Source organism: Macaca nemestrina, chromosome X (genome assembly GCF_043159975.1).
Source record: "Macaca nemestrina isolate mMacNem1 chromosome X, mMacNem.hap1, whole genome shotgun sequence".
Lineage (NCBI taxonomy): Eukaryota > Metazoa > Chordata > Mammalia > Primates > Cercopithecidae > Macaca > Macaca nemestrina.
The window spans coordinates 134,435,029-134,507,117 of record NC_092145.1 but is presented as its reverse complement, the minus strand read 5'-3'; the positions used below and the strand labels follow the sequence as shown (position 1 = coordinate 134,507,117).

At 38.4% G+C, this 72,089-nt stretch overlaps 2 protein-coding genes across 2 annotated transcripts; both read left to right on the top strand.

Moving 5' to 3' along the window:
- Positions 1-36,070: 36,070 nt before the first annotated feature.
- Positions 36,071-38,428, top strand: LOC105499107 (MAGE family member B18). The gene is made up of 3 exons (XM_011771572.2): positions 36,071-36,195; positions 36,612-37,716; positions 37,872-38,428. The coding sequence occupies exon 2, from the start codon at positions 36,674-36,676 to the stop codon at positions 37,706-37,708; it is 1,035 nt and encodes a 344-aa protein (XP_011769874.1). The 5' UTR covers positions 36,071-36,195; positions 36,612-36,673; the 3' UTR covers positions 37,709-37,716; positions 37,872-38,428.
- Positions 38,429-58,660: 20,232 nt separating this feature from the next.
- LOC105499108 (MAGE family member B6B) lies at positions 58,661-61,744 on the top strand. The gene is made up of 3 exons (XM_071088935.1): positions 58,661-58,722; positions 59,706-60,109; positions 60,362-61,744. Exons 2-3 carry the CDS (start codon positions 59,758-59,760, stop codon positions 61,231-61,233), a joined length of 1,224 nt encoding a protein of 407 aa, XP_070945036.1. The 5' UTR covers positions 58,661-58,722; positions 59,706-59,757; the 3' UTR covers positions 61,234-61,744.
- The last annotated feature ends 10,345 nt before the right edge of the window (positions 61,745-72,089 follow it).

The following is a 72,089-nucleotide window of genomic DNA, read 5'->3' as shown; positions in this document are numbered from 1 at the left end:
GGAAAATATAGATTTTTAAAAAATATTATATTAACATGTAATTAATTGTTACTTTACAGTGATTAGTAATTCAAAAATTTATGAGTGTAAAAGGGCCATGAGACTAAGATGTTTGAAAATCACTGTACTAGATATTCCAGAGTTTATATACCATACCATTTCTCTGAACTGGCTCCCATTGAAAATTCAAATACTTAATTATCAAATTCACTTATTATTTTAATCTGTCTTTACTTGAACTTTATAAGTTTTGGGGACTACCTTCTCTCCTGTTCGTTTTCCCTTCACATCTCCTCATATCCTTTGCTTCTGCAAAATTACTCTCATATTTCATCATTTCTCAGGGTTATACATAGGCTAGGTTTAATTTCTCACCTCTGACATTCAAACTTTAAAAAACACAATCCATTTTCAGATCTGGATTTGATTTTACCTTACTTAAAAGTGAATAAATTATTAAGTTAGCCTTTTTAGTAGTTCACGAATGCTGAGGCACACGAGTAAAAGACAAAGAACTTCATTATTTGTGGCACAGAAAGACCTATGAGCCTTAGTGTGTTTGTTTTAGTTTCCCTTTCCCGGAAGTTTCATGGTGATGACACGGAAGGGCTCAGTTGATATTATACATGCAGTTGGTTTGCATCGCAACTGAAGAACTCTGAGCTTAGGGAATTTTCCTTTTTCTAGCAAGCAGTAAGCCTGCTTATTCCTCAGTATTGCTCTTGTTAACCTAACTCTGACAAATGGCCTGGATAAAGATTGGTCAGGGCCTTGCAATCTTGGCATTCCCAGCAAGAATGTGCAGAGACACTCAGGGTTTATGTAGGGTTACCTTTTCCAACGTCCATTTTAGAAAGTAATTAATAATGAGGGCATACTATTTATAAAATGGGGGATACGGCCCCCACAAAAACATTAAAAACATTAGAGGGTTCATATACCCTTCAGAGCAGACTCCTGCCTTAAATATTCATGTTTCTCGGGGTACTACAATAACCTTCTGATTGAGATCAGCTGCCACCAGTGTAAGAGATCCTTTTTTTTTTTTTTTTTTTTATCAGCTTTAGTTACTTTCATCCAATTTCATGCTAGATGGCTCTATTGGGCTGTCAAATAGGCACTTTAAATTCAACACAAACAACATGAATCAAATCATTATCCCTCACTCTCCACAACAAAGGTGCAAAACAATGCTTTTTTCTGGATTGTTTAAAATCTTGGTAACAATCACATTATCCCATCACCCAAGCTGAAATTTGAGGCTTTTTTTTTTTTTTTTTTTTTGCTTCACTCTGTTCTGCATGTCTTGAGATATTTTTCTCTCATATATTTCTTGAATTCATTCTCTCCTCTTGGTATCCACCTCTACAGCTTAGGTTCAGGAGCTCAATATCCTTTGCTATCACCTACAACAGTAGCTCCTTAGTATGTTTAGCCTTAATACCCTCCACTGCATCTTCCCCACCAATTTCAAATGACCAGAGGTAGGAGAAGAGAACAGGTTTTAGTATCAAACAAACTCTCACTCTGAGTCTGCAATCTTGGCCATGTATCGACCTCTCTAAAACTGATGTTATTTGTAACATCAGGGCAATACTTTTTCCATTATGAAATTGTGAGGATTATCTAATATTATACATGTATATTACAAGCACAATTCATGACCCATAGTTAGTTCTTTAAAATACTACTCCCCTTCTCCTCTTCCTTTTAAAACAATTGAAAGGCTTTCACTCACCATAAAAATAAATTTAAACTCATTACCATCATATATAAACCATTTCTTGACCTGCAAGACACCGTGTCTCATTTTCCCATTGCTTTTAACACTTTTTTGAGTGGCAGAATTCCACAAAGCTACATATAATGAGTTAGTGACCCTTATTGAAGAAGTATAATATCAAAATTTGCTTCTACTACTACTTTGTAAAATATATATATAAGAAACAAATTAACAATAAATTGATAGTAACAGAAGTAAATATGGCCTCATTGTATATTTTTAATAAAATTTCCAACAAATACTTGATAATCGAAGCTTCATCTGCTTCATACATCAAAGATTCTAAAGATAAAGTGAGCCAAAAATATGTGTAGAGATCTTTAAATTATATAACAAATATAGTGATGGGGTCAAAATTAGGAAAAAAAAGAGTAAAAAAAAATTTTTTTTGGACCAAGGGCATGAGATAAGCCCTTGCTGGAGAAGATTTCAGTAGAAGAAAAATCTAGAATCTGTACTATTTACTGCATTAGCAAACTGTACTAGAGGAGATTGCCCCAGCTTCCATTTGGCCTTCTACCACTCTATACTATAATGCCCAGTATTCTTTATGGTCATTTATTATCTTAACTATTCTTTATTAAAAGCTTTCAGCTTTGTACAATGTGACTATTCAATTATTTTTTCATGATAGCAAAACACTATCATACTAAAGCAAATAGAACAGTATCGTTTGGTTCTAAAAGAATACCTTTGCATATAATTCATAAAGACTAATCAGCTACATATATGCAAGCATAACCTATTTAAAAACATACATCTAGTCTGCAATCACTGAAAGTTAATATCTATTTAATGTATTAGCAGTTTTTATGCATTTTGGCATCAAGACAAGAAGCAACAATAATATAGTTATTTTGCCCACTAAGGCCCATAGTCTACAAACATTTACTGATATGTATCTCAGATCTTTTGAAAGGATAATGGTGAGGCTAACTAATGCTCTTCTTGGATTGTTGTCTTTGCTTTTTTGTGGAGCTCCATCTTACAGAGCTCTGATGAAGGGTGTTTAGAATCCTCCTTCAGTATAGATAGTCAATCAGCAAAAGGGGAGCTTCTTGGCCCTTGAGATTCTCTTTAAATTTTAGAGGACCAACTCTAATTCCTAATTCCAATTAACAAAACTCCCTCTTTCTGTAGTGCCCCATTGAGTCACCATTCATATTGACCCAGAATAATTTTCCCGTATCATCATTTGTATTCCACACATGTAATTAGCCAAGTGAGTCTTAGATCACAAGATTTTGGAAGCCATAAAATAAGGCATTAAAGAGTCTACCCAAAGGACTAGTGGACTTAAATGCATCTGGAAATAGATGTAAAATCCCATGTGGTTAATGGATAGTATTTATACAAGGGTGAATTTAACTTTGATTGATTTTATAAATAATTGTATTGCTATCAGTATAAGAGTGAGTATGTTATCAGTTACCAATAACAGTTTAGCAGATCTTGATAATTTAGTGTCAGGTTGTCTTGACGGAGGATGATAGAAGCCACTTCCTTTCATTACTAGTTTTTGCACTGTTTCTGTATTTGATTTTGAGAGAAATCATGTCTTACCCTCAAAGTGGCAGGGTTAATGAAGTTCATAATGGGAGTCTGAGGTCGGGGCATCAGAACTATTGTATATGGTTGTGCAGTTCAGACCTGCACATGATCATCTGGCTGTGGGGAGAGTTGGGGTGTCAATTCAGTCCATGCTTGCCTAGCCAAGCCCAGGCACCTTTGAGTGGAACTGAGACTAATTTAACAAACAAGTGTTGTTTATACTCAAGCCATAAGAAGACTGCCCAAAGGGAGACTTTAAAAAATTCTAAAATGGTGCTAGAGAAGGGTAGAGGAGGCCTAGAGAATGGTTTCTTTTAACAATCATATTGGCAGGTGAGGTACTACTACTTTAATATAAAGTCAAGTTTTTGTAAAATCTGCTTTGTTTTTGCATACTAAATCTTAATGTGGTAGTAATAAGAATGCTTTATATCAGAAACAATTTTAATTTATGCCTTAGTTAGAATTATGTTGGGTTTTCTAGTATTCCAAATTAATAGGTAACTAATTCTATTCACAGGTCACATATTATTACCATTAAAAATAACCTAACATATTATACATCAGAGCACTTAATTTATGTTATTCTGAGAGTATAAATGTGTGTGTGTGTGAGAGAGAGAGAGAGAGAGAGAGAGAAAGAGAGAGAGAGAGAGAGGGAGAGAGGGACTGCACACAGTTACCTACATATCAACGGAAAATAATTATTGGACCCCATGGTCAAAATTTTGCTTGTCATTATTTTCCTTTTGGAATGTGTCTCACCCTTCTCTTTTCTTTTTCTCATTCTCTCTTAGTATGTTTATCATTGGATATTGATAATAATAGTGCAAATTTAAAATGTAGCTATATTGATGATCAGGGTTAATGGAAGGGAATAATGTTTTAGATGATCTGCTATGACACTAAATTTGCCTGAATTTTAAAATGTATAATTATATTGAAATTCAATGTAATGCATGGCACATATGGGAGTTTACCTAAACATGATAAAGCCACCTTCCTTTATATCATATATAAGATAATTTCAGATCAATTCAGATCAATATTAAAATTACTGAATTTGATTACATAAATATTACCATGGACACAGGTTTTAAAAAGCACTATGAAGTTAACATTCAAGTGTCAGACTGAAAGAAAATATTTGCAAAGCATATGGTGTATAAACTTCCAGAATATAGAAATAACCACAAATCAATAAGAAACATATCCAGATCCCAATAGAAAAATGTATGAAGGGTATGAACTGATAGTTTACACAAGAAGTAATACCGATAGCCAATAAGCTTTTAAAAGAATGCATGATCTCACTAGAAATTAGAGATACTTGAGTTTTTAAAAATAGGGGACATAATTTTTCACCCATCAAATTGGCAAAAATGAAAACAATTGATAACAATCAATTATTGGAAAGGGCATGGAAAAATGAATATTCTAATACATATTGGTATATCATTTTGGAGAGCAATTTGATTGTATACCTCAAAATTTAAAATATAAATATCATTTTATCCATTCATTCCATTGCTAAGTATCTAATCCGGAGGAAATAATGCATATGCCCCCAAATAATCAAGTACAAGAATATTTATAGCCTCCCTTTTTCTAACATAGCGAATATCATATGCCATAATCTGTTATAAATGCTTAGCTTATGGTCATTTATCTACCTGTCACAATAGACCTATAAGTTGGTATAAATATTTCCCTAATTTATATTTGAAGAACATTCATAAAGGAGACTAAAGAGATATGAGGCCTAAATACAAAGTAACCTGAATTGTATCCTCGAACAAAAAATGGTCAATAGTACAAAAGTTGGTAAAATCTGAATAAAGTCTAGAGTTAATAATATTGCACCAGTGTTAATTTCTTAGTTTTAATAAATGTGCCATGTTTAGGTATGATGTTAGTATTAGAGGAAGCTGGATGAAGGGTAGACAGGAATTGTCTACTATCTTTGTAACTTTTCTGTAAATCTATATTTATTTTCTAAATAAAAGTTTTTAAAAAATACTCTTACTATCCAACAACTTGAAAGTGGCAGAGCTAGTTGAAACAGTAGAAAAGCAAAGTCAGGGAGAAGAAAATGAGCATGTAGTATTTGGAGACTGAGAGCAGATAGGTTGGTCAAATGCAAATAGTGAATTGTTATTCTCACCTTCCGTCTCCATATAGCTCCTTTTCCCTGCCTACATTATTATAGGAACTAGATTCTTCCATTAACATTTTTTTTCATATAGTTTGGAACAAACACACTGTACGCCTCCTATGTGCCAGAAGCTGTGAAGGCAATAAAATCAAATGAGACCATACTTACACTCAAGTAAACTAGTAGGCTACATAGACATGTAAACAATAACTGCAACAGGAACAAACAAACAAAAAAGAAATGTTCCTTGAAGTTCATTAAACAATTCTGTGGGAAACATCACCAGGAGCTTCATATCATGGGTTTATGGTATTCTGACCTATAATCACATATCTTGATTGGATAATCAAAATGAAAACTAATAATACTAAGCCGGGCAACATGGCACACACCAGTAGTCCCAGCTACTCAGGAGACTGAGATGGGGGGACAGCTTGAGGTCAGGAGTTCAAGTCCAGCCTGAGCAACACAGCAAGACCCTGTCTCTTAAACAAAACAAAAGTAATGTTTTAAGCTTTAAAAGTGTTCTGTTTAGATATGTATCCCTACCGCCATCTATCTTTTTCTCTTTCAATGAATCACTCTTCTGATAATTTTCCCAAAAAATGAATAATTCACTTTGTTTACTGGATGGTAGAAATAATCTTAAAGTATCTTCTACGGAAAAAATACTTCAACATACTTTGAATATGCAATGCCAAAATCCGTGGTCTTAACAACTATGTAGTCTTTGTATAACACAAAATTAGAAACTGATATTCCCACCAATATGAAAATCATTAAGTTGGTTACATCACCTATAGACTATGAAATGTTCTGTGGCAATTACAATGGGAACATCTCTAAAGTATTTCATGAGGGGAAAAGAATGGAATTTGGAAAATGGCATGTATTGTGAAAATCTATGCTCTCACAATGATCTCCTGTCCTAATCTTTCCAGAACCCATGAATATGATGAAACATTACTCCTGCAGTTATGTTATGTTATGTTATGTAATGTTACATTATGTTATCTTATGTTATGTTATATTATATGGAATAGTCAGTCTTAATATAAGATTATCCAATGGGCCTGCTAATCACTTGAGGATGTTCTCCAGCTGATGTCAGAAGAACTTAAAGAAACTTGAAGCATGCGAAGGACTTAACAGTACCATTGCTGGTTTGAAGATGGTGGTGCCACAAGAGATGGAATGCACAGGGCCTTAAGGAGCTAAGAATGGTCCATGGCCTATAGCCAGCAAGTTAACAGGAACCTCAGCCCCTACAACTACAAGGAACTGTCAATGACAGAAATGAACTTGGAAAAAGGCTCTGTGATCCAAGTGAGAACAAATCTGGCCAACATTCTGGCTTTGGAATTGTGAAGCCCTAAATAGAAAATCTAACCATACTCTGCCCAATTGCTGATCTGCAGAAATGTAAGTTTAAAAATGGGTGTTGTTTTAAGCCACTAAGTTTGCCATGATTTATTATGGGAGCTATATGAAACTAATACAGAATCTATGTATTATATGCAAAAAGTTACTTTTTTTTACACAAAAAACTGATACAAGTGGTTACTTTGAATTGGAGAAGGATTGAAGAGGAAGAGAGGAGGATTATTTATTTATGTATGTATTTAAATTTTTTGAACAACGAGGATGAATTGTTAAATTAACTGATTATTCAATAAAGTGATTTTAAAGTATAAAGTCAATTATAGAGGTCTAATTTTAAAGAAGTGTGGAGTTTTTCCATTTATTCAGAATTCTTCATATATTTTATATGAATACAAAGTAAGCATATATTTATGCTTATTATGAGCCAGGCAGTGTTAGGCCTGAGTGTACAGTAGTAAATAAGATTTTCTTCTCGGCCTGGCAAAGGTCAGAGTCTGATAGAAGATATAAAGTAAAGCCAACTTTATTAAGTTCTGTTTGTTAAAGGGCTAAGTGCAAGGTACTAAGCAGATAGAAAGGTCACTTCCAGAGAAAAGGCAAGAGAAGTTAACCAGAGCGGGGTGCAAGAAATGTAATGTAAAGATTGTTAAAGAGTTTGAACTTTATTCTGAGCACTATAGGAAACTTTTGAAACATTAAAATGGGCAACAGCATAATCTTACTCACAGTCTAGAAATACAACTCTGGCTGCCACTGGGAGAACACGCTGGAGACAGGAATGGGAATCCTATCTTTGCATTATAATGATGTATTCTACTGTACAGGTATTTAATATGCCCTCATCTACATATTTTTATATTTCAAATTTTTAAACATACAATGAAATGTTCTAAAATAAGTCAGAGATATTTAGGAGGTAGTATCAACAATCAATAATCTTTACTGATCTTGATGTGGGATTAAGAAAGCAGGAGTGATGCAGCAAGAATGACACTAAAGCTTCAGTTCCATTCACTAATGAGAGGATACAGAAGGAAAAGCAGTGTTGCAGGGGGAAGTTGACGATTTCCATTCTGGACTTATTGGGTTTGACATATTTCTGAGACATGCAAATGCAGATGCTCAGTAGATAACTCAGTTCTGGTGTTTAGGGGAACAATGTGGATTTTCTGTCTTATGAAGGCCTTTAACACCACAGCACAGAAAATTTAACTGATAGTGGCTCATAAAACACAGATTTATTTTTCTTACATAAAACAATTCCAAAGGCAGGTGGCAGGCAACTTCAGGCATTGTTTTAGTTGCTCAAAAATGACATCAAGAACTTTCCTCTCTTAAGGTTTCTGTTCTTTTATACCAAGAGGGGTTTTATTTTATGACTCCTCTTAATGGAAAAGTGGCTGCCGCAGATCCAGGCGTCATGTCTGAGTTCAAAGGATGAAAATGGAAGGCATGGTCTCAACAAGTTTTCCTCTGCTTTTACTCAAAAGCTGCCCAGCAGACTTCCCTTAAATTTTATTGCCTTTAAAGTAGAAGGTGGAAAGGAATAAAGGAAATTGAGAAGAGCAGCAGGGTTACTGAAGCAATAAAATCAGTTCCCCCCGCCACCCCCAAAATGTAGATGACATTTAAATCTATGACACTAAGTCTAGGGAAAGAGTATAGAGTTAGAAGGTCCAAGAAACACCAACATTTAAAGGTTAAACACCAATATTTAAAGATTTAGCAGAGAAAATACAGTCTACAAACTAGACTTATAGGGAATGGTCAGATAATTAAGAAGCAAACCCCCAAAAGTGGTGCCATGAAGGTCAACAAAAGAGAGAACATTAAGAAAGAAGTAGTGTTTAATGGTATCAAATGATGGCCAGAAATAAAATTAAAAATAACTGGAAAAGTTTCCATCGGATTTCAACACTGGTGACTTTGGTGATATTAGAAAAGTTGGTTTCATGTGACTTTGTAGTGGTAGAAGCCAGATTACCATGGGCTAAGGAGTGAATGGGACTCGAGGAATTAAGAATGGAGGTGTAGCAAAAACTTTAAGTTTGCTCCATGGAGATAAGAAAATGTATAGAGTGGAAAACTGGAAGGGAAGTGGGATTGAGGGATCTGTTTTCAAGATAGAAGAGAAGTGAGAACTTGTAAAGCTTGCTAGGGAAATAAGTCATTTGGTGAGTTATGCTAAGGATTCAAGTGAGAGTGGATTACTGATGGAGTGAGGCATCTAAGGAGTGAGGACAACAGAGGCCAAAGACATTGAAAGAGAGACAAAGAGAAAGATATCTAATGTATGACATGGGACAAGGCAAGATGAGATATATACAAATAGAAATACATAGGAGAATTTCTTTCAGGATGGCTTGTCTTTGTTACGTAGGAGGTGACTTCTAATGAGATAGTGACTGGGAAGGTTTAAGATGTGGAGGGAAAGTTTGAGATAGCTTCTGTGACAAGGAATTCAGAGACAGAAAAAGCTGACTAGGCAAACATAAGATTTACAGGTGGTTTTGAGGTCTTAATTCAAGTGTGCATCCATAAATTTGTAGACTGATCAATCTGTGGAGGCAAATGATATTTCCTATTACTACTTAGCACCCTGAGAGGAAACTGACTTTCTAACCTAATGCCTTCCCCAAAATGCTACTCCACTATCTCACTTGATCCACAAGACAGTATCCAAATATTTTCATATGAATTAAAATGATACAGGCTTACTGTTAATATAGAATACAGAATGGAGTAAACTCTGCAAGTGAGTTTCAGTAATTTAGCATTCTCCTTCTTTCGTTCATTTGTATTAAGTATTTTATCATTATCTTAAAGGTAGAACAGTTTGCCTATCAAGATATCTCTATACAGATTTTCTTTTTGTTTCTTTAGTTGTCTAACTCAGGAATTCCCAAACCTTCATTAGTATGAGAAAAAAGCCTTGCTATTCAAGACTCTATACCCAATACTGTGTAATAGATATTTAGTCAGAGGTGTACATTTAATTATGCTTACATTTCACCTTATGCTCTGACACTGTAACTGAACCACTGAATAAGAGTCAATTTCATTGCCAATTCTAAAAGTCTATTTATTTTTGTAAATCAGCATATTTATTTTGTAGGTCAAATTTATTTTGTAAGTCAAACGTGCATTATCTTAGGGGCTAAGAAAAAGAAATGGAGAGCTTACAATTAAAATGAAATCATAATGATAAATTATTGGGTAAAAATGAAATCAGTAAAAGGATATTCATTTGTCCACTAATTAAGATATCAATTAGCACATTTGTTCCAAGCAGTCCGCTAATCACTGAAAAGTCAGACTGCTTTATAACTCAAGATGACAGGAACCCAAAACAAATGCCTCTGCTCCCCCTTCAATGTCCATAACAGACATCACCAACTGATTCCAGGCCTCTTTCCCACTCCTAACAAACATGACCTCATAATCATTACCAACACAATCCAACAGGCTACCACTAGCCATTTATCCAAATTGGGCCTGCTAGATATAATCTATTTCTCATCCCTTATCCAGTCAGCTGTATACATGCCAGAATTTAACCTGAATATAAATTTGAGGAATATTATAGATTTTTATTAAAATAATTTAGATATTTTAATCCAGAAATACACATGTTTCAATTAAGGCACAGTAATTACATGTACATTACTGTATTACAGTAGTATTTGTCTCCTACTTTCTAGGTCATATGCTAAATGTGGCCATATTTTTCTTTCTTTATATCCATCTCATATATTTATAAAAATGCAGAATGCAAAGTCATCATCAGCATGATTAATGCATAGTTTAAAATTTTCCCAGAATATATTCTCTCTCATATATATTCAAACAGACAAACAAAAATCTAAGAATATATTAGGCTTCAAAAATTACTGGAAATATTTCTCAGATGTGGCTGTCTTTCCTATACGTGAAATACACTGATTGCTAAAACATTTGCTTCTGCACCTAGTAACTGATGTGTGTTATTTTTTTCTGCGTTGGGTTAAGGAATTTTACCTTAAATCGGCTGCTACAACTAGCAAGCCCAAAATACAAGTTTTGTCAAACTGCACAGCTTGCCACACTGCATAGATTATTTGCCACAAGAAGAGTCTTGCAAATAAGGGGAGCTGGTGGATATTTTAAAAGATTACAATGAAATGTGACTGTCTACAAATAATAGCTACCATTTTTGAGCATAGAAATCATGGTAACCAACTTACGTTTATTATTACATGTAATTGTCACAGTAAACTATCTTATTTAATTATCATAATTGCCACATAGCAATCCTGCAAAGGGTTCATATAAACATTTAAGGATGGAAAGCAGCTGAAGTTTAGAGTCAAGTTCAACTTACCAAGTAAGCTGTGTAGTTAGGAATTGAATTTAAATATGGCCTCATATAATAGTGAATAAGATGAAATATGTTATTCAATAAATATATTTCATTAATCTTAAAATGTAGTAAAAATTCACCGTTGCATGTTATCTCATGTCTATCTAGAATCTCCAAATTTTGATCTGGCCCCCCACATCAGACTACATTCTCTAGACTACTTGGTAGTTAGGTGGGCTCAAGACATTGGCATGAAACCATTCATGTCATAGCCTTAGAGGCAAAGCTGCTTGCCATAGCCATTTGCTTTCCTGTGTTCTGTAAGCTAGAATTTGAATGTGGAAGCAACCAAGCCAGAAGAGAACACATCAGCTCAGTAGACAGTGAAGCAAGATGGGAAAAATCTGGTCTGTAAATGTGCTTGAGGAGCAATTCTGTCCTACGAGCCTGGACGACTCAGTTGTGGTCTGTTTCTCATTTGACAGAAACAACTTTCTGTCTTGTTTAATTCAAGCTAATCTATCATCACTCTGTTAAAAAGCTGAGCCCTAACTAGTACAATTTAGTTATTTGACTTTCTTCACTGACACACTAGCCCCACCCACTGTTTTCATTCCAATCCTGACCTCAACCCTACCCACATTATTTTTTGCTAGAATAGCACAATATATTAAAAATACTGAAAATATATGGCAAATTAATATATGAAATGGGAGACAATAGTCACATTGTACTATCATGCGACTGCAGGACACAGGCATGTATTCTACAAGTTGATATAGTATTTGAGAGTTCTCCTTCCTGCTTTTTCATGCTTTAACCCAGGTTATTTCATTAGTTTTTTTAAATCAGAATTTTATTAGTACTTAAACTTTTAAGCATTGCCATATCATGGGGAAGAGAAAGAGGAGCAGAATCTTCCCTTGTTCTCAATCCAGTGTGGAGTCACACATATGAGGAAATAAGTACTACCACAGTGTATTCAACAGTAGAGAAAGGAACACAGTCTTATGGGAGAATAAAGAAAGAAAAAACACTTATTTATGCTAGGAATTTCAGGAGGGTTTCCCAGAGGATGTAAAAAAAGTGAGCTGAATATTAAAGTTTCACTGCCTTCTAGTCCTGGAGTCCAGTTTGTTTTTAAGGCATGCAGGATGCTGGAGAAACTCATGTTTTCTCTTCATCCTGCACATGCTGTGGTATTTGGTTTACCGTCTGCCTCAAAGCATGTAAAAAAAAACAAAAACAACAACAACAAAAAAAACCCTACCTCTTCTACTCTAAATATTATACATCAGAAAGGGCTTTTAATTATACATTTTAAACTTTAAAAAATTGAAATAATTTAGAGTCACAGGAAGTTGTAAAAATAGTAGAGATGCCATGAACTCTTTATCCAGCTTCCACCATATAACATCCTATGTAATTATTGTACGATATCAAAACCAGACTGCAAAACTTATTCAGATGTCACCAGTTTTTACATGCATTCGTGTGTGTGTGTGTGTGTGGTTCTATGTAATTTTATCGCACATATAGATTCATGTAAACACAGCCACGATCAAGATATCAAACTATTTCATAATCAAAAAAGAACCCCCTAGTGCTGCCCCTGTATAGTAGCATACTTCCTTGTCCTTAACCGCTGGCAACCACTAGTATGTATGTTTTCCATCTTTATAATTTTGCCTTTTTCAGAATGTTATATAAATTATAAATGGAATCATAAAGTATATGATCTTTTTTTTTTTTTTTGATAGAGATGGGGTCTGGTTATGTTGCCCAGGCTGGCCTTGAACTCCTGGGCTCAAGCAATCCTCCTGCCTTGGCCTCCCAAAGCACTGGGATTATAGGCCTAAGTAATGCCGCTTGGTCCATAGAATCTTTTTGTATACAGCAAGGATATAATGCAATGCCCGTGATCAGTGTCAAACAGATATTGTCTCTCTTCGGGCTTTGTGTTTCAGCTTTCCATAATGTTCCCTTGTAATATCTGCTATTGCTACCCCTGGGCTCTCTTCTACTTATCTCTGGTAAAAGAAGCCAGACCAAAAGTAGCCACATCTACTGATGAAGAGATATTATGTAAGGCCACATTCCTAGCGAGAGATGCTCTGAAAGGGCTTGACACAGCTCAGTTTTCTAGTTTATATGTGAAGTGACACTTCTCCCATGGTGCATTCAGGAGGTTGATACAACTTGCTCACTGGAAGGTTTTGTCAGCTACTAGAGTTACTTTTCCACTGGAGAGCAACAAATATATGGTGATGTTAATAACTGATGATGCATCTTTGAAATCAGAGTGAGAGGGAAGAAAGCCAACTGACAAAAAGTAACAAGTATCGACAGCATGGTCCTGCCTTGCCTGAATTGTCACACAGCATCAGACTAGAAAAAGGAGCCCAGGTTGCTAGTGAGCATTGTAGTAACAGAGCACATAAATTGGCAACGTCTACTTGTCTTACCTTTGGTGCAAAAAACAAGTTAGCTTCCTTGCTAATAATGGTCTGCATGCTCTTCAGGGCTAAGGGGAAAATGTGTTCCTGCTGTCAAAAGCAAAAAGACAAAATATGAGTTTTACCTGATTAACTCAAAACATTTTCCACATCTTAGAACAAGTACTAGATTGATTTTATATCTCTATTTTGATAGCTATATATATTTAATATTCATAATTACATATATGTAGTAAAGGTTAATACATTTGGGATAAATACATGACATGCATTATATTTATACAAAATTAATATAATTCATATATTAAAGTGTCTTGAGAATTCAGTTACCCCATCCTCCATTCTTGGGTTTCAGTTTTTTGTAATGTTGAGCAATACTATGATGAGAATCTTTGAATTTATTTATATTAAAATAAATTTAATATATTTTGATAAATCATATCCCCAAATTTGCCAGATTACAAAATGCCTATTTCTCTACATTCAAGTCAACATTGGCTTGTTTTCTTCGTTGTTTATCATTGGCAATTTGATCAGTTGAAAATTATAATTTATTGCTGTTTCCATTTGCATTTCTTTGGTCAAGTGTAAGGCAGCATTTAATTTTGATATTTATTGATCACTAATATATTTCCAGTAAACTGTAAGTTTCATTTATTCTGTTATTCCCAATACTTAGCACTATACTAGGTACAAAGTAGCACTGAGTAAAAAAAAAAATTTATGTTCCAAATGCTTGTTTAGATCTGTTTTCTTCTACTGCAGAATTTGTAGACTTTTTCATTAATTCTTGAGACAGGCTACATTGGCTACATCTGTCCTTGAGGTTAGGCTCATCTGACCCTGAAGGGGACTTATCAGGCCCTAACTGGAGATAACTATAGAAGAGATTTTCTCTGCTGATGAGCAGGCACACTCCTCAAAAATTTACCCTAGAGTAGCCCTTTGCTCATTATAATGGTAAAAAGCACATCCCCGGTTGGAGATTTTAAATGCTAATGAGACACGTGACATGTGTACTAGCATGTACAACCACAGAGCATGTGCATCCTAAGAGACGTCCCAAAACATGCTTGCAAGTAACATCCTCTCATGCCCCTTCATGAATAATCATTTAAGATTCTCATAAAGTCCCCCAGTGTTAGCTGCTGCTGGTTCATTCTTTTGAGCAGCCCATTCTGTCTTGTCTTTCAGATTGTACTGTCTCTTTAAATAAACACTGCTTCTACTATTTCTCCAACTGGACCAACCCAGATCTGTTTTACACTCCTCTCTAGGAATGTACTTAAATAAACTCTGCTACTTAACCCTTGCTATGAATCTCTTGACTGCATGCTTTCTTTCAAGTTAGTTTAAGCATTTGAACCTGGGATTCCCACACGTTCTGGTAACAGTTTCAGCCAGTTTCAGTGGGTGCCATCAATATCAATGGTTTTCAAATGGTCTTATCTGGTTTCAACTGGTTCTAGCCAATTTAATCAGGTTTTGGTCAGCGTCAACCAGTTTCATCCAGATTCCAGCCAGCTTCAGCTGGTTTCATTCAGTTTCAGTTAGCTTCAATTAGTCACTACTGGTCTCATCCAGTTTTGGTTAGAGTCTTGTAGTGACATCCAGTTCCATTCAGTATTGGCCAGTTCCATCTGGTTTGGGCAAGTTTCAACTGGATTCATCTAATTCCATTGGCTTTCAGCTGGTTTCAGACAACTTCATGCAATTTCAGGCACTTTCTTCTGGTTTCAACAAGTTTCATCCTGTTTCAAATGGTTACATCTAGTTTCAGCAGACTTCATCCAGTTCCATCCAGTTTCTTCTTGTCACAACTGGTTCCTTTCAGCCTCATCCAGTTATAGCCAATTTTATCTCACTCCAGCTGGTTTCTTCCAGTTCCAGCCAGTTTCTTCTGGTTTCATTCAGTTCTTGCCAATTTCTGCTGGTTTCTTCTGGTTTGAGCCACAGGTTTCTACTGGTTTCAGCTGTCTTCAAATGGTTTCAGCCTATTTCAGCCTATTTCAGCTGGCTTTTTTACTGGTTTCAGCTGGCTGCAACTGGATTCATCTGGTTTTCTCTGTTTTCATACTGTATTACCTGGTTTTACCTGTTCTAGCCAGCTTCAGCTTGTTTAAACCTTTTCCTCCAGTTCCAGCCAGTTCCATCTGATTTCACGAGGTTTCACCTTGTTTTAGGCAGTTTCATGGATTTCAAATGCTTTCATCTGGTTTCTGCTGCTTTCTTCTGGTTTCAGCTGATTTCATCCAGTTCCATCTAGTTTCAGCCAGCTTCAGCCAGTTGCATCTGAAATTCAGCTGGTCTCAGTCAGTTTCAGTTGTTTAATACTAACCTTGTTTTAACTTGTCTCAACTGGTTTCAACTGCATTTGTTGTTTTCAAGCAGTTTCCATTTTCCTTAAGTCTATATTGTCCAATTCAGTAGCCGCTAGCCATATGCAGCTCTTAAATTTTTAATTAAAAATTAAATGAAGACTAATACTTATAGCATGTTATTTGTGCAAAAAACAAATACAAAAATGCCATGAAAAAAGTGGTATTCTTCTTAGGTGGTGATTTTTAATTAGAAAATGTTTTTTATTTGTATTTTCTTCTTTCATTAAAATTAGAATTAACACTTGTAAAAATGAAGCAATGGGTCAGGCGCGGTGGCTCACGCCTGTAATCCCAACACTTTGGGAGGCCAAGGTGGGTGGATCACAAGATCAGGAGACAGAGACCATCCTGGCTAACACAGTGAAACCCCGTCTCTACTAAAAATACAAAAAAAATTAGCTGGGCATGGTGGTGGGTGCCTGTAGTCCCAGCTATTCAGGAGGCTGAGGCAAGAGAATGGCATGAACCCAGGAGGTGGAGCTGGCAGTGAGCCGAGATTGTGGCACTGCACTCTAGCCTGGGCGATAAGGCAGAGTGAGACTTGGTCTCAAAAAAAAAAAAAAAAAAAAATGAAGCAATGAAGAAGGCAAATTAAAATGTGGTGTTAGAACAGAATGTAAATTTAATACATTAACATTTTCTTGAACTCGTTTTTGTTCATTTTGTGATTTCCAAGACTATTAAGAATAGTTTGATCCTCAAAACAAGTGTGGGTTAAGTGTTCTCTTGGCTGAGCAAAAAGACCCTCTAAAACACACTCATAGTAGGAGTGTAAAATACATTGATTTATCATCATCAAACTAAAAAAAAGGTTGCACACATTAATTGGTGTTGAAAGCACAGGATGAGCAAGACAACATAGAGATATCCTCCCACTTTGGTTTGTTTTCCCTGTGAGATGCACTGGATTCTCATGTGCTCACATCTTAAACCCTGTAGGGTAATTGTGAGCAAGTGGGAATGCCAAAATCAGAATCTGTGCCAAAAGCATACTAAACAGGTCACACAGGGAAAACTATGTCTTTTGTATTAAACGTTGGACTGGTGGTAAGTTACCACATGATTTCTTTATTTTATTTTCGATTGACAAATGATACTTGTATATATTATATATTTATGTGCTACAATGTGAAGTTTTGATAAATGTTTACCTTATGGAATGATTAAACCAAGCTAATTAATAAATCCATGACCTTACACCTGCAATTTGATATATAATGATTCCACCAAGGCTCCCTGAAGGCTGAAATATCTTCCTCCAATTTTCAGAACCATTTTTACAATCTATACCAAATAGTGCCTGTTTCATAAGAGCAAACACATAAGCACCCTTAAGCATATGCATGTGTGTGCATTCACTGAAAATGCATACACAAGGAAGAAATATTTTTACTTTCTATCTCCTATGACAGGTATTAATATCCTTATTTTACAGATTATAAAATCAAGAGTTGGTAAAGGAAATTGTCTTGACTAACAGACTGATTGTAAGTTACCCAGACCGGACTTAAACCCAGGTTTCTTGATTCCTAAGGCCAAGCTTTCCCCCACTAATGTCCTACTAACTCAAGGATCTACAAAGTACATCCTGGTTCTGAAATTCTAAAACTTTTTGACTACTTGTTAGATGAGAACTTCAATTTATGCAGTATGTTGCTTTCTTAGAGTGAAGAGTCAAGGCAAGAGGAAAGCAATTAATCAGCCATGGTGTAACCACTAAAGATTTGGTAGATATATCTCAAGTAGTAGAATCAAGTCCAACATCATCACACTATGGGAGCTATGACTCTCTGTTCACCGTACTGTCTGACTTAGTGATCCCGTAAGTAGGAAACATAATTTCCAGCTCGTAAGAATGTAGTTAGCATGACCATATATATTCAAATGTATTTAAACAAATGTCTGTTGTTTTTACTTTTGACAAGTTTCATATTGCTCCACCAATAGAAACTGACAAAAGAACATAAATTTAGACTTGGCGAAGAGCAAAGTAGTCTTAATAGTTAAATTAACTTTATGCTGCAAAGTTCTTTTCTCCATGGAAAATTTTCTGAGTCATCCAGGCCCTGGAACTTTGAAAATTCCTTTTCAATAAAGCACCAAAGCAATTCTGTTGCCCCCAAGTTCTTGATAACCTACTTAATAAAGCACAGTTTTTCTGAGGTAAAACTACATTTCTGAGTTCTCATTTTCCCTGTGTTTTCTACTGTGAAGTTCTAAGTGGATATATAACAGTTTACTGGTGCTGTAGTGCTCTTCTTAGGAGCCAGGGACCTTCTGAAACTCCCAGGTTTCATCATAAAGAGGATTACAATAGATTTATTGTACATAGGAAGTGAGTTATAAAGTGTTTTCTGTTAGGCATCCTTTTAACCGAGACTCTTTCTTGAAAATTTGGTGTTGGCAGGAAAGAACAGTCTCGCCTGAATGAACAAATTATTTTTCTGAACCTAGATTTTCCCATAAACTCAGTCTTCCATGAAGAGTTATCAATTTACTTGGCTTATGAATCACTAGTAAGACTAAAAGAATCAAAAGAAAAATTAAAAACATACTTCAAAGTAAACAAAGAGCTGAATTTTTTTTTATCCACTTTGATATGACTATGCTTAGAGAAAGCCCAGGACTAGCTATGTAGCCATTATTTGAATAATTTAGTTCCTGGAGTAATCAATCAGATCCCTCCCTAGAAAAAATAACCATATTGACAAAAAGGTAAAATGTGGGCAATATTTTGTAGGTATAATCATAATAACAATCTGCTCATGACAAGATCTATTTTGGACCATTTGGACTATTGTGTAGTGATAAACTTACTTCCAAACAAATCTATACTATCAATGCTAGAATAGAATTTTTTTAAAGGCTTTCCCACTTAACATTTTTTTCTTGCTTTTGTAAAGAGGTAAGTATTTTTTATTTAGTGGAAGAATATATAAAATAGCTGTATTGCTGAAATTTTCAAAGCCAGTTTTTTTTTTTTTTTGTAAGGAACAAATTTTATGTGATTCAAAAGTGCCTCTACATTTAAAAAGAGAACAAATGACTTACATTACTTAAGTGTTTTCAGACACATAATGTGATTATCTCAGTGCTGAGGAGTGTGGGTATATATTGTTATGTCCCCACCTCATGGATCAAGGAAACTGAGGCACAGAGAAGCTAAGTCATCTGCTTAAAGTTGTTAGAACATACATTTCACTGTGCATAGTGGTAAAAGTTTGAATATTTTACTAATCTTTCCTCCTATCCTCAGGAGCAAAATTATTTCAAATTAGAAAGATGAATTTTCTTTTTGTTGGTGCTTTATTAAAAATACTGTAAAAACAGAAAGTAGTGAAGAAGAGGTAGAGAAATGGATTGAACAGTAATAATAATAAAACTTCTAGACATAGCCAAGTCAACAAGAAAGAGTATAATAACAAACTGAGACAATATGAAAGAAATATGATGAGGAAAATACGTCAGGAAATTCCCAGATGGATCTTCTTTTCTTTCGGCCTATTGAACTATTGACAACTCCCTGTTTACATTTGGTTTGCAGATCTAAATGATGCTCACATGTGCCTGGTTATTTATAGTAGACATTACTAAGTATTTGTTGAATGTCAGGATGAACATTTAATTGTTGGTTGTATTAATCAGGATCCCCCAGAGAAATGGGAAGAAAAGGATAGATGATAGCATAGATAGATAGATAGATAGATAGATAGATAGATAGATAGATAGAGATAATGTAAATTGTCTCATGTGATTATGGAGGAGCAGAATCTTATGATTGGTGGCTAGAAAACCAGGAAAGCTAGTGGTATAATGCAGTCCAAGACTGAAGGCCTGAGAATAGGCGAGGGGCAGGGAGGGGTGATGGTGTCTCAGTCTGAATCTGAAGGCCCAAGAGCCAGAAGTGCCAATGTCCAAGGTCAAGAAAAGACGATTGTCCCACCTCAACAGAGAGAGTGAGCAAATTCATCCTTCCTCTGCCTTTTTGTTCTATTTGGGCCCTCGATAGTTTGCATGATAACCTGCCACATTGGTGAGGGTAGTCTTTACTCAGTCTACTGATTCAAATACTAATCTCTTCTGGAAACACTCTCATAGACACACCCAGAAATTATGGTGTTATGGTGTAGCTCTGTGTCTCCACCCAAATCTCATGTTGAATTGTAATCCCCAGTGTTGGGGAGGAACCTGGTGGGAGGTGATTTGATCATGGGTCAGATTTCCCCCTTGCTGTTCTCATGATAGTGAGTGAGTTCTCATGAGATCTGGTTATTTGAAAGTGTGTAGCCCTTCCCCCTTTGCTCTCTCCTAACAGCCATGTGAAGATATGCCTGCTACCCCTTCACCTTCTGCCATGATTATAAGTTTCCTGAGGCCTCCCCAGCCATGTGGAACTGTGAGTCAATTAAACCTCTTTTCTTTATAAATTGCCCAATCTCAGGTAGTTCTTTATAGCAGTGTGAGAACAGACTAATACACATGATTTACCAGCTAACTGGGCATTCCTTATCCAGTCAAGTTGACTCACAAAATTAACTATCACAGTATAGTAGTCCCCCCTTATTCATGGGGGGCATGTTCTAGCACCCCCACTAAATGCCTGAAACTGCAAATAGTACCAAACCCTATATATACTACATTGTTTTCAATTTGATAACTGAGATGGCTATAAGGTGATTAACAGGTAGTATATACAGCACAAATGAATGATCTACATCCTGGACAGAATGGAGTGGGATGGCATGAGATTTAGTCACACTACTTGGAACAATGCACTATTTAAAATGTATGAATTATTTATTTCCAAAATTTTCCATTTAATATTTTTGGATTGTGGTTGACTGCAGGTAGCTGAAGCTATAGAATGTGAAACCACAGATAAGTGGGGACTACTGTAGTATAAGATAAATTTTTGTGTATTTTAATATAATTGCTTAGTAATTTTGCATACATAATATTTGTAGAGAATATTGGGTTAGTCGCCTTTGTGTTGCTATAAAGGAATACCTGAGGCTGGGCAATTTATTAAAAAAAGATTGGCTGGTGCCAGCATCTGCTTCTGTTGAAGTCTGACAGAGTTTACAGTCATGGCAGAAGGGAAAGAGGAGCAGGCTTATCACATGGTGAGAGAAGGTGCAAGAGGGAAGGGAGGAGGTGCCAGCCTCTTAAAGCAATCAGCTCTCACATAAACTAATAGAGCAAGAACTCACTCATTACCAAGGAGGGCACTGAGCAATCCATGAGGGATTTGTTCCCATGATTCAAACACCTCCCACTAGGACCTACCTCCAGCACTCGGGATCACATTTCCACAGGAGTTTTGGAGGGGACAAACACCCAAACTATATCCATTATTTTCAAATCGTTCCAAGTTGTTATAAAATCCAAGTTTAACAATTCTAGCAATTAATCCAATTTACCTTGCATGGGTATATATTGAACCAGATTTTGCCCTGAAAGAGTTTTAAAATGCCTGTGTAGTTCTTTGAATCGTTTATTGATTCAGTTAGCTATTGCCACAATTGTACTGTATATATATTTTTAAATCCCAAATTCAATGCATACAGTAAGTATTTATGTCTCTCTCATGTTATGCAGGTTGGATGGTATTTAATGACCTTGGTTGAGTTTGTTTGGGCTGGGCTCCAAACTGCAGTTAGAGCCCAAGTCTGCTACATATAACTTTCATCCTGTTTCTACCAGGGGCTAGCTGTGGCATCTACTACTTATAGCAATGGTAAGATATGCATGAGAACAAGTCCAAGTTCACAGTTACATAGCACATTTCAAATCTTATTTCATGTCCACTAGCATCCCATTGGCAAAAGTAAGTCATATTGCCAAATCTAACATCAGTGGGTTGTGGATGTATACTCTTCCCATATAGATGGGGGCAGGGGAAGTAAGAAGTGAATATTTGCTAAATGATAATTTAATCTATCATCTATACTTGAATAAAAATGCAACCTGCCTTTGAGTTTTTGTTATGGATTACCAGAATGCGAACAATTTTCTATTTGTGATACACTAAAAAATAGTAAAGTAGTTAAAAGTGTTTTAATGTCAGAACTTTAAGACCCTTTAAAATTAATAATGTAAAATATTTAGTGTACATGTACACCACAGGCCTATGTATCAAGGTTCTCTCACATATAAACAGTTTGTTTATAGTCTTACTTTTTCTGGAATTTTTAATCAACATTTATAAATAGTGGGCAGGACTCTAGATGCTGAAATTTTACACTGATATTTGGAAAAAAGAAAACAAAACCTATAATCCACTGTCTAATATTAAAAAGCATTGTATATTTAATTAGAGATTTATTAGGTAGATGCAAAAATAGAATTCAAATGATAGATTTGCTGATTGGACTTAACTTTGGATTTTTGAATCAGCTGAAGATTGGCAATTTGCTTACCAAGGCCATCATTATGTAGATGCAAACATTTGGTAACCCCCAGTTCTATGATGGAGATTGAGCTATCATGATACTTTCTGTAAGAACACAATGAAATTTGATTTACTATTTTATGTTTTGATAGCCATTTGGACCATGACATCACCTTTACTACCACAGCCTCTATTCAATTGCTTACTTTGATCACTTGCTTATATTTTATCTTTTGAAGATTCACAATATTAAAATTTCTGGTGATCACCTGGTATAGTTTGACTGTGTTCCCACCCAAATCTCATCCGGAATTGTAATCCAAATTGTAATCCCCACATGTTGAAGGAGAGACCTGGTGGGAGGTGATTGGATCATGAGGGGAGCTTCCCCCATGTTGTTCTCATGATAGTGAGTTCTCACAAGATCTGGTTGTTTGATAAGTGTCTGGCACTTCCCCGTTCTCTCTCTCTCTCGTCTGCCACCATATAATACGTGCCTTGCTTCCTCTTTGCCTTCTGCCATGATTATAAGTTTCCTGAGGCCTCCCCAGCCATGTGGAACAGTGAGTCAATTAAACCTCTTTCCTTTATAAATTAGCTTGTCTCAGGAATTCTTTATAGCAGTGTGAAAATGGACTAATACATCACCTAATATTTTACATCAAAATGTTTCTATGTGAAAAATTACTGTAATCTGTTAACTGAAGGAATTCTAAAACCACATATAGAAATAAAGAGCATTCCATTATTCCTAAAGCTTAATGTACATTATTATATGCAACTTTATTTGTACAAAGAGAAAACAATGCCATTTTCATCATGAAGATGGCTTTTGACAGTTGAATCACTTTGTTTTGCATAATGACAATGATTTTTCTGATAGTAAATGTACTACTCTTGGCTGGGTGAGCACATGGAGAACTGAGTTGGTCACATCATGAAAAAAAAGACATCTCAAGGTAAACACTTAGGGAGCATGCTTCTACACATTCTGTGGCCCTCATCTGAATAGTTAATAAGGAGCTTTCAAATAAAAAACATTATTTGGTACATCTGTCTCATGAATCACAAAACTTCTTGTTGTTTCTCTCATTCTGTTAAAATTATATACAGCAATAAAAATAAATTAATAAAGTAATACATTCTTAATAAAGATTTAAATCTGCCCTCAATATTTACATTTTGAATGATTGAATGACATTTTGTCTATTAATATTTTATACATGTATATGTTTACTCATATACACATTTCAAGAAACATATTAAAATTTAAAAATCAGAATTATGTGATTTCATAGTTAAATGTCTGTGTAAATCAGGATCAGCTATGTAATTTGCCAGGTCCAGTTAAAAATGAAAATGTGGAACCTCTTGTTAAAAAATTATTAAGAATTTCAAGTTAGTGACAGCAGAGCTTTAAAGCAAGCATGGGGCCTTCTAAGCATGCTATAGCACAGGTAGCATGCCCATGAAGCTGGCTCTGGTCAAAGTATGTGCTATGTTGAAGCTACTTTTAGAATGCATTTTCCTTCATACAATAAAAATAATAAATCATTGTCTTTTTGAAGGTGAACAAGAGGAACTATTTTTAGCATATTTACATGTATATGAATAAGATATATGTAATGAATTAGGTAAGAATATATATATATAATTTATGCATTATGTCATATACATAATATTACAACATAGAGTCTATTTTATATAATTATAATAACATAATATATTCTATTGCTCTATAAAAATATAGTAATATAATATAACCAAAGCATTTTATAGGAGTTCTGTGGTATACTGTCCCACATCTTTTCCCTCAGAATCATATCCCGTCCCTGTGCTGAAGGGAGGTGAAGACTAGCAGCCTCTACTTCTTTCAAGATTAGCCTGAAATTCTGAGTGTGTGGTTTATCCCTTTCTTCTGATTTAAGAGGCTCCTTTGGCTAGGATGCCTCACAGTCATTAGAAATCCCTCAGAAAAGCATCACCTTTAGACCTTCAATTCTCTTTCTGAATAGAAAGAATTCTAGCCAGAAGTAAATATGACATCATGCTAGAAAGGTATTCTCTATCAATCACATAATAATAATAAATAATAACAGCAATAAACATATACAGATACCTGATATATGCCAATCTCTTTGTACATATCTCTAATTCTTTATAACTATCTAAAGTAATAATACCAGGGTTATAAATGTTTCATAAAATATGTAAATGAATTGTTTTGTTATATCTGGTTTTCTTCATTATTTATCTTTATGATTTCTTTGTTTGAAGTAGATGTGTCTGATTTAGCTATAGCTTGGTTATTGTTTCAACACCTTTCTTTCTTGGTGTTTGTCTTTTGGCCATTAATCCAGTCATCAGTCCAAGAAGTAGAGAAAAATAATTAGAATTAGTTTCATTCAAAGAGTAAACAGTTTGGTTTAGTAGAAGCATAAAAAGGAAAGAATGGTTAGAATAATTTTTGAGATTTTAAAATAGGATTTCTGAATTACATACTTGTTTGTATATTACCTATATATCCTATACCTCATTGCCATTGAGTATCTAAGATATTTCTTACTTTTTAGTTAAATTAACATATATTTTTAAAAATGGCAAATAATAAAAATTGAGTTAAAAAACTATCCAGTTACTAAGACAAAACTTACATTTAAAGACCTACATCAAATTTAAAATTTAATAGAAAATATTTCTTTTCACTTAAACATCCAAACTAATCAAAATGACAATAAATGTATACATGCCTCAATAGTTGTCACAATTAACATTAAATGCACATGCAATGAAACCTGAAATTAATAATCCTGAGGACAGTTTCTTAAATTCTGGGAAAGCATGGCTGTAACTAAGCAAGAAAGAAGTTAATTACTTCAAAAATTACTTATCCATTCTGAGAAAATAAATTTTTACATATCATGCTCATCTCAGGGCTCAGCTGGTATCTTACATCATAAATAATGTGATTGCCGCAGACTCCATAAACTAGGTACCACTGAAAGTTGAAAGGAACTCTCTAATGTAAATGTGAAATATTACACATTACTATCAATAAGCTTTGCCATCAATTTCGCATTTATATAAGTACAACGCACACAATCATTTTCCTTCCTTAAAAATGGATTTTAGGTGCACTTAAAAAACACACTCTGCTTGTAGACATTGATATTTTTAAATGCTGTTCAACTTGAAATCGAATTAGAACAAACTAGTTAATATTTGTTTTAATAGGAAGACAAATGACTTAGTCTAGTAAAAGCTAACAATGAGTTATTCTACTTTGCCATCATAATGTGCATTTAATTTGTGGTCCTTCACATAGCAACATGATACCACCATCGACAGAACATATGCTTTCTGCTGTTTCACAAATGGTGATAATTAGTTTTTTCCTGAAGCAAAGACAGTATGGAATTCCACATATTTATCTATATTTAACCAAATTCTCCAGATGCCCTAAAACTAGAATTATTAATTATATAGGCTTACCTCTTTACAGAATGTATTTATTATTGCCTCATTATGCTTCTAATTTAACAATATTCTAAGTGGATTAATTCACTTATTAGCAGTGAATCGGTCGAGCATGGTGGCTCTCACCTGTAATCCCAGCACTTTGAGAGGCCGAGGCAGGCGGATCACGAGGTCAGGAGATCGAGAACATCCTGGCTAACACGGTGAAACCCCATCTCTACTAAAAATACTAAAAATTAGCCCGGTGTTGGGGCGGGGGCCTGTAGTCCCACCTACTCGGGAGGCTGAGGCAGGAGAATGGCCTGAACCCGGGAGGCGGAGCTTGCAGTGAGCTGAGACCGCACCACTGCACTCCAGTCTGGGCGACAGAGAAAGACTCTGTCTCAAAATAAATAAATAAATAAATAAATTGAATGAGCACTTACTATATCTGATAATTAAGAGTAAAATGTTTAGGAACTGCAAGCCCTGGAATATAATGTTAATTTCTGTGTACGTGCAGTAGTATTGTGGGTAATAAAATTATTTTATATGTGTTCTAAGTCAACTACAGTGAGCATACTTCTCTACTCATTCTTTAAATGTTGGGTTTCCTACAAATTTCTGACCTCATTCTGTACTCTCTTCCTTGCCAATCTCATTTATATCCATTCCATCCATTTTCAAATACCTATTCATGACTTTAGCTGTGCATCTGAAGCCCAGACTTTACTGAAGCCCAGTAAACTGCACACTTGCAGAATTCCCAATTTTAATAGGTGGTACTACTGTGAATGCTGGGATACAAACAGGTGTCTTTCACACTGTCCTCTCACACCATCCATATCCAAATTAGCCCATAAGTCCTGCAAATTCTACTCACACATGACTTCTTAATCTATCCAAATTTCTCCATCTCCAGTGTCACCATTCTAGAATACTCAGCATCCATATTCTTTTTTAAAATATATATTTTTGCATGTGTGTATGTCTGTGTGTGGATGTTTGCTTGCTTCCCTTAAATATGTTTAAATATGTTTTCTACATTGCAGTCACAGTGGCATTTATAAAATTTATATCTAATCAGGTCATTCCTCTGCTTTAAAACATTTAGTGGTTTTATTTTGTGTCTGAGAAACCCAACTCCTTACTATACTCTCCTCACTGACCTTTACATTTTTGTCAAAGTGGTCCTCTTTCAGTCAGTTGAGTGTACCAGGCTTATTCTTCACTCAACCCTTTGAACAGACAGTTCCTTAAAGAAATACTTCTTAAACCTCACTCCACTCCTGTGAATCTAACTCACCTTCATCCTTTTGTCTAGGTTCAAGTACTAATATTTCAGGACAGCCTTCTCAAATTTGTTGAATTTGATAATATCCCATGATTCTATTTTCCTGTCTTTTTCTTTAATAATTTTTAACAATTCATAGTATGTATGTGTGTGTGTCTATTAGATTTACATCTGTCTTTCTCACTAGATCATAAGTTGACAAGCTCTACGAAGGCAGAGTATACCCACATTTTACTTACCATTTTATCCTCCAATCCTTGCCCAGTACATGACCAAATTACATTACCAATAAATAGCTGTCGAATTAAGGATTGCTTATTTATTTTGTACCCAGAAAAATATTAGAATGGGAAGGAAATTTATTGAGGTGGTAATCAAGGTACATAGAATTAGATCATGTTTGCTTGCTACGAGAATGCATAAATCTGACTTTGAGATTCCCATTTGACTTGACTAAAAAATACAACTGATTGTCCACCAATTAAAGACAACATAGTTTCTTTTCAATAAAAGAGCTAAGCTAAAACCACATTTCCTAAGTTTTTACAGCTGAATATTTGAGATTATACTACCACGAATAACATCCTTACAGTAAATATCACTATTTTTTCCTTATAATGATTTTAATGCTAAGTTTATAGTTGGACTAATTCAGAATAATCATTTTGGTTATTAAGATAATGAGTAATATTACAAAAAATAACCAGAAAAGGCTAAAACAAAGTGATGCATGAGGTTGAGTATGATACGTGAAACTAAATAAAGTTGCATATACATTGCCAAGGAACATTTCCCACAATTGACCAGAAAAAGACTTCTGACAATACTCTTCTCTACCTCTTGTTCAGTCTAAGCCTTTGCTATTTTCATGAGTTTGTTCAACTTCCTGGTTATAGTAAATATAAATTATATGGATGATAAAAGCATCCTAATCTTTATGAGCCTCAGTTTCTTTGAATGTACAGTCCAGTTAATAAAACCCAAACCACAGGCTAAGTAGGACAATGCACATAATCCACTTTCTTGAACATCATGGTCCTTAATAAATAGTTATTATTATTTGTATTTTAAAATATTTGTTCTACTGCCTTACACTATTCCCTCATATTATTGTCGTCCAATAACAGAAAGATGTTTTAGAGAATGGGGTGAGGATATCTGTGGGTCTCATTCCATAATTCAGTCACACTTTAAATCTACAAAGAAGTCTGAAAAGCCAGGCTAATTATTTTTTTTTTCTTTCTTAGGACCCACCTCACTTGCTCAGTTGCTAACTTGCCCTCCCATTCCTTCTTACCTGTCCTATGAGTACACACATGTACACTGAGAGGATTAGTTCCCCTAAGTGAAAACAAAAGAAAACCAATGAACAAACAATTCAAAACCTCCTAGATGATCAGATTTAAAATGCTCAAAATGCTGTAGTCTCAATTCAGTTTTCAAATAATACTTTCTAAATTAACCAAACTTTTACCTTTGCTTGGTAGGAGCCTTTTAATTTTTTTTCTTAATTTCTTTTAGCATTTTCTAACAATACATCTTCTACATCTATAAAATATACATCCCCTAGTGTTTAAATTAATTAAACTTGTTTCTTTATTTGGTTGTCATCCTTTTTTTCTTCCTTAAATTCCTACAATTTCCCCTTTTTTTAGCACAGGAAAATTCTAGCCACTAGCTAGTCTCAACTTACCATATTATTATTATTATTTACATGTTATTATTATATGTATTTGGCAGATTATTCCTTTCCAAATGAATTAGTGCCACTTCTCTTGAAATTTCTTTTATATTATGTATACATATCCTACGGCATCTAAATTTATTGTTTGCTTTTTGTAAACACGAGTGACGAAAAATAAATACTCATAACAGGCTAGTCCAATGGAAACTGAGGCCTAGGCAGGTAAAGGTACAGTCAAGTTCTGAGGCATGCTGAAGCTGAGCTAACACTGAAACCCAGTTGTCCTGGTTCCAATTTAGTATTCCATGTATCACTCCTACTGTGTTATATTACCATTGCTACGTCTTTGAAAATACTGGAATGTAAGAGTAATGTATTGCTTTTTATATTTAAAGTTACTGTAATAGAAAGAATGAATGAGCTGTAAACTCTGTTGATTTTGACTTAGTACACTGAAGACATATAGGCGGGCTCATTCGTACTGCATACCCACTCTTGGCAAAGTGCTTGGTATATGCATTTGGTAAATAAATGATAAGCAGAAAGAAAGTAATCCCTGAATTGAAGAAACAACATGAAGACATTCATGATGAAACAACGGACACTGTAAAGTTGAATATTTGAATGCAGCCTTCCAGTTAGGTAATTAGGGGCCTGAATTTTGCCTACTGAGGCAAATATTCCATTGAAATTGTTGGTTTATAGATGCCAGCAGCCACTAAGCACAATTGCTTCAAAGAGAATAATTTTTTAAAAATCTACAGCAGTAGAGATTTTAAATCCTTTTATATTCCATGATTTTATCTTCCTGTCCCTTTCTTTCACGATCTATGTATGCAACTTGGGAGTTCTAGCTACTGTTATGGTCATAAATTCTGCAATAATTTATTTTTTCTAGGTATGATAGGCAGAATTTTAAGATTTTCCCCGATGACCCACAATCCTGTATAATCCCCTCCCGTTGAGTGCAGGAAGTACTTATGAATATGATAGGATATCACTCGCATGATTAGGTTATGTTACATGACATAGCTGACTTTAAGAAGTGAAATTATCCTTGGTGGACCTGACCTAATGAGGTGAGCCCTTAAAAGCGGCAAGATTCTTCCTGATGAAAGGGATTAAAATTATTGTGGATTCTATATGAAGGAGATTCTCCATTGCTGAGTTTGAAAATGGAGAGGTCCACATGGCAAGGAATATAGGCAACTTCCAGGAACTAAGAATGGCCCCACCTGGCATCCAGCAAAAAAAATGGGGACCTCAGTCCTACAACTACAAGGAACTTGATTCTGCCATCTGCCTGAATCCTTGAAGTAAATCTGTGCCTGCTGCCTCCTGATAAGCATGCTGCCCAGTCAACAAGACACTCTGAAACTGAGGACCTGAGCAGAGAATACAGATGAACTGTATCAGAATTATTGACCTACAGAACTGTGAGATAACAAATGGGTGTTATTTTAAGCCAGGAAGTTTGTGATAACTTGTTATGCATTAACAGAACACTTAATGTACTGAGTATCTCAAAGACTGGGTAAAGACATTTTTAGTACTTTCTCAAAGTTTCATTCCAATAAATATTTATAAGTAACTAGACGTTTGTAAAGTTTACAAAGTGTTTTTTCATATATATATTTTAATTTAATCCTCCCATCAACTCAGTAAAAAGAATATCCTTATTCTCCACTCTAAAATTTTTATAAGATATATAATTTTATTGCTCAATATCACAAAGGCAGACAATAAAATTATGACTAAAATCTAAAACAAGTGAAAATAAAAGTAAACAACAAATGAATATAACAAATTAAAAATAATATAATTAATTATGCTTTTTAAAATGTGTGGCCAGAATTAGCATTAAAGATTTAACACTCACCAGGGCTGGAGCTAGGATGAGGCAAATGAGGCATTTGCTTTGAGTTCAAAATTTAAAGTAAGGGAAGACCAAAAATTCTCAGTAATCAAAAGAATAAGGTTTAGGGAAGAGGAAGCCATTAGAACTTTAGTCATTCATTGGCAGCATGGCCACTGAAATGGTTAAAATGCTATTGAAAACAGAAGGTTTAAGGATGAGCAATTAGTCCAAGTTAGACTGCAGCAGAATCAAGGTAAAGGTGAACGAAGTCTTCAACCACAGAAAGGCTAAAGTTTTTGCCAGATCACTCTAGAGACCTTCTTTTGTTTGAGAAGTTGTTATTATATCATTCAGGGAGTTACAGGATGGGTAGGGTAACAGGGAGAGAGGGAAGCTATAGTAGATAAAAAGCTCTAAAATCAATTCTAACAGCTGAATGGTGATAAACCTAGGTTTGTATTTGCCTTGGCCCATTTTGTGTTCCTATAATAGTAAAATACAGACTGGGTAGTTTATAAGAAATGTATTTTTTACACTTTTGGAGGCCAGGAAGACCAAGGTCAAGGGGCTTGCATCTGGTGAGAGCCTTCTTGCTACATCATCCCACAGTGGAAGGCAGAAGGGCAAGAAAGCACAAACAAAAGACAGAGGAAAGGGCACTGAACTCATCCTTTCATTAGGAACTCACTTTCATAATAATTAACCTGCAATAACAGCAGTAATCCATTCATAGGAGCAGAGCCCTCAGGACCTAGTCACCTCGTAAAGGTCCCACATCTCAACACTATTGCTTTGGGGACTAAGTTTCTAACACGTGAACTTTGGGGAACATAGTCAAGCCATAAAAATAACCTAAGACTCCTTACTCATAGATTAATATCTTTGCTCCATAACATTCTACATTTCTAGGCTTATTAACCCAGAAACATGTCATAAAAGTTACAAGCTCAAGAAGTAAATATTCACTGAACAATCTAAATATTTCTTTTAGTAACAGGTGAATTGAGAAGTTGGAAAATTTCTTTTAATAAATTATGACAACATATTAGCATATCTATTCAAATACATGAACATTTCTGCATTTACCACATTAATGAAAAGAGTCTTGATATAAAGTTCATTTGAATAGCCATATATTGAATAAGTTTGTGAACCCAGAGGGAAGAGTGCCACAATTGTTTTTTAGGTCTACATACATGCAAGCTAAGATAATAACAAAACTCATATCACTTACCATATCCATATTACAATTTGTAAAGATAAAAATAAAATCCAGTTGGCCTACTAACTGGCTAGCTATATAGGAACAACACAGAAACCTTCAAAGAAAGGTAGCTTTGAAGAAATCATAGTAACATTTTCTGTTTTCCAAAATTATAACTATTTGTAGGCACAAGTAATATGTCATGTGACAAACACTAGGGCCTGAACATTATTTATTCCAACACTTCTAACTAATAATCCTTAATAAGAGATTAATTATTCAATGGGTTACAAACCAGATTCATTCTCCAGAAAAATATTTTTTGTAACTCAAAATTATAAATATGTATTAAAAATTTTTGGACTAAAATGTTTTCTGATATCAATTAGACAACGATTTTATTTTATTTATTCCTCTGGGCAGTAAAATGGCACACCTTAAGAATAGCAAATGAAGGTTAATAAAAGATTCTACCTCTAGATCTATTTCAGCTAATAATCTCAAAAGGAATAATAGAATTAGAGTATTATAATTCTGCAGCCACTAATGATGATGAATGAGAGTGATGATCCTGAGTGACTGTACCACCATCACCACAAAAAATGAACACACGCTATGCATCTCCTTTTTTTTTTTTTTTTTTTTTTTTTTGAGACAGAATCTTGCTCTGTTGCCCAGGCTGGAGTGCAGTGTGCAGTGGAATGATCTCAGCTCACTGCAACCTCCACCTCCTGGGTTCAAGTGATTCTCCTGCCTCAGCCTCCCAAGTAGCTGGGATTATAGGTGCATGCCACCACACGGGGCTAATTTGTTATGTTTTTGGTAGAGATGGGGTTTCACCATGTTGACCAGGCTTGTCTCGAACTCCTGACCACAAGTGATCCACTCGCTTTGGCCTCCCAAAGTGCTGGGATTACAGGCGTGAGCCACCACGCCCAGCTGCTATGTATCTCCTAATGGAAGTGCACAGCATCATCTCTGGAGTGGTTTTGCCCACAGATGAATAAATAAATAAACCTTAATCTGAACAAGCTTCTCCCTATAACTATTGAAGATTATGATGCTGAAAGGTATATTGGGTTATTATTCTATTTTCTGTAAAGTTGTATATAATTGAGAATTTATATAATACATGATTTATTATAAATATCATGCCTTTAAATTGGAAAACTCAAGTAAAATAAAACAATTTTTAATGAAATATAAGTCAATAACTAGGTTCATAAAGAAATAGAAAACTTTAATCAGATAGTACAAGCAAACCGTAGTCTAGCCCTGGGCACCCGCAAAATCTTCCAGGATCAGCCATGTTTGGAAGCCCATTACACCAAATGATGAAGGAAAAGTTGATCACCACATTAAATAAACTCTTACAAACCATACAAGAAGATGGGAAGCTATTCAACCACTTTAGCAGGCTAGCTATACTTGATACAAAAACTAGATGATCATATCCCAAGAAAGAACACTTCAGCCAAATTTACTCACATAGAGACAATATTCTAAATAAATTTATAGAATGTCTAATATAGCAGTGAATAATACAGCAGTGAAGAAATAGGGAAATAGATTGTGTCTAAGAAATGCAAAGATCATATCATAAAAGGAAAAATGTGAATTGGAATTCACTATGTTAATAGAGAAAGAGAAAGCATTTGATCACATGCAGCAGTAAAGGAAAAGCCACTGGTAATAATTAAACACTAATTCATGGTAATAACCTGTAGTATACTTACATTAGAATGGAATTTCCATATCATAAAATAAACAGCAATCATACTATTTGAAATGTTGGCAGCATTCTCAATAGTTCAGAACCAGATACAGAGGTGTGGTACCAATTCTGCTGGTCAAACACGGACTGGATTGCACAGCCAGTATACAGGCACACAGGATACCAAGATAAAATTTATGAAAAATGAAAGGAAAGAGATAATATGATCCTCTAATTAAAAATTCTAAAGAAGTCAGCTCACAAAATATCCAAATGTATAAAGAAATTCAGTAAACTTGTATAGAAAATCACTATAGTAAAATCAGAAATCTAGCCACATGAAACAAACAACTAATTAGAAAATGTAACAATTGGGTGGGAGTGAGGAAGGGAGAGCATCAAGAAGATGAATGCTGGCTAATGGATGCTGGGCTTAATACCTATGTGATGGGATGATCTGGGCAGCAAACCACCATGGCATATGTTTACCTATGTGACACAAACCACCATGGCACATGTTTAGCTATGTGACAAATCTACACATCCTGCACATGTACACCAGAACTTAAAAGTTGAAGAAAAAAAGAGAAAATGTAATAACAATCCCATTATGTGGGCAAGGGACATGAACAAACACTTTTCAAAAGAAGATATATATATGGCCAAAAAGCATATGAAAAAAAGCTCAACATCATTGATCACTGATGAGAAATGCAAATCAAAACCACAATGAGATACCATCTCACAACAAATAACTAATCAGAAAATGTAACAATGTAAAAAATAGAATGATTATTACCAAAAAGTCAAAAAAATAACAGATGCTGGAGAGGTTGTGGAGAAAAAGGAATGCTTATATACTGTTGGTGGGAGTATGAATTAGTTTAACCATTGTGGAAAGCAATGTGGCGATTCCTCAAAGAGCTGAAAACAAAACTACCATTCCACCCAGCAATCCTATGACTGGGTATATACCCAAAGGAATATAAATTATTCTATCATAAAGGTACATGCACACATATGTTCATTGTAGTACTATTCAAGAGAGCAAAGGCATAGAATCAACCTAAATGTCCATCAACAGTAGACTGGATAACAAAAACGTGGCACATATATATCATGGAATACTATGCAGCCATAAAAAAGATCATACCCTTTTCAGGAACATGGATGGGACTGGAGGCCATTATTCTTAGCAAACTAACATAAAAACAGAAAACCAAATACCACATGTTCTCACTTATAAGTGGGAGCTAAATGATGGGAACACATGGACACATATAGGGGAACAATAGACACTGGGGCCTTTTAGAAAGTGGAAGGTGGGAGGAAGGAGAGGGTCAGGAAAAATAACTAATAGGTACTAGGCTTAATACCTGGGTGATAAAATAATCTGTACAACAAACCCCCATGACACGAGTTTACCTATATAACAAACCTGCACATATACTTCTGTACTTAAAATAAAGGTTAAAAAAAAGAAGCCTCAAGGAATCTTATAAAAAACATTTGTGCTACCTCAAGGCTTTAAGTCACTGAAATTCACTGTGAACTGGATTAGGATCTTACGGGAGGGGCGGAAGTAAAGCTTTTCAGAAATCCAAACCTGACTCAGCCAGTGTAGTAGAAACAAAACAAAAGTAATATACAAAGCATTAAATTGAAAGTCATGGTTTCAAATAAGGAAAGATCCTAGCTACTCCAGATTTTCTCTAAGAAGTTCTTTTCTGGATTCCTTTTAGTGCCTGAATGAAAGATCCTTTGATGCTTTTGTCATCCTCATTTTTCTCCTAATGTACCGTCCTGAAAACAGTCTATTTCAACAAATTTGAGAGGGCTTTAAAAATAAAAAAAAAAAAGTGTAATGAAAAATATACCATTCAAAAGAGCAGCAACATTCAAAATGTACCTAAAAAGAACATTAACAAAAACATACACACTCTATCAAAGCAAATATAAAAGTTTACTGATAGACTCAGATGGATGCCTAAGTAGAGCAATACAATATATTTATACGTGGTGAACATAATATTGTACAGATGTCAATTATCTTTATTTACAGATTTAGTACCTTATTTGATGGCCTCAAGTCAGCAGAGAAGTGGCCCTGTACCTATAAAAAGTCACGATAAGACACTGAGTGAGGACTGAGGGCGTTACCTACCCAAGAAGAGGGACCCCCACAGACCCCGCCCCTACTGTCAATCTTGGGAGGCCCCAGGCATGGCTGCTAGGCTCACGCTCCACCTTACTTCCTACTCTGAACTCAGGGAAATGATCCTTTTTCTGAGGCTGACTGATTCAGCTTAGCAAAGAGAGAAGTCCCAGTGCCTGCAAAGTCAGTGAAAGAAATATATGTATTTCTTTAAGAACTGCCCCTCCCCCAGAACACAGAACCATTTGCTGTTATGCTGGGAGAGCAAGGTGGGCGTGGCCGGAAGTGTTTCTCTTGACCTATATTCCACGTCATCAAGCTGTTACGGGCGAAGCCTTGGTCTGAAAGATGTGGCCAGAGAAATAAATTTCAGGATCCGGCAGGTGTCAAAGTGAGTATCGTTTGTTATGACCTTCGAGACACACTTTTCCCAGAACAGAGGCAGCCTCATAGAGACCCATCCTTCTCTGCTCTGTCCTGCTCCCACCGTCAACTGTGTGTGTCCCAAAGCGCAGCTGTTAGGCCTAATACCCTTACTTCCTGTTGGGAATCTGTGGGATGGGAAGCCATGGTCTAAAGCGAGGCAGCCTCAAGTCAACAGAGGGAGGACTCAAAGGACTAAAGTAAAATTAATATCCTGAGTTAGAACTGATGTGATAAACCCCCACAGAACAGTCCCAGCCTGCTCCTGCCTTATGGGTTCCTAAAGCAATACCCTCAAGAGAACCAGCAGAGGTGGCCATTCTTAGACCAAGGTAGAATCTCCCTACCAAGGCTGTGAACACTATCTTATCCTCCGTCTTCTAGGGTGACCTCTTCATCAACCCAACTGCCTGCACTATTGTCTGTAGTCCCTGACAAGAGTAATTATGCCTCGAGGTCAGAAAAGTAAGCTCCGTGCCCGTGAGAAACGCCACCAGGCTCGTTGTGAGAATCAGGATCTGGGTGCTACTCAGGCCCCTGTGGCAGAAGGAGAGTCGTCCTCCTCTGCCAATCTTCTCTTTGGTGATAGACCCCAGAATTTGCCTGCTGCTGAGACACTTAGCATCCCTGAGGCGCTTCAGGGAGCCCCATCCACCACCAATACTATTGCACCTGTTTCATGCACCAGTTCAAATGAAGGTGCCAGCAACCAAGACGAGAAAAGTCTAGGTTCCTCAAGGGAAGCTGAGGGCTGGCAAGAAGATCCCTTAAGCAAGAAAGTAGTGTCGCTGGTGCATTTCTTGCTTCAGAAGTATGAAAAGAAAGAGCCAATTACAAAGGGAGATATGATAAAGTTTGTTATCAGAAAGGATAAGGGTCACTTCAATGAGATCCTCAAGAGAGCCTCTGAGCACATAGAGCTGGCATTTGGTGTTGATTTGAAGGAAGTGGATCCCATCAGGCACTACTATGCCTTTTTCAGCAAACTAGACCTCACCTATGATGAAACAACCAGTGATGAAGAAAAAATTCCCAAGACTGGCCTCCTGATGATTGCACTGGGTGTGATCTTCATGAATGGCAACCGTGCCCCAGAAGAGGCAGTTTGGGAAATTATGAATGTGATGGGTGTATATGCTGATAGGAAGCACTTCCTCTATGGGGATCCCAGGAAGGTCATGACCAAAGATTTGGTGCAGCTAAAGTACCTGGAGTACCAGCAAGTGCCCGACAGTGATCCTCCACGCTATGAATTCCTGTGGGGTCCAAGAGCTCACGCTGAAACTAGCAAGATGAAAGTCCTGGAGTTTGTAGCCAAGATGCATGATACCGTCCCTAGTGCCTTCCCATCCTGCTATGAAGAAGCTTTGAGGGATGAGGAACAGAGAGCCCAAGCCAGAGTTGCAGCCAGGGCTCATACTGCTGCCATGGCAAATGCACGTTCCAGAACCACGTCTAGCAGCTTCTCCCATGCTAAGTGAAATCTGAGGTTGGTTCTTCACTTTTTGGTCGAAAAGGTCTGTCAACATTCTAATAGTGGAGGGCCATGGTGGGGCTGGAAGGAATAAGTGTATATCATCTTTGCGTTCCTATTGTATATTGATAAGTAGAGTTTTACTTTTCCTTCTTTTTTTTTTTCCCTAGGTTACATTTCAAATGTTGAAGTCTGAAGAAGATTGTTTTCTTTGTGGAAGAAAAAAGCAATCAACATTCTAAGTAGTGAATGGCCAGGGTGGGTCTGGAGGGAACACAGCATATATCATGTTGTGTTAATATTCTATAGTAACTTGGAGTTGTATCTTTTTCTTTCTTTTTTTTTTTTGGTGTTATATTTCAAATGTTGTTTCTTTTAATAGAAGTTTTAGATTACTTCAGAATCGAAATTTATTAATGACTTTGGTTACACATGTATTGCTATTTAAGAGTAGGAGTTTTATTGTTCTGTAAAACAAATTGGGAAACCTTCTTTCATATTTAATGAGCCAAAACAAGGAAACACAGTATTGGAATAGGTATTACCTTAAAAAATGTGAAATGATTTAGCAGTAAAATTTTGGAGATCAAAACATAGGTGAGAAAAAGTAATACTTTTTAGTTCTTGGTTTTCTTTATCCATTTTATTCTGTTATATAAAGATAAAAGAGTCATACCTGGATTGGCTTAGCTTACTGAAGAAGGTAGGAAAAAATAAAATGTTTATGAACTAGCATCTATGCTTACTGCCTCATTCATTCCTCCAATATTAATAAAACATCTGATCTTTGAAAGTAATTTTGTTAGAAATGGGAAAACTAGGATACAAAACACCCAGCCCTGCTTCGACTTTTACAATTAATGAACAATAATAATGCATGGAAGATGGTGAAATACTTCTAAGACCTAAAGTACAAGTAAGAAGAGGGAGTAAGGAGGTAAGGAGTTAGAGAGGGGTTTGGGAAAAGTGCTGGAGTGTATCTGGCTGAAAATGGTAAGGTGCAAATTCTCTGAAGAAAGGCCCTTTTAGACTTTTGGAAACTATGAGTCTCTCAGTGGGATATACTTTTAATTTAAGCTGGGTGGTGAGCTACATGAAGCTGTGGGACTGGAGAGCAGAGGCCAGGCACTCAGATGGTGTGTCTCATTGTTGAAGGACAAAACCCTGGAGTGGAAACCTCCACTTAAGAGTTACCTTGGTGACATCAATAAAGCAGAAGAAAACCTCTTGGAGCAGAAGTGGATAGTGTCCTGTGCTCTTGTTCACATTCAGTTGAACACATAGCATAATCTAGTTATTTTATGTACAGCCTCCCCAGGGAATTTTTGAGAAATAATGGTGAAACTGCCTTGATGTGCGATGCTGAAAAGCTACTGTGTTGGCTCCTTTACTCTGAACTGAGAGAGCCAGATCCTAGTATTTAAAAGGACATATTTTTGAGACAGGGTCTGGTTCTTTTTCCCAGGCTGGAGCACAGTGGTGCAATCATGGCTCACTACAGCCTTGACTTCCCAGGCTCAAGCAATCCTCCCACCTTAGCCTGTCAAGTAGCTGGGACGAGAATCACACATCACCCTACCCAGCTAATTTTTTGTATTTTTGTAGAGATAGGGTTTCACCATGTCACCAAGGCTGGTCTTGAACTCCTGACATCAAGTGATCCAACCACCTCAGCCCCCCAAAGTACTGGGAATACAGGTGTGAACCACCACACTCAAAAGGATATTTTAATTATCTTCAGTGTAATTTGGCAAACTCTAAGGGAGAACACATTTAATGATGATGAAATGAATGAAAATAGGGGTGGTTTGGATGGAATGGCACCTGGGGGGGAAGTTGTTGGTCCTTGACACAAATTCTAGGACTTCGTGTTTCATTCAGCTGAGGAAGACTCCCTACATGCAAATTCAGCAACTTATATTCAGATGGGGAAATTTTATTTACTTTTATATGCTAAATACATAATGAGTTAATTTGATATTAATTGTCCTAGAAAGCTGCATATTTTCCTGAATTAATAAAAAATAAATCTCCCCAGAGGGGAGGGTGATATCATCTGTAGTAAAAATAATTATATAACTACCATTCTTTAAAGACCCAATATTTTCCATAATTCTGCTAAGTGCTTCATATCCATTACATAGATTCCAACAGTGCTACAAGTTAGAGCTTATCAGACATTATTTGCCAAACTTATAATTTTAAGCTTACACGGCTGATAGGTGACAGAGCTGAGACTAGACTACTAGTCTAATGTGGCCAGAATTATTCTAAGTTCACATTTTTCCACTCCTCCCAATCTGAGACAGATCTTTTGTCTAATTTACTAGTCTTTTCACTACTGCAAAATCTATTACAATTAAAAATAAAGGACTCTGGCCAAAGTACTAGAAGCAGACCTGTATTAGGTTGTTCTCACATTGCTACAAAGAAATATCTGAGACTAGGTAATTTATAAAGAAAATAAGTTTAATTGGCTCATGGTTCTATAGGCTATACAGGAAGCATAGCAGTATGTGCCTCTGGGGAGACCGTGAGAAACTTACAATAATGGTGGAAGGTGAAGGGAAAGCGCGCAAGACCCACATGGCTGGAGCAGGAGGAAGAGAGAGAAGGGGTAGGTGCCACACGCTTTTAAACAACCAGATCTCATGAGAACTCAGGGCAGTATGAAGGGGGAAATCTACCCCCATAATCCAATCACCTCTCAGCAGACATCATCTCTAGCCTCGGGGATTACCTTTCACCATGAGATTTGGGTGGGGACACATAGCAAAACCTTATCATTCCATCCCCAACCCCTCTCGAATCTCATGTCCTTCTCACATTGCAAAATCCAATCATCCCTTCCCAACAGTGCCCCAGAGTCTTAACTCATTCCAGCATTAACTCAAAAGTCCAAAGTCTCATCTGAGACAAGGCTAGTACCTTCCACTTATAGGGAGGAAAAAAAAAAAAAAAAAAAAAAAAGTTACTTCCAAGATACAATGGGAGTAAAAGCATTGGTTAAATACTTCCATTCCAAAAGGGAGAAATCAGCCCAAAGAAGGGGAATACATGCCCCATGCAAGTCAGAAACCTAGCAAGGCAGTCATTAAATCTTAAAGCTCCAAAATAATCTTTTTTTTTTTTTTTTTTGCAACGGAGTTTCACTCTTGTTGCCCAGGCTGGAGTGCAGGCCTTCTGCATTCAAGCGATTCTCCTTCCTCAGCCTCCAAAATAGCTGGCTTTACAGATGTGCGCCACCATGCCTGGCAAATTTTGTATTTTTGTTTAGTAGAGACAGGGTTTCACCATGTTGGTCAGGCTGGTCTTGAACTCCTGACCTCAAGTGATCCATCTGCCTCAGCCTCCCAAAGTGCTGGGATTACAGGTGTGAGCCCCCGTGCCTGGCCCAAAATAATCTTTTTGACTCCATATTCCATATCCAAAGCACTCTGATGCTCCCAAGCTCCACCCTTGTGGTTTTGCAGGCTTTAACCCCTCTGGTTGCTCTCATGGGCTGGCACTGAGTGCCTGCAGCTTTTCCAGGTGCATAGTCCAAGCTTCCAGTGGATCTAACATCGTAGAGTCTGGAGGACGATGGCCCTCTTCTCATAACTACACTAGACAGTGCCTCAGTGGGGATTATGTATGGGGGCTCCAACCCCACGTTTCCCAACACTGCCTTAGTAGAGGCTCTCCATGAGGGCTTGGGCCCTGCAGCAGGCTTCCGTCTGGACAACCAGGTGTTTCCATACATCCTCTGAAATCTAGATAGAGGCTCCCAAGCCTCAAGTCTTGCACTCTGTGTAACCATAGGCTTAACATCATGTGGAAGCTGCCAAGGCTAACAACTTGCACCCTCTGAAGCAGCAGCCTGAGTTGTACCTGGGCCCCTTTGAGCCACAGCTGGTGTTGGAGTGGTCAGGATGCAGGCAGCAATATCCTGAGGCTGCACAGAAAAGCAAGAGCGGGTCGGGAGGGCTAGGCATAGCCCACAAAACCAACCATTCCTTTCTCCTAGACCACTGGGCCTGTGATGGTAGGGGCTGCTGTGGAAGTCTCCACAATGCCTTCAAGGCCTTTTTCCCAGGGTCTTGGCTATTAGCACTTGGCTCCTTTTCACTTATGCAAATTTCTGCAGCCTGCTTGAATTCCTCCCCTGAAAATGGGCATTTGTTTTTTACCACATGGCCACGCTGCAAATTTTCCAAACTTTTATGCTCTGCTTCCCCTTTGAATATAAAGTTCCAGTTTTACATCACTTATTTGATCACATATATGAGCATATATTGTTAGAGGCAGCCAGCTCACATCTTGACTGCTTTGCTGCTTAGAAATTTCTTCTACCAGGTAACCTAAATCATCACTCTCAAGTTCAAAGTTCCACAGATCCCTAGGGCAGGGGCACAGTGCCACCAGGTTCTTTGCTAACACATAACAAAAGTGACCTTTGCTCCGGTTCCCAGTACGTTTATTTCCATCTGAGACCTCCTGAACCTGAACTTCATTGTCCATATCACTATCAGCATTTTGGTCACAACCATTTCACAAGTCACTAGGAAGTCCCAAATTTTTCCTCATCTTCCTGTCTTCTGAGTCCTCCACAACCTTCCAAACTCTTCCCATTACCCAGTTCCAAAGCTGCTTCCACATTTTCAGTTATCTTTACAGCAGTCCCCCACTCCTCGATACCTTGGGCAGCCCTTCTTTTCTTTATAAATTATCCAGTCTCAGATATTTCTTTATAGCAAAGCCACTATCACATTGTTCTAAGGAAATACCTGAGACTGGGTAATTTATAAAGAAAAGAGGTTTAATTGGCTCACAGTTCTGTAGGCTGGATAGGATGCTTCTGCTTCTGGGGAGGCCTCAGGAAACTTGCAATCATGGCAGAAGGTGAGGGGGAAGCAGGCACATCTTACATGGCCGAAGCAGGAGGAAGAGAGAATGGAGAAGTACTACACACTTTTAAACAACAAGATCTCATGAAAACTCAGGGCAGTACCAAGGGGGAAATCTGCCCCCATAATTCAATCACCTTGCACAATGCCCCACCTCCATCCCTGGGGATTGCATTTCAACATGAGATTTGTGGGAGGACATAGATCCAAACCATAACAAGGCCTAAAGAAGGAAGGTAAAGATGAGAATAAAGCATACATTTGGGATTATTTGTGGGATTCATTTTTTGAGGCTCCTCCTGTCCCAAGCCCAAGGTTTCCTTGAGAGTAGATTCTGCCCAAGTGCTGGGACATGACTCCTGATTCAGCACTTTTTTACATTACAGCACCTTTCCCCTAAGTATTCCCCAGTGTGCCTTCATGTACAAAATGGCACCTTGTTTTCTACCGAGCTCTTCACTGCCTTCTCTGAAGACTGCACCCCTGTTTTCTGTGATATGGACAGACCAGAATCACTTGCCTGCCTCTAGACTTAGAGCATTCTGCTCTCTGCAGATGCCCCTTGGAGGCCCCATCCCTCTCAGTGGAACCTCTGACAGTGATGTTTTGATATCTGATTACCACAAACTCCCCTTCCACCCCACATCTTTAAGTAGTCTTAAAGTGTATTTCAAATGAACCAATTATTAGAGTCTGGTTCTGATTTTTCACAGACCATGTACTGGTTCTTGGGATGTAACTGAAGTGTGAGAGAAGGCTTTTTAAAATAACCCAGATTTTCAGCAGGATTTTTAAAGGGTGTGCTATTTGAGACCAGCCCCTGAACAAATGCACTGATGGGTAAGCCTACCTAGATGGTCAAAAACAAAGCTACCCTCATAAGTTGAAGGTGAGGAAAGGCCAAGGAAATTACTGTGAAGCAAACATCGACTGAGGCCAAATTCCTCAGTCCTTCCCCGATCAGAGCCTGTCTAAGAAGAAAAAATGGCTTTTTGGCAGACATGCTGTGTTTGAACAGCAAAGACAAAAATAATTCAGCATTGTTGTGCTGCCTCTTGTATCAGTACTTGTCCCAGAGGAAAATCCTGATTTTCCCTTGTGCCAAATGGCACTTGTAAGTGTCCTGCATGTTCAGTCATGTCGAGGTTTGCAGAATTCATGTCAAGATTGTTACCATGCAGAAATAGAAAGGTGCATATTCTTATCCTACTGACACTCAGTGCCGTGAGATCAGTGCAGAAAGGTGCTACTGAATGAAAAAGGAGAATTCTCCATGCTGAGATTTTACAGCGTCCTTTTGAAAATGAAATGTGATCCTGTATTTGAAAGCAACTGTCATGTAGGAGGCTGACAGAAATTGTTGAATTGCAAATTTGCCTCCTTAGAAACTCCACCAAGAAATGAAGAGGGTTGTTTTCATAACAAATTCTAATGATTACTCCTTTACCAAGCACTTATTATGTAACAGTTAATGAGAGAGACTGCAAGTGCTCATCCACATGGTGTCTTACTCTCCTTTCTGAACTCATGGGAAGACTACATTACCCAGTTCACCTGTAGTTAGGAAGGATTATGTGACTTCCCTTGCCCCTGAAACAAGCTATCAAGAGCTCATGCTGAGATGTAAAGCAACATGTTGGAGGCAGCCTGTATCTCTGGATCACCTGTTAGTGGAAACCTCTGCCTACTTACATCAGATTTTATGTGTATGAGATATGAACTTTGTTGTTTTAAGCCATTCAGTTGCAGGTTTTGTATGTTGTATCAGCTAGAAGTTACTTTATATAAGTAATGCACAACTACTATTTTTGTGGTTAGTTGTATTAAAATATTTTCATTACAAAGGTAATAGTACATACATTCTTGTTACCAAAAATTCTATTGGTATGGAAATCACAATCTCCCCCTTTCCTCAAAATTCAGCCCCTCTCTGGAGGTAACCACAATTAATCTGGTATGTATCATTTTAAAGCTGATACTAGGCTTTTTCACATATAGGTATGCTATAAAAATATATTGAATTTTTAATATACATAGGTAACAATGTCCATATTCTTCTGCCTCTTGACCTGATGATTTAATAAAATGAGTGCAAGATATTTCCATGACAGTGCATTTAGACCCACCTTACTTTTAAACTATTCTCTAGAATTATTATGTTTGTACGATAATTAATTGTTTCCTGATGGACATATGAATTGTTTACCATTTGTTGCTATGATTAATGAAACTAAAATGAACATTTTTGAACATGAAATTTGAGGAAAATGTACACACCTTCTCATAAGAAAGACATAGAGAAGTGCAAATTGGATTAAAGTGGGAAAGGTGTGAAGAATGAAATGTTTTACAAATGTTGTACTGCTAAAGTTCTGTTTCCAAAATGCTATACTGCAGTCCCTAGTCTCTTAATGTATATGAGTGCCTTATATTCTCAGAGACATTTGCTTTTATCATTCTTTTACATTTTATTCAATCTTTGTGGTGAAAAATATTGTCTCATTGTTATTTGAAGCACATGGAACAGGTCTTCGGCCTTGAATTGAAAGAAGTCAATCCTATAGTCATTCTTCTTATGCTTTTATTAGGAAGCTGGATTTCCCCCAATGAGAGAAGTCTGAGTGGTGATAAGTGGTTATCTAAGACCAGTCAGTTTCCTAATGACTCTCCTGGGTGTGACCTTCTTGAAGGGCAACTGTCACACTGAAGAGAAAATCTGGAAATTCCTGAATACAATGAAGGTGCAGGATAGAAGCTAACGCTTCATCTACGGACAGCCAGAAAGCTCATTACCAGAAATTTGGTACAGGAAAAGTACCTGGAATACTGGCACGTGTCCAATAATTATCCTTCACTCTATGAGTTCCTGCAGGGTGAAAGAGCCCATGCTGAAACCAGAAAGATTAAAGTCCTGGAAGTTTTGACCAAGATCAATGATACAATCTGTAGTATCTTCCCAAATCTGTATGAAGAGTCTTCAAGAGATGAGAGCAGGAGTGAGACTGGCACTCCTATCTATGAACAGTGCATGTTCTGGGGCTACTGTCCCACTGCTTCTCCCATCTGTAATGAATAAATCTGAGTTAGTTTCTCCATTTTGTGGTTGAAGAAAGCAGTCAACAGTCTAAGTAGTGAGGGACTGGTATTGGACTGGAGGAAACACAGTGTGTAACATTTTGTCTTCCTGTTTTATGTGGCAACATAGAGTTTACCTTTCTTTCTTTCTCTTTCTTCTTCCTTTCTTTCTTTCCTTTCCTTCTTTTTCTTACTTTCATTCTTTTATAGTTTCTTTCTTTCTAGTTCATTTCTAAATGTTGCTCATTTTAACAGAAAATGTGAATAGCCTTACGAGTATATGAATCACCACTTCAATTATTCAATACATTTGTTGCCGTGTATCAGGTTTAAGAGTAGAAGTTTTCTATTTTATAAAACAAATGTGGAAATTTTCCATCTCATTTTATCATTTGGAACAGGATAACAGAGCATCAAGTAGGTGTTTCTTTGGAAATATGAAATAACTCAGTTGTAAAGTTTTTTTTTTTTTTTTTTTTTTTTTTTTTTTTTGAGACGGAGTCTCGCTTTGTCGCCCAGGCTGGAGTGCAGTGGCCGGATCTCAGCTCACTGCAAGCTCCGCCTCCCGGGTTTACGCCATTCTCCTGCCTCAGCCTCCCGAGTAGCTGGGACTACAGGCGCCCACCACCTCGCTCGGCTAGTTTTTTTTTTGTATTTTTAGTAGAGACGGGGTTTCACCATATTAGCCAGGATGGTCTCGATCTCCTGACCTCGTGATCCGCCCGTCTCGGCCTCCCAAAGTGCTGGGATTACAGGCTTGAGCCACCGCGCCCGGCAGTTGTAAAGTTTTGAGGCTCAAAAAATGGAGATCAAGTGAAATGTGTACAGATGTTATCCTATGCCTATCCCACCACTGTGCACTGGATGTGTTAGGACTGATGACTAGTCTCTTTCATTTCACAGGTCCACAAATAGAGATTTATTGTCCCCAGCTGGTGTGCTTAATGAACTACTGTCCACACAGCCTCATCATGTGCAGTTAGACCTGATTTAGATGATGAGACTTGAATTTTGAGCTGATGTTGTAATTGAGTCAGATTCTGGGGGACCTTGGAGGAAGTTAAATGTATTTTGAATAAGGTAGAAACATTAAACATTGGGACCTAGAGAATGGACTGTGGCTGACAGAGTCTCATGGGTATCCCATGAGCTCCACCTCTTGACAATCATGCCTTTGTGTGTGACTATCCTTGAACATTAGTAGGCCTGTGACTTGCTTCTATATAATCAGTCATTGTAAAGATGATGAAATGACATCCTCATGATTATATTATATGTGTTGAGGAAACAGTTAGAAACAAAATATCCTGCTAATGCAAAAATACCTCTCCACAAAATATATGGCAAATAAAAAACAATTCAGACTTAGTAAGAAGAGACTTTTCTCAAAAATAATTATTGCAAGAGAGACTTTTGAAATAGGTGGAGACTACTGCAATAGGAAGAACACTGTGACTATAAGATATGCAAGTATCTCAAGAGTTAGGCAAAGTTTTTCTTCTATAGAGAGAAATAAACAAAGCTAGAAAGAACCAGGTATGTGAGGAAGTGGGATGAAAGGCTGTTGTGACTTGATAGTTGATTAGAGAATTTTTACCCTGAGGCCAATCTATCCTCAAGAGGGGTTGCCTACCGGCTTAGTGGAGAGTGGGCCAAAGTTCACGAGCGTGGAGGAAAAAGAAAATCCTAACCAAAGTTTGGCCAACAAGTATTTTGTTTCGATTGATTAGTAGAAACAAGCAGTTTATCTGTCATGTACAAGGAAAAGAAAGGGAATATTGAGGATCTTTGTCTGGGCTTGTCATTGGTAAACCAGAGAGGCTTCCATGAGTCTTGTCTAAGTCATGTGGTGAAGAGTGGTTCTTTCTAATAAACCTTTTTCTGCTAGAAAACAAAGTTGGGGGTTCAAGGGGGGAAAGAAAGTTTCTTAACCTGCACTGTTTCCCAAGATCACAGGGCTTAGGTAAACGTCAACATTATCATATAAGAAAGAAAAATAAGTTTTATTGAATAATCATTAAACTGGAATGTGATGCACATCATAGGCAATCCACTAAAGATATAGCAAAGACAGAAAGCAATCTCCACCTTTTATGTAGTCAAGCCGATACAATCTGTTAAATACATATTCTTCATATAAAAGATAATTAGTCCTCAAGGAAGAGAACTTAATGGCACCATTTGTCATGCAGAGTCCTTTCTAAATTCACTTAATAATTAAGGTGGCCTTCTGTGTTGGCTAATTGTTTTCATCAAAAGGGAAAACAATCCTGAGCTGTAAAACTGGCAAGTGGCTTATTTAGCTTATAAAATAAAATATTTTATATTTATAGTTTCTCTGAAGTAAATGCTCTAAGAAAAAAGGGTGGGGAAAATTCTCCTTTTTCTGTACCAGGAGAGAGGAATTAAAACAAAGTCAAAGTATCAGTTTTGTGTTGCTCTTTAGTTTCTGAGGCTACCAGCAAATCACCGAAGTATTAAATAATTATAGAGTCCCCTAATGGGACAAATTACTCCAAGTTTTCCTGGAAATGGCTAGAGAAAATTGTAGGAGAGTCCTAAAGTTCTTGAGGAATCCTTTGCCATAAATACTGGACTTCTGTATAAGCAAACACAAGACTATAGACTTGTGTGCTAGAAAAACAGAAAAAGAGGGAGAATAACATCAGATCATAGATCAACTACAGAGAAAGATAAATATTGCAAATAATGGTACCAAAGTAACAAGTCAGAATAGTTGCATGATTATGGGTTAATGGAATGACACATTTATTTCTCTAAGATCTTATACAAATATATATTGTGGTCAACCCTCTTTATAACATTTACTTTCCTTCTTTACTGGAAATATGGTGGTATTATACGGAGAATGACTTTTTTCTTTTTCATTCTCCCCCCTTTCTGTGTCATTCTTTTAAAATTAGTTTTATTACTTCTAAATGAGCTCTTAACAAAAGATATGGTTTTACATATGGCCATGGCTTATTCTTTTGCTAAGCTATTTTTCACGGTACTATAAGTTTAATTAAACAAGTTTCATTTTTCTCCATAGCCCAAAGTGATGCATAGATTTATTTCAGCTTAGAGTGCTTTTCCAGCATGGAGTGATACTGCCATATTCTGCCATACCCTTTGTCTTTCAGAAGGCACATCTTAAAATCAGGTATCTTTTCTTTTTCCAAGGAGCTCCACAGATACTTCATCCAGTGTATAAAACATGGTAACTTTACATTTGCACAGCAGGTTTCTTAGCTCTATTGCCAACATAGTGACACAGTGAGTGAGTTTAGATTTTTCTCCATTTAGCATTCAGATGAGAACACAGATCAGCTGATACCTTGAATGCAGTCAGGTAAAACTCTAAAGCAGAAACCTCAGTTGAGTTTTGCCTGGACATTTTATACACAGAAAACTGTGAGATAATAAATTTGTTTTTCTTGCCTTGCTAAATTGGTGATACTTTGTTATGCAGCAATAGAAAATGAATATAAGATAGTCTATTATATTTACCCAGATAGTAACTCTTTCTTCTAGTTTTTCTTCATTCTTTATGTTCCAAGTTTCTAAGCGGAAAGTGTTACCTGTAACAGGTAGAAATAAGTTAATGTTCGAGTAAGGAGGAGTTGTTCTTATTGTCAAAGTTGAGGATAGTTGGAAGGAAGTATGTAGAATAGAGGTGGAAACCAGCCTTGCTCTGGGCTGGGAAGTACCCATGATTGATGAGGCAGGCAAGATAGCACCCATCCTCCTCCAGTTCCCCTCAGATTATGATCCTTTGGACCAATTTCTGGGTGACTTCTCCACATTTAAGCACAGGTTATCAGCCTAAATTCTTTCTCTCTGGAGACCCAAATACCACGTACACAGTAGAGAGTCCTCATTTAGGCACTTGAAAGGACAACCTGCCCTGTGTGGTTGTATTTGTTAGCCATTACTTTTAATGGCAAAACCATGATTACTTTTGCACCAACCTAATAGTTCACTAGCTAGAGGAAGAGGCCCTCACAACGGGATCATTCTAAGCTGTGGAATTAACTTGATGTTACTCCCTGCTTTCTGACCTCTTTTCATTCAGAGTAGTCCTGAAAGCAACACAGAGAGAGACTCCTCCCTTGCTCCATTAAGTACTCTAAACCCCAATTATGAGCTTCTACAAGAGGGTTTCCCAGCTAAACACAAGAATGTGCAGGATGCCTCCACTTGGACAAAAGCGGGAGAGGGCTATGCTCCAAAAAAGTTTTTTTAACCTTACATCAGAAATATTGATCTTGCTGGGGAATGAGGTAGGATACTGCTCCTGTCATATAGTGGATAAGTTGGCACTGCCTCTAACTCAGTAACATTTTGGTTCTCTTCAGTGTGTCTGTAATCATTCCTTAGTCACTACTTTCTAAAACACTACTGTCAAATTTATACTTGTTGGGAAAGCAGAGATCCACAGGTCAGTGGGGAGACTGGTGCTGGTGTGCAGGTAGATGGAATGAACAGATCTTTGGCCCAGGTAGCTTTCTCCAAAGCCAGCAACATGTCTCATCCACTACTCTTTGAAAGTAGAGGTCCATCATGGTATCAGGGACAACAAATGGTATTGAGGGGGGGGAAAGGGGAATAATGGAGTTGCCATTTATTAGAAGGACTTGCCATTTCTTCTCTAGCTCACATGTTACCCAGCAAGCCCTCCTGTTATTCACTTGACTAGTGTCACCTATCTTTCAGTACTTTACTTCCATACATCCTACTTGCCCAGTGCTGTTGTCTCCCTAGTTGAGAAAAACATATATGCAAAATTATATTTACTCTTCTTTACTATTTTGTAAGTTTAAACATTTTCATCATGAAATATTTAAAGTAAGGGTTTAATCCCTCCTAGAATTGAGTTTTGTATAGTGTGAAGAAGTGTTCCACTTTTTTCATATTTGTATATCCAGTCTTATTTTAGTAAAAACACTCTTTTTTATCCACTTCCCCGAAATGACATTTTTAATAATCAAGAATCCATGTATAAGTAGGCCTATTTTCGGACATTCTATTCAGTTCTCCTAGTCTATTTGCTTATCTCTGTAAGTATAGCATAAGTATAGCATAAATTTTTAATTACTATAGTATTTTGAAATTTATTTTACTTGGTAAAAATAATTGTGTATATTTATGAGATACAATGTAATGTTTTGTCTGTGTATACATTGTAGAAAGATTTAATCAAAGTAACATAGCCATCATCTCATCAACTTATGTTTTTTGTGGTGAAGACTTTAAAGATCCATTCTTTTAGCAATTTTGAAATGTGCGATATATTATGATTAATTGTGGTCACCATGTAGTGCAATTGATCATGAAAACTTACCCCTCCAGTCTAACCGAAACTTTATATTCTTTGATCAGCATCTCTCTATTCCCTATCCCCAACACCCCGGTTTCTAGTAACCTTTTACTCTCTGTTTCCATGAGATCTATGTTTTTAGATTCCACATATAAGTGAGATCATATATTATTTTTCTTTCTGTTCCTAGCTTATTTCAGTTAGCATAATGTCCTCCAAGTCTATCCGTGTTGTCATGAATGACAGAATTCCCTTATTTAAGGCTGTATAGTATTCCACTGTGCATATATATGTGTGTGTATATATGTATATACATGTATATATGTATATACATATATGTATACATATATTTGTGTATATGTTTATATGTTTATATACATATATTCATATATACTTATATGTTTATACATGTTACATGTATATGTTACATTTATATGTATTAATATAAATATATTTTATATGTATATATAAATATAAATTTATGTTTATATATACATATAAACATATAAACGTTTTCTTTATCCATTCATCCTTTGAAGGGCACTTACACCACGTCCATATCTTTCTTGGTTATTGGGAGTAATGTTGAAATGACTGATTTCAATTTCTCTGAATATATACCCAGAAGTAGGGTTGCTAGATCATATGGTAATTCTAATTTTAGTTTTGGAGGAACGTCCATAGCATTTTCCAAAATGACTGCACTAATTTACATTCCCACCATCAGTGTACAAGGATTCTGTTTTCTTCACATCATTGCCAACACTTGCTATCACTTGTCTTTTTCATAAAACCAATTCTAACAGATGTGGGGTGATATCTCACACTGGTTTTAATTGACATTCCCCTATATATTGGCCTATATATTGAGCATTTTTTTCCCATATCATTTGATCATGTGCAAGGGCAGAGTTGAAGGCTTTGATAAAAATTCAACACAATCAAAACAATTGAATTCATGGACATGGGGAGTAGAAGGATGATTACCAGAGTCTGGGTAGGGTAGTGGGAGTTGAGGGGGATGTGGGGATGTTTAATGGGCACAAAAACATAGTTAGAAAAAATGAATAATACATATTATTTTATCATACATCAAGGTGACTATAGTCAATAATAACTTATTTGCATATTTAAAAATAACTAAAAGACTGTGATTGCATTGTTTGTAACACAAAGGATACATGCTTGAGGGGACTGCTACCCCATTCTCCATGACACACTGATTTCACATTGCATGTCTCCATCAAAACATCTCATGTACTCCATAAATATATACACCCACTATGTCCACACAAAAATTAAAAAATAACTAATAAAAATTCAAGACAAGTACATGGCAATAACCTTTAGCAAACTTACATAGGAATGAAATTTCCATACGGTAAATTGTAGCCAAACCTTTGTAACTTTGAAATTAGAAGCATTCCCAATAAAGTCTGGAAAAACACACAGAGGTATGATACCACAAATCTGGATTGGCATATATAGCCAATAAAAATCCATGCATAAAAATATCAAAATAAATAAGAGGTATGAAATGGAAGAAAATACCATTCACAACAGCAACAATACCTAAAACGTGCCTAAGTTGAAACCTTACTGAAATGTACAAGATCTTTATGGAGGTAATTATAAAAATTTACTGATACAGTTGGGGAAAAGGTGCCAAATACAGCAGTAGTCTATGTTTATTCAGGAAAATAGAATATAGGCACACCTCAGAAATATTGTGGGTTCAGATCCAGACACCACAATGAACTGAATATTGCAATAAAGTGAGTCACAATTTTTTGGTTTCCTGGTCCATAAAAAAGTTATGTACACCCTATACTGTAGCCTATTAAGTTTTCAATTACATGATTTTTTAAAAAACGTACATACCTTAATTTAAAAAAATACTTTAATGCTAAAAAATGCTAACGATCATCTGAGCCTTCAGTGAATTGTAACCTTTTTCGCTGGTGGAAGATCATGCCTTAATGTTGATGGTTGCCTATTAATAAGAGTAGTGATTGCCAAGGGTTGAGGTGGCTGTGGTAATTTCTCAAAATAAGGCAAAAATGTTATCTTAGTCCATTCTCACACTGCTATACAGATACTAACTGAGACTGGATAATTTATAAAGGAAAGAGGTTTAATTGACTCACAGTTCCACATGGCTGGGGAGGCCTCGGGAAACTTACAATCATGGTGGAAGGTGAACGGGAAGCAAGGACCTTCATCACATGGTGGCAGGAAACAGAAGAGCAAGCAGGGAAAATGCCAGAGCTTATAAAACCATCAGATCTCATGAGAACTCACTCATTATCAAGAGAACAGTATGGGTGAAACCACTCCCATGATCCAATCACCTCCTGCCCTCAACACATGGGGATTACAGGTCCTTCCCTCAACACATAGGAATTACAATTCAAGATGAGATTTGGGTAGGGACACAGAGCCAAACCATATCATTCCACCAGCCCCTCCCAAATCTCATGTCTTTTCACATTTCAAAAGCAATCATGCCTTCCCAACAGTCCCCCAAAGCCTTAACTATTTCCAGCATTAACCTGAAAGTCCAAGTCCAAAATCTCATCTGAGACAAGTCAGGTCCCTTCCACCTATGAGCCTGTAAAATCAAAAGCAAGTTAGTTACTTCCAAGATACAACGTGGGTACAGGCATTGTATAAATGTTTCCATTCCAAATCGCCAAAACAAAGGGTCTACAGGCCCCACGCAAGTGTGAAATCCAGTGAGGCAGACATTAAATCTTAAAGTTCCAAAATGATCTCCTTTGACTCCATGTCTCACATCTGGGGCACACTGATGGAAGGTTGGGCTCCCATGGCCTTGGACAGCTCCTTCACGGGTTGGCATTGAGTGCCTGCTGCTTTTCCAGGCACATGGTGCAAGCTGTTGGTAGATCGACCATTTTGGGGTCTGGTGGATGGTGCCCTCTTCTCACAGCTCCATAGGCAGTGCCCAGTAGGGACTCTGTGTGGGGGATCCAACCCCACATTTCCCTTCCGAACTGCCCTAGCAATGGTTCTACATGAGGGTTCCACCCCTGTAGCAAACTTCCAGGCATTTCCATGCATCTTCTGAAATCTAGGTGGTGGTTCCCAAACCTCAGTTCTTGCCTTCAGTGCACCCACAGGGCCAACACCTTATGGAAGCCACCAAGGCTTGGGGCTTGCACCCTCTGAAGCAATGGCTCAAGCTGTTCCTTGGCCCCTTTTAGCCATGACTGGAGCAGGGGCAGCTGGGAGACAGGAAAATGAGTCTGGAGGCTGCACAGAGGGGCCCTGGGGCCCACCCACGAAACCAATTTTTTCCTTCTAGGCCTCTGGGCCTGTGATAGGAGGGGCTACCACAAAGGTCACCTAAATGCCCTGGAAACATTTTCCCCATTGTCTTGGCAATTAACATTTGACTTCTTACTACTTGTGTAAATTTCTGCAGCCGACTTGAATTTCTTCCCAGAAAGTGGGTTTTTCTTTTCTATTGCATCATCAGGCTGCAAAATTTTCAAGCTTTTATGCTCTGTCACATCTTGAACACTTTGCTGCTTAGAAATTTCTTCTGCCAGATACTCTAATCATCTCTCTCAGGTTTGAAGTTTCACAGATCTCTAGCACAGAGGCAAAATGCTACCAGTTTCTTTGTTAAAGCATAGCAAGAGTGACATTTGTTTCAGTTTCCAATAAGTTCCTCATCTCCATCTGAGACCACCTCAGCCTGGACTTCATTGTTCACATGACTATCAGCATTTTGGTTAAAACCATTCAACAAGTCTCTAGGAAGTTCCAAACTTTCCCACACCTTCCTGTCTTCTTCTGAGCTCTCCAAACTGTTCCAACCTCTGCCTGTTACCCAGTTCCAGTGTTGCTTCCACATTTTCAAGTATCTTTATAGCAGTGCCCCAAACTCCTGGTACCAATTTATTGTATTAGTCCTTTCTCACACGGCTGTGAAGATACTACCTGAGACTGGGTAATTTATAAAGAAAAGAGGTTTAATTGATTCACAGTTCCACATGGCTGGGGAGGCCTCAGGAAACTTATGATCATGGTGGAAGGTGAAGAGGAAGCAAGGACCTTCTTCAGATGGTGACAGGAGAGAGAAGAGCAATTAGGGGAAATGCCAGACACTTACAGAACCATCAGATGTCATGAGAACTCACTCACTATCATGAGAACAGCATGGGGGCAATTGCCCTCATGATCCAATCACCTTCCTCCCTCAACACTTGGGGGTCACAATTCAAGATTAGATTTGGGTGGGGACACAGAGCCAAACCATATCAAAGGAAGTCTGCCACATTGATTGACTCTTCCTTTCACAAAATATTCCCTGTAGCATGCCATGCTGTTTGATAACATTTTACCCACAGTAGAACATCTTTCAAAACTACAGTCAATCATCTCAAACCCTGCCTCTGCTTTATCAACTAAGATTTTGTAAGATTTAAAATATTGTGTTTTCATTTCAACAATGTTCACAGCATTTTCACAGAGTAGATTCAATCTCAAGAAACTACTTTATTAGTTCATACATAAGAAGCAACTCCTCATCCATTCAAGTTTTATCATGAGATTACAGCAATTCAGTCACATCTACAAGCACCATTTCTAATTCAATTCTCTTGCTATTCTACCATATCTGCAGTTACTTCCTCCACTGAGGTCTTGAACCCCTCAAAATCATCCATAAGGGTTAGAGTCCATTTTTTCCAAGCTCCTATTATGTTGATATTTTGACGTCCTTCCATCAATGACATGTACAATGGTGAATCCTTTCCAGAAGGTTTTCAATTTACTTTGCAAAGGTACATCATAGAAATCACAATCTTTGGCAGACTTTTAAAATGTATTTCTTAAATAATAAGACCTGGCAGTGAAAATGACTTGTTGTTCCATGGGCTGCATAATGGATGCTATATTAGCAGGCATAGAAACAACATTAATGTCTTTGTGTAGCTCCATTGCAGCTCTTGGGTAACCAGGTACATTGTTAATGATCTGTTAATGAGCACTCATATTTTGAAAGGAATCTTTTTTTGTTTTCCTGAGCAGTAGGTCTTGACATTGAGCTTAAAATTTTCAGTAAGCCAAGCTGCAAAAAGATGTGATGTCATCCAGGCTTTGTTGTTCCATTTATGGAACACAGGCTGAGAAGATTTAACAAAATTCTTAAGGGCCTTAAAATTTATGGACTGGTAAATGAGCACTGGCCTCAAACTAAAATCACAAGCTACATTAGCCCATAACAACAGAGTCAGATTGTCCTTTGAAGTCTGGCACCAGGAACTGACTTTTCCTATATAGCTACGAAAGTCCTAGATGGCATCTTCTTCCAATATAAGGCTGTTTCATTTGTTTTTGAAAATCTTTAGTGTAGTCATCCTCATCAATGATCTTAGCTAGATACTCTTGATAACTTGCTGCAGCTTTTCCATCAGCACTTGCTTCATCTTGCACTTTTATGTTATGGAGAGAGCTTCTTTCCTTAAATCTCACAAACCAACCTCCCCTGGCTTCAAACTTTTTTTGTGCACCTTCCTCACTTCTCTCAACCTTCATAGAATTAAAGAGAGTTAGGGCCTTGATCTGGATCAGGTTTTGGATTAAGGGAATGTTGTGAATGGTTTGATCTTCTACCTTCTCCAAATCAGCAATCAGGCTCTTTTGCTTTCTCATCATTTGTACATTCACTGGAGTAGCATTTTTAACTTCCTTCAATAACTTTTCCTTTGCTTTGACAATCTGGCTAATTGTTTGATGCAAGAAGCCTAGCTTTCAGCCTCTCAGCTTTCAACATGCCTTCCTTACCTAAGCTTAATTATTTTCAACATTTGATGTAAAGTGAGAGGCATTTGAGCCTTTCTTTCACTTGATGACCTAAAGCCCATTGTACAGTTATCAATTGGCCTAATTTCAATATTTTTCACCTTAGAGAAGAGGCAGGCCCAAATAGAGGGAGAAAGGGGAATGGCTGACCAGTTGAGCAGCCTGAACACACACAACATTTATCAATTAAATTTGCTATCTGATATGGGTGCTGTTCATGCTTCTCCAAAACAATTACAATAATAACATCAAAGATCACTAATCACAGATCACCATAACAGATATAATAGTCATGAAAATGTTTGAAATATTGCCATAAATACCAAAATGTGACACAAATACACAAAGTTAGCACATACTGTTGGAAAGATGGCACTGAAGGACTTGCTTGAATCAACGTTGACACAAAGCTTCAATTTGTAAGAAAACATAATAACTGTGAAGTATAATATATCAGATTGCAATAAAATGAGGTATGCCTATATTGCAAAGATATCCATTCTCCTTAGGTTATTTACAGATATAGTTTTTATCTACAGCTTCCAAGATGACAACCAAGCTAGTGTTTCTTTCCCATGCCCAAAATTAACCATGGGAAATCTAAAGAAAAAAAAAAGAACAATGCCATAAACATCAGCAAAATAACAAAGTGAGAACCCCGAGAGATACTAAGTCTCTGTTGAACCAGTGCTTATATGGCGGCCCGCCCTGAAGTGAAAACAGATCCATAGCCTGCAGTAACAAACGGATGACAGCATTAGTTGCAGGAATTATTTTAAAGTTCTGCCTTTGCTTCTTTCTGCGTGCCTGGGACAATGATTTTCTACAGCTGCATTTAAAGAATCTGAGGCAACATCTCAGGTGCCACATGCTGGAATCATAGGGTAATAACAAACATTTGAGTTGGTTAAAGCAGTATGAGTTCAGACATTGTAGTAATAACCACCTAAAATCTCTATAGCGAATGAGGGCTGATTTTTTAAATGATCATTGTAATAGAATATAAAACATATACTAAAATAGAAGTGTCACAGTGAAGCACATGTAATAAGAATATTAATATACTCCTGAAACATTTGATGATGCTGATGTCAGCCAAGAGAAAGCACTGACAAAGCTGCCATGATAAGGAGTCCCCTTATTTTCTCCTTGTTGATTTTTGAAGGCTATGGTTGGGAGAAGGGAATGAATTCATAACAAAAAAGGGAAAAATCGCAAGGCCTGACAGCAGTCAGTGGGTGGACCTTAATTGACTGCTGAAAGACTGCACATCTTAGAAGAGAAGAGGGCTCAGCATGTCTCCTCCTTTGCCCTAACTCCACAGCATAACTAACTGGCTGCAGCTAGGTCTAGGAGGCCCCAGGCAGTAGTGGCCAGATGAATTGCACATGAGGAGTCTCAGGAAGTTGAAGTCTAGTCTGAGAGGGTGTCCTCAAGTCAGTAGAGGGAAGGAACATGGCAAGAATGAAGTGATGACACTGAGTGAGGGCTGGAGGCAAAGTCCATTCTGGAAGAGGGTGTCCCACAGAGCCCCATCCCTACTGTCAGTCTTGGAAGGTCCTGGCATGTGTTCCTGGCTCAGGCTCCACCTTACTTCCTACTCAGGACTCTCAGGGAATGAGATCCTCCATCTCCTGTTGACTGACTCAGCTCAGCAGACAGAGAAGTCTAAGGGTCCACGAAGAGCCCTGGAAAGAATTTTATGTGAGTTCTTCAGCAGCCACCCAGTCCACAGAACACACGGTGAGTGACAGACCCCCACCCCTGCTGTTATGCTGGGAAGGCCAGGTGGGCATGGCCGGAAGTGGTTCCTCCTGACTTCCGCGTAGAAAAGCGGCCAGGCAGGAGGCCTTGGTCTGAAAAGTGCTGCGTCGGGTCAGCGGAAGGGGGCATCCCAGATCTTCTCAGGTATCTTAGTGGGTATCTTGACCTAGAACTCGAGGGACATTCCCCAACAACTACAACCCCCTATCCCCTAAAAAAGGGCAGCTTCAGAGAGCCCTGCCCCATCCTGCTCCTAAGATGGTAACTTAGGAGTCCCGAAGCATGGCTGTTAGGCCAAAAGTCCATTCGCTTTTTCCGTGGGGTCGAAGAGCGTGAAGTCCTCGGTCGAAGGCTGGTGGACTCAGGTCAGTAGAGAGAGAAATCTCAGGCACTGCGTAGCTAGGAGGAATACTCTGCTTAAGACTGAAGGGACTCCATGCCGCAGCATGGGTTGCACCGAACTACGCCCCTGATGTCAGCCTGGGGGTCCGGGCAGGTCTCTAGAGAGAGGTGCGTTCTCTCTTTGTCCCCATGAGAGTCAGAGAGGTAGGTCCCTGGTTGTAAGAAGGTGGCAGCAGGTCAGCGAGGGTGATTTCCAGGTTGTGGGAAGAGTCAGGATGAGGAGTCTGATTACCGTAGGGACCGTTCTCAATATAACAGCAAGAGCACTCAAATGCCTCCGCTGCTGTCAGTCCTAGGCGGTCTGGGTGTCCCGGAAAGAAGTGTTGGGCAGGAGTGCTTCTTTATTTCCTCCTGGTTAGTACTGTAAAAATTCCTAGTGTCAATTTCAGAGCGGCAGAGGGGAATGGGCCTCTGGGACTTGACTGCAATTTTTATGATGATCCAGAATAAAAACGGAGAGGACCACACCTCTGAACAGAGGGGCCCCCACTGCCGGTCCCTGCTGTCACCTCAGTAAGCCCCAAAATGGGCTGTCATGCTATAGTCTAACACTCACTCTTAACTTCCTCCTAAGTTCGAAGGAGACAAACAGACCAGGAGAACAGGAGTCCTGCGAGTTCCTGGAGCAATTGTTTCATGGAAACCTCCAGAAGGGCCGTTGGTTAAAGCCAGGATAGTTGCTCTCTGCCGAAGGTGTTGACATGATGTCACTCTCTCCCGTCCAGGTGCCAACCTTCATGTCCACACTCCTACCTGCTGTCATAGGCCACAGCCACCATGCCTCGGGGTCAGAAGAGTAAGCTCCGTGCCCGTGAGAAACGCCGAGAGACCCATGGTCCGCCGCAAGGTCTCACAGGTCCCCAGGTCACTGCAGAGAAGCAAGAAGAGTCTCGCTCTTCCTCATCCTCTTCTGCTGTTTGTCGGAGTGCTCGTCGTAGGTCTTCTGATTCCTCCGTTCCTCAGGAGTCTCAGGGAGCTTCACCCACTGGCTCTCCTGATGCAGGTGTTTCATGCTCAAAATCTGATGTGGCTGCCAAGGGTCAAGATGAGAAAAGTCCAAGTACCTCCCGGGATGCCTCCGTTTCTCGGGAGTCTCAGGGAGCTTCACCCACTGACTCTCCTGATGCAGGTGCTTCATGCTCAAAATCTGATGTGGCTGCCAAGGGTCAAGATGAGAAAAGTCCAAGTACCTCCCGGGATGCCTCCGTTTCTCAAGAGTTTCAGGGAGCTTCACCCACTGGCTCTCCTGATGCAGGTATTTCATGCTCAAAATCTGATGTGGCTGCCAAGGGTCAAGATGAGAAAATTCCAAGCACCTCCCCTGATACCTCCCTTCCTCAGGAGTCTCAGGGAGCTTCACCCACTGGCTCTCCTGATGCAGGTGTTTCATGCTCAAAATCTGATATGGCTGCCAAGGGTCAAGATGAGAAAAGTCCAAGCACCTCCCCTGATGCCTCCGTTCCTCAGGAGACTCAGGGAGCTTCACCCACTGGCTCGCCTGATGCAGATGTTTCAGGCTCAAAATCTGATGTGGCTGCCAAGGGTCAAGAAGGGGAAAGTATAAGCCCCTCCGAGAGAACTGTGTTCTTTACAACCGCAGACCGAGATCCTCTAAACAGGAAAGCGAGCAAGATGGTGCAATTCCTGCAGGAGAAGTTTGAGAAGAAAGAGTCCATTTTGAAGGCAGACATGCTGAGGCGTGTCCGCAGACAGTACAAGCCTCGCTTCCCTGAGATCCTCAAGAGAACCTCCGAACGTTTGGCGGTGGTCTTTGGCGTTGAATTGAAAGAAATGGATTCCAGCGGCGAGTCCTATACCCTTGTGAGCAAGCTGGGACTCTCCAGTGAAGGAAGTCTGAGTGGTGATAATGCGCTGCCGAAGTCGGGTCTCCTGATGTCGCTCCTGGGTTTGATCTTCATGAAAGGCAACCGTGCCACTGAAGAGGAGGTCTGGGAGTTCCTGGGTGTGTTGGGGATATATGATGGGATCCTGCACTCAATCTATGGGGATACCCGGAAGATCATTACTGAAGATTTGGTGCAAGATAAGTACGTGGTTTACCGGCAGGTGCGCAACAGTGATCCTCCACGCTATGAGTTCCTGTGGGGTCCACGAGCCCATGCTGAAACCACCAAGATGAAAGTCCTGCGTGTTTTGGCTGAGATCAATAACACCAGTCCCGGTTTATACCCACATCTGTATGAAGACGCTTTGATAGATGAGGTAGAGAGAGCATTGAGATTGAGAGCTTAAGGCAGAACTGGCACTATTCCCTTGGCCAGGGCACCTTATGGGGCCACATCCTACAGATCCTCCCATTCTGAATTAGAAATTTTGCTTTATGTTAGAAGAGAGTAGTGAGCTTTCTAGGTAGTGCAGTATAGTAGAGGCTGGAAGGAACAAGATATATCTCTTTCTTTTGTCTTGTTATACATGAGTAACTTGTAGATTTATGTTTTATTTCTTTGTCAATTTTCAAGATTGTTTCTGTTAAGTGAAAGTTTATTTTGCTTCAGATTATACAATTATCAAAAACATAGCACTCACATTCATGGTTGTTTAACCAATTTGAAAGTTACGGTTTGGGTATTAATAAAACAAAATCACACAACATATTTTTGTTGTAATTCAGAACTAGATAACATGGTAATAGAAAATGGATTTTGATATGAATCTTAAAGAACTCCACAATAAAATAGTTGACATCATAATATGACGAGAAAGAAAAGGAAAAACAGAAATGTAAAAGTTGTTTAATTCTTGGTTTGCCTAATTCCTTTTCCTATTTCTTTTAGTATAAATAAAGGATACCTGGATTTATTTAGGTTATTAAGACTGCCGTTTGTTTTGTTCTAGTGCACTTCATATTCTATGTTATCTACTGCATCAAAAACCCTTTCTGATTGCAGGGTGGTATTTTCTGGGTTTAAAATCATCACATGAAATGTAGTGATCAATATAAGCCAGAATGAGTTCACTAAAAACCTTCTTGAAAATTTCAAGGCGGCTACATTCAAGAACTTGCATAGGCTTAAATTGTCCCAAATATTTTCAAGATGTGGTAATTTTGTTTCTTAATATATCCTTATGAAAATTAAAAATTAATAATTTATATAAAAACACATATTATGGTAACTGTCATTTATGACAGACTCAGTATTTCCTACTTAGTATGCCATATTTTTTATGGACAGTACTTATACCCCCAAATTCCTACAAGATGGGGTTTAGCAGACTCACTTCAAAATGAATAAATTGCACATTTCTAAAAGCTCACAAGCTTGTAATTGACAGAGCTGGGATTAGATCTCTGGTCTAGATTCATCTAGAGCACACATTTTCCAGTCCTCTCAGCCTGAGCCAGACTTTGTGTCTTTTAATTCATTTTTCCTCTCACTGCCCAAAATGCTTATCAGAGAATTAAAAGGACACCATACCCAAAGCACTTCTTTGGAATATACAACTAGAGTAATCATAATGCTGAATAAATGAGTAGTATGAATTGCTAAAAGAAAAAATAATACACAGTGACAGTATGATCATCTGGATATGCAACATCAGATAACCCAATAAGATCAGGAGCTCCCCAAATCATCCTGCTCTGCCCTTTCCCCATAGAAATTAAATATCCTCAAAGCAAAGTACATAATAGGCTAAGTCTGGCTGGCGAAGCAAAGAATAGATCAGTGTGCTTTTTTCACTGACAGCCCACCACCTGTCTGGGGCCTCCTGCCTTGTGGTACAGCTTCCCTGTCTCGTACAGAACCTGGGACAGGGAGCCATTGTCTGCAAGGTTTGCAGTAGGGAACCTGCTCAATTGTTTGCAGGTGTGTGACATTTCCCAGCAGGCTTAAACAGAAAGGAGGCATGATGCGAACCCCCATAAATGAGGATTCTGGAGATCACTGCCTCAGAATATCGGGGTCACTGAGAGACCAGGCCCTGCCTACTCTCAGATCTAGAAGGCCCAAGCTATAGCAGCAAGCTAAAATTTCTCTATTTATTCAAGTTCTCAGGTACATAAGAGTCCTGGTCTAAGGGTGGTGTGCTCTGGTTATTGGGAGGAGGATCTCAGCCTCTGAAAACTATCAAGAAGAGGACTCTGAATGAGAAATGAGGAATGATCCACCCAGAACAGTAGGGGCTCTTAAAGCTTTATCTTGCTTTCTGCCTTGGGTGGCCATAGGCAGGGCTATCTGGTTGAGGCTCCTCCTCATTTTCTCTAGGGCTTCTACTGGTGCCCCAGGGAGATAAAGGCTTTGATCTCATGGCAGTAGCTCCGATTCTGCCCATGTGGGGTAGCCAAGGAGTAGCACCCTGACTTCCCCCTCTGGTTTCTCAGTAAAGGAAAAGCTTTGGCTTGAGGCTGGCAGACTCAGCTTAGTAGAGGAAGGAGTTCCACATCCCCAAATCCATGTTAGAACCCTGAGTGAGAACTGAGGGAGCCACTGACTCCAAAACAGTGGAATCTTGTCGGATTCTGACCCTGCTATTATTCCTCAGAGGATCCTCAATAACTGTGGCCAGATGTGGCTGTTCCTAACTTCCATTTGGGAGATTCCAGGAAGATATGGCCTTGGTCAGAGGAGTGCAGCCTTGAGTCAGTGGAGAGTGGAGTTTCAGATTTCATTAGGTAGGAGTCAAGGTAAAGATGCTGAGGGAGGATAGAGGAGACCACTCACCCAAGAACAGTGGGAATGCAGTGTCCTGTCCCTATTGTCAGCCCTAGGAGGACCAGGGCAGAACTCTCAGACTGAAGTGCCCCCTCAGTTCCTCTGGCAGTGGTCTCAAGGAAGTGAGAGCCTTATTCTAATGGGAACAACCCTATTCAGCAGAGGATGTTTAATAGGAGTCACACTGCTGACCCTAAACAGGGATGATGGTACTCCTCCCAGAACAGTTGGAGCTACACGAAGCCCTGCCATTGGTGTCTCTCCCTGGCAAACCAGGAAATTCTGAGATGATGAGTCCCACTCATTTCCTTTTAAGGCATCTCAAGGAGGTAAGGCACCTGGTCTAAGGGGTCAGTCTGAGGTTACCACAGGGATAAATTCCAGGTCATACAAACAGTCAAGCCGAGGACCGTGAGAATGGAAGGAACCACTCAAATCCTAACAGTACAGACAACGCAGAATCCCTCAGGTACTGTCAGCCGTAGGTGACCATTTGATAGTATTAGGGAATTAAAGGCCGTATATGAACAGACAGGCCTCTAAGTCTTGGGAATGTTCATTGTGAGGACTCTGAGCAAGGACTTAGGGGAGCAACCAACCTAGAAGAGAAAGGAACCCACATAGCTCCGCCCCTTTCAGCCCTGGAAATCCCCAGACACAAATAACCGGATATGTCAGCCACTCTCCTCGCCCTGTAGGACTCGCATCACTAGAGGGAGGAGTCTGAGATCCTGGCTGAGTGAGGACTCAAGGAGTTGCAAACCCTTGAACAGAGGAGTCCCATGGAGTCTCTCTCTTGCTATTAGTTCTCAGAATCCCCTAATAGCTCCAGCGTGATCACTTTGACTTCCACGTTTGGGGACTCCAGGTGGTGAGGAACTTGGTCTGAGGTTGGCTCTCTCATCATAGAGAACATTACCAGGTTGAGCCAGGTGTCAGGGTGAGGACCATGAGAATGGAGCAGAACCTGAAACGTATAACGGAGGCAGCACATAATCTCTCCCCTACTGTTAGTCCTGGGAGACTCAGGGATAAATGTCAGGCAGAGCAGAGGCACCCCTCAATTCCTCCTCAGGGTGACAGAGAAATGAGGCCCTTATTCTGAGGGAGACGGTGACAGGCCACGAAAGGGAGAAACTGTGGGCACTGTCATGAGTCAAAATGAAGAATCTGGGCAAGGGCTGGTGAGGCCAATCCTCATGAGGCCCAAAAGTGCCTGCCACAGCTTTGTGCCTCGGGAGACTACAGGCAGGTATGGCCCAATAAGGCTGCCCTCCCTTCCCTCTACTAGGTCTCAGAGAGTTCTGGGCCTTGCTGTGTGGAGATGCCTTCAGATCAAAGAACAGAGGAGCTGCAGGTCCTTCTAGGAGTCAAATTGAGGACTTCTGATGAAGACTAAGTTGATCATATTCCTTCCCCCAGTAGAAGGGACAACATAATTTCCAGCTCTCACTCTGGCTTTCAGCATTTGAAAACCCATAGCAGGACTGTCAGGGAGAGGCTGCCCCAATGTTTTATATTGGGTCTAAGGGAGGTGATCTCCTTAAGAAAGTGAAGTCATGATAGAGCAGAAGAGGGGGTCCCAGGCCCTACACGGAGCCAATATGAGAACTCTGAATAAGGACTGAGGGTCCAGTGATCCCAAGACAGAAAGGATCCCCCAAAGTTGTCACCCCATTGAAGTGCGAAGTCAGGAAACAACTGATGACCCAGCTTGAATGAAGTAATGAGGGAGAAATTTTCTCTTATTCAAGGAAAAGTTACTGTTTTTGTCTTTCAGGCCTTCAACTGATTGAATGAGGCCCATACACACATCGGGGAAGGCAATATGCTTTACCCAGTCTACTGATATAAATGTTAATCTCATCCAAAAACAGCCCTACAGAAAAACCCAGAATAATGTGTTTGAGTAAATATTTGGGCACTCCATTGCTCAGGCAAGTTGACATGTAAAATTAACCATCACAATACTAATAATGAATACACATCCTCTAGGTTTTTATTGTTGCTTTTGTGTTTTTATATTGGTCAACCTCTTGCCTGACTCTATTCAGCCTCTGGTTTACTTGCTGTTTTTTCAACTAGAGGAAAACATTAAAAGTTAAGTATAAACTAGGTCTATTCAACCAACTTGAAAGACTCCCTCCAGAAAAAGTTTCAAATTATATTTTAAAAACAGAAATTATATTTACAGATCGTCTCCAACTTATGGGTTCAACTTATGATTTTTTTGGTTTTACAGTGGGTTTATCAGGATGTAACCCATTATAAGTGGTATTAAATGCATTTTCAATTGATACTTTTGACTTATGTTTTCTGGAATGTAGTCCCATCCTAAGTCGAAGAACATCTCTGTATCTAAAACATATGCTCCTTGACATGACTGGATTCAATATTTATATGAAGGACTTCATGCAGCTAAACTTTTTATTGTGTCTTCAATCTCGTTACTTGTTATTCGTCTGTTCAGGTTTTGAATTTCTTCCAGGATCAAACTTGGTAGGTTGTATGTATCTAGAAATTTGTCCATTTCTCCTAGATTTTGTAATGTATTGGCAGATAGTTGCTTACTGCTGCCACTAATGATCCTTTCAATTTCCTGAGCATCAGTTGTAATGTCTCCTTACAAGCTGTTTCTGCTTTATGGAGCATCCCAAGCCCAGTAACCTTGTGATTCTTGCAGACTCATAGAGGTACCGCCTTGATGGTTTTGGACACAATCCAAGATAATTCTCTGGATTACCAGGCAGAGACTCTTGTTCTTGTCCCTTAATTTCTCAGAGACATACAGAGTCTCTCTCTCTGTTCTGAGCCACCTAAAGCTTCAGGTTGAGTGACACAAGCGCCCCTGTGGCCACCACCACTATGATTTCACTGGGTTTGACCTGAAGCCAGCATAGTGCTGAGTCTCACCCAAGGCCTGTGTAACCATTCCCTGGGTACTGCCCATGTTTGCTCAAAGCCGTGGGGTTCTACATTCAGCATGTGACAAAGCCAACCAGTCCTGTGTCCTTCCCTTCAGGGCAGCAAGCTGCCTCAGGCTCCATGTGGGTACAGAAGTGCTGTCTGGGATTCAGAGGTTAGAGCCAAAAACCTTAGAAGTCTACTTCATATTTCATTATATTCTGGCTGAGCTGGCATTCAAACCACAAGACACCGTTCTTCCCACTCGGCAGTCCCCTTTGCAAAGGCGGATTAACCTTACCCCATAGCCATCACCACCCCTGGCCATGAGCTGTACCACCAGACTAACACTGATGTTCTCTTAAGGCCTAAAGACTCTCAAGTCAGTTTGTGGTGAATGTTCCTGAGCTGGGACTCTTCAGAGCAGTGGGCTCCCATCTGGCCAAGGGCAGGTCTAGAAATGCCGTACAAGAACCAAGTCCTGGAACTGGGGACCCCAAGAGCCTGCTTGGGGCTCCACGCCCTTGTGATGGTGCTGGTACCTAAGGTGCAAGACAAAGTTCCCTTTACTTCTCCCTCTGCTTTTCTCAAGCAGAAGGAGCTTTTCCCCATAGCCAGCACAGCTGGTAAGTTTCTAAGTCTAACATGAAGCCCACAAGTGTCAGAGGCTCACCATGGCCCTCCATGTAGTGCCTGGGTATTACTACTGGTTATTCAGGGCTTCAAGGCTCTTCAGTTATCAGGCGATGATTGCTGCCAGGACTGAGTCCTTTCCTTCAAGGCAGCGGGTTCCCTTCTGGCCCAGCATGTGTCTAGAAATGTCACCTGGGAGCTAAAGCTTGAAATGGGGGCCTCACAACTCTCACCAGTGCCCTATACTGCTTTGGCTGAGCTGGTATCCAAGATGCAAGACAAAGCCCTCCCCACTCTTCCTTCTCTCCTCAAGTGGAAGGAAGGGGTTTCTTTAGGAGCTGTGAGCTGTGCAGCCTGGGTTTAAGTGAGGGGCAATGGCAGGGTAGCACCTCCTTGGCTGCCCCAGCTGATGTCTCAGTATGTTTTGTGCCCCCCGTCCACTGTCTATGGGCCTAGTTCAGCCTTGGTATTCACCTAAGATTTGCAGGCATTATGGCCTAGACTGCCTTTCAAATTTACCTGGAGACCCAGAGTGCCGTAGTCCTCTGTGGCGAGGTTTCTATGTAAGTTTGGACCACTGGGAATGGTGATTCCCTTCCGGCTAGGGTTGGTTTAAATGCTCCCTCTGTGGGAGGGTGTCAGCTGAGTTTGGCCTGGTTTTCCTTTCTACTCTAACAGAACAGCTGAGTTCAGTGCCTCACAATTGCTGTGTCCGCCCTCCCCCAGCACCCAGAGATGCTCTCTGCACCATGCCACTGCTGCCCAGGGGTAGGGGAGGGCTGGTGTGTCAATGATTCAGGACTATTTTTGCTATCTCTTCAGTGCCTCTTTCAGCGATGTGAAGTTAAAATCAGGTACTATGAGCGCCCACCTGATTTTTGGTCCTTAACAAAGTGTTTTTTTCTGTGTAAGCTGTTGCTAACTTTGTGTCCTTGTAGGAAGGGGGTACAATGGGTGAAGTTTTCTATTCCACCACCTTGCTCTACCTCTCCCTCAGGTTTTAGTTTTGATAAAGGACAATTTATGTATGCTTTTTTAAGGATCTAATTTTAGGTCGAGAAATGCTTTGTGGTAGAGGGAAGGAGCATATGCTGAAGTTGAGGTTGTTCTACAGTCTGCAATAGAAGACCAGTTGGACAAAAGGTTTTCAAAAATTCTGCCCTTGTTTCTCCCCAGTGTGTCTTGGAACATTCATTTCTACTGCTTCCCTATGGGAATCTGAGACAACACTTCAGACCACAGGTTACAGTACCATGCGTTTATATAAGGAAGCACAGAAGTTTGTATGGTTGAGGCACTGTGACTCCAGAGGATATACTAACTAACACATGAAACTCCTTTAGAAGTAAGTCTTGGAATTCTTTATTATCTTATAAAGTATATCTAATAGACTAAAAATAGAATAGTAAATATCAGAATGAATCACACATAGATAAGCCAGGTAATTTTGCATGGAACTTTGATTATATGTATGTACATATAAACTCCAAATCACTAACACATTTGGTAGATATTTCTTACTATTATACTATATTGGAGGTTAAAAATAAAGGTCCCTGCACTGGACTATGCAATGTTACATACAACTTGGAAAGATCAGGGGCTTACAAAATCTTCCAGGTCTGCCTCTTCCCCGTAGAAATATATCTTTTTTGATCAGAGAATTCATAGAGACAGTCTGGCTGGCCAAGGGAAAGAATAGGTCAGTGTGTTTTTTTCTGACAGTCCTGCTGTCCTGTGGTCTATGACATTGAGTGCAGCTTCCCTATTTCACATCTACAGTGAGACCCTGACTTATTCTCTGTAAGGTATGCAATTGGGCCAGAGCTCAGAGCTTGCAGGAAGGTGTTATTACCAGAGAGCCTTTGATCAAAAAGCAAGGATCCCATATGAAGACCTGTGTGAGAGAAGACTGAGGTGACCACAAATTTCAGAACATAAGGATTAACACATTCTTACCTCTGCTTTCAGTCATGAGAGACACCGGGCAGCTGTGTCTCACATCTTTGCCTGAAGTTGTACCCAGAATCTAGGGAAGGTGGGGAAAATCATAGGCCACTGCAGTCGAAGGATTATTTTTCTGAGTATTCTTCAGACTTTGCTGGTTGTTAGGACACACAGCTCTCCCTAGGCCCCTCAGATCACCCCATTCACCACGAAGAGTGCTGTAGATGTTTCATGTACGAAAACTGATGAAGGGGTAAACAGATACGATGATGAAAATCCAAGCATTTCACAAGCCCCACCCGCCCCTGAAAACTCACGCAAAGACCTTCTAACCAAGGAGGTGGCTTTGTTTATGCACAACCTCATATGTTTACTTTGCTCAAATATAAAATTAGACTTTTATCATGAAAGCACACATTCTAAAAAATGACAGCAGAAAGTATAAGGACCACATCTCCATAATCCAGCGGAGAGCCTCTGACACGTGGAGTTGCTCGTTGTCTTTGACTCAAAGGGTTTTAACCCTACTAAGCATCTCTATACCCTTGTCAGCAAATTGGAACTCATCAATGATGGGAGTTGGAATGCTGGTAGGGGTTGCCAAAGAGCAGACTGTTGATGATTCTTCTTAGTGTGACCTTCATGAAAAGCGACCACACCACTGAAGAGAAGGTCTGAGAGTTTCTAAATATGCTAAATACATATGCTGGGGCAAAGCATTTCATCTGTAGGTAGTTCAGAAAGCTCATCACCAGAAATTTTACATAGGAAATGTACCTGGAGTACCAGCAAGTTCCCAGTAGTGATCCTACATGCTATAAATTCCTGTGGTATCCAAGAGCTCACACTTAAATCAGCAAGAATAAAAGTCCTAAAATTTTTGTCCAAGGCCAATGATATGTCACTGTTTCTTTCTATTCCTGTGTGAAAAGTCATTGTGAGATGAGTAAAAGAGAGCCCAAGCCAGAGTTGCAGCCAGGATTGGCACTATTACTATGGCTAGGGCATGTTCCAGGGCCATGTACAACAGCCTTTTATATCCCTAGTAAAGTCTGAGGTAGGTTCTTCTATTTCCAATTAAATAGAGCAAACAACTTTCAAGTAGTAGAGGCCATTATTGGGCAGGAGGAAACACACTGTACATGTATCATTTTTGTATTTTGTTTAACCAAATAACAAATATTTTTCTTCCTTCCTTCCATTATCTTCTTCTTTCTTAATTCTTTCCTTTTTTCCTAATTCTCTTTCTTTCTTTTCAGTTAATTTCTAAATGTTACTTTTTAAATCGAAAGTTTAAATTGCTTCAGAATATAAGTTTATGAATTGTCACTTGGATTATACATTTATTGCTGTGTATTAGGTCTAAAGGTAGGAACTAAGGTGTTTTGAGAAAAAAGGAAAATCTTCTATTGTATTTCATGATCTGAAACAAGATAATGTGGCAATGAATTAAGTGTTTCATTGGAAATATGAAATAACAGTAAAATTGTTTGGCTCAAGAAATGGAGACAAATGAAGTGGAAGATGTTCAACTTTTAGATTCTCTAAATTTTCAGTGTATTGTTCCTTTGAAATTTACATATACATACATACATATATACATAAATTTACTTAGCTTATTCAAGAATGCGGGAGAAATTAAATCTTAATAAATATAGACAGATGAAGGCCCCTGGTTTGCAAATGGCTGTCTTTTCATGGTATCCTCACATGGCAGAGAGCAGAGAGAGAGAAAGCAAGCTTCCTCATTTATTTTTATAAGTGCACTAATTCCATTCACAAGGGCTCCACCCTCATGGTCTAATTACTATTCAAAGACCTTGCCTGTTAACACCATCATATTGGGAGTTGGGATTTCAACATACATATTTTAGAGGGACACAAACATTCAGTATATAACAATGCTCATTTATTCTCTAAATATTAATTGAATATCCACTTTTTGGAAAACACCATGTTATTGTTGGAGATCCTAGGATTTCTGTTATAGGAGCAGTAGAAGTTGGTGGCATCTAAGGTAGCCAGGCGGGATGATTTAAAAGAAGGAGTGAGAAGGTGGGAATTAAGGCAAGAGCAATTAAATGTAAGCATCTTGAGACAAGTCTGTTTGGATATTTGAAAAACAGTATTTGTTCACTGGTACTAATGTTTAGGTTTCTCCCTGTGGTTGGTGAGGTAAGGCTCTGGGAGTGACGAACTGGCACCAGGGCCTCAAATGGTGTGTCTCAGGGTCTATTAAAGCTTAGAATGCAAAATGGCTCTTAGCAATTATTCTTGAATCCTGGATAAACTAAAGCAAACTTTTCCAGAGAGAAGTAAGATAGGTGTTCCCTGTACTTGACTCAGTGTATTTGATCATAGTTTGGTAAATAATTGTTCTGCATACTAAACTGCAAACATATGCTACCTTCCATTAAAAAAGAAAGATCACATAGAAGGTACAACCAAGAACCCATAGGATGGAGCCACTACCCAAGAAAATTATTCTTAGGCTTTGAAATCTAATCAAGGAACAGATAACTGTTGTTCATTGGGATTTCAGAACTGCTATTTTCTAGATACTCTTTTGTACCTCCAATTATGCCTGTTTTTACATAAGCATGTCGATAAGCTGTTATCCTATGCCTATCTCATCATTGTACATTGGGTTAGTTAAGACAGACAACTTGTTTCTTTTGTTATAGAGATCCACATATAAAGCTGTATCTTGCCCAACTGCTATACTTAACAACTACCCCAAGAGCCTCTTCATCTGCAGATGGACCTGATTTAGATAGTGCAATTTGAATTTGGAGCTGATGCTGTAGTGAGAACAGAGTTTTGGAGATCTTTGGAAGGGATGTATGTATTTTGCATAAGGTAGAGATCGGAAACAATGGGTTCTAGCGGGCAGACTGCAACAGAAAAAAAATCTTATGCGTCCCCAAAGAGTCCCACCTTCTGGTGCTCATG

Bases quoted from the DNA above. Each gene is read 5' to 3' on its own strand.
- LOC105499107 (XM_011771572.2), top strand. From the start codon at position 36,674: ATGCCTCGAGGTCAGAAAAGTAAGCTCCGTGCCCGTGAGAAACGCCAC.
- LOC105499108 (XM_071088935.1), top strand. From the start codon at position 59,758: ATGCCTCGGGGTCAGAAGAGTAAGCTCCGTGCCCGTGAGAAACGCCGA. The intron at 60,110-60,361 runs GTGCTTCATGCT...CTCCTGATGCAG, and splicing joins CACTGACTCTCCTGATGCAG to GTGTTTCATGCTCAAAATCT.